Source organism: Diospyros lotus, chromosome 15, assembly GCF_014633365.1.
Source record: "Diospyros lotus cultivar Yz01 chromosome 15, ASM1463336v1, whole genome shotgun sequence".
In the NCBI taxonomy this organism is placed as follows: Eukaryota; Viridiplantae; Streptophyta; class Magnoliopsida; order Ericales; family Ebenaceae; genus Diospyros; species Diospyros lotus.
The window spans coordinates 62,782-134,870 of NC_068352.1; the positions used below are offsets into that span (position 1 = coordinate 62,782).

Sequence of the window (72,089 nt, forward strand, 5' to 3'; positions counted from 1 at the left end):
TAGGTAAATCGATAGAAATCAATGTGTTCTCTTGCTCATAACTTTCTCTATGACCTTCAAAGGTTCTATATTGGGTCATCCGTAGTGCCCTAGGTGTAGATGATCATGAATGAAGGACTTAAGCTGGACTTTCACTTCTCCTGAAGGTCGTGTTTTTAACAAACTCTTCGCGACTGACTATTTTTCAGGCCCATTAACGTCTTCTAATTGTCTTATCATCGGCGACATGCTCACAAGGAAGCACTTGAATGATTTTAACTCATGTTTCTTAGAGTCATGTTTCCTGGGGGCTTTTCTTAAACCAATTTGGATGACGAGGATTCTGAGGAGTTGGACGTGATCTTTTTATTGGAAATGCGAGTTGAAGTCCTTTGACGATCACATTATGTTATGAATGTGTCTTGGTCTTTCCTTAATCCGTCATATTTGGTGGGCAAAACAACTAGTGCCACTTTAACAAGGACTTAGGGGTGCTCGTGGCCACTTAAGGATTTCATCTTAGGGCTATTGAGGGCTCATGAAAACCTGTATGCAATCCTCTAATAGCTTCATATTGGAGGACCCCATCGATGAGTACATACGGGGCGCATTGGTTGGTGTCCCTTCTTATACCCAACTAATTTCTGGCACTAGCAGATTTGGTTGTTCTCATCATCAAAGTTAGCTTCTTCTCAGTTTTCCATAGACAGTGCCAAATTGTTGTTGCAAAAAATACAACAATTATAATTTGTAATGTGGGATGCTAGAGTCACAGCAGAGCGAGGCGAACAGCTAGCAGGTGTTTACTTGTGGAAGTGTACGTTAGGTAGCTCCGATCTCCTATTATCTATTCGGAGGTCTTGAATAAACCCTCGAGGGTATTTTTGGTAATAGATTAATCCATCCGGGAGTAACCTCTTGCATATTTGGAGTATAACTACGCTCACAAGAACAAGTTAGAAGACACGCGGGGATTCTTCACTTGCGTATGCCCTCTGATGCTTAAGTCAGTACAGGAAAGAAAATAATGTAATAAATAAAAGAGATGATTAATAAATATTAATGTGCACCCTTCCTGACAAGAGAGGGTCTAATCATGTCATGAGCACTAGGGTGGGCTTAAGAGGAATCCCTCAGGAAGGCTGAATTACCTAGGGAGTTCTCCGGGAGAAAGAGGGCCTCACGGCAGGCTACAATAGCGGATTCTTGGCCTTTAAGGGGCCTAGCCAAATGAAGTTCCGGGTTGACAAGATACTTCTAGATGTTGTCTATTACTCTAAATTTGACATACCTTCGAGATGAGATCCCAATTGTACAAGGTGGTGATTAATTCCTTTAAAAGGAGTCGTAATATGATTAATTAACTCTTCCCTACTTAACTTAATTAATTTCTTGCATCATATATAATTAATCAATTATATTTATGCTTTTACATATATTTAAGATGAAGGACTATTGAAGAGTGCATGGACCAAGCCCAAAGCGTAGGCCCATTGGACACCTAAAATGACTTGATAGACACACGCATGGTCCATGCACATTGTGTATTATACTAACCACTTCACCTTGCACGTTATGGATAATTTTATATTTGTATGATATATGGGTGTGCATAATGGGTGAATTGCAATTGAAGGTTACAGGGGATAAGCCACATAGCCATAGTCATGGAGCCCTGTGGGCACTTGCTTAAAGAATTGGATTGCATGTGATCGAATTAAATATACTTAAATATATGATTGTATGCTAAACATATTCAAATGTAATTTAATATATATATATATATATGATTGTATGTTGAACATATTCAAATGTGATTTAATATTTATATTTTGTTGAGATATTGCAATTAGATAGTGGCAGCATGTGATATGCCTGTAGCCCAATTACATATTATATTTCCAATATACATGCTCATGGGTTGCTATTTGAATATTGGCATATTAATATACACCTTCATGGGTTGCAAGGCATAATATGTTTTTTTAATATAAGTGCATCCCAATTGCTATTTGTATATTGGCACATCAATATTATATTTGAATATTGCCGAGAGATGCAACAATTGCCAAGACTGTATCTCACAACTGTACAAGTTCATTTACACTTAATTCCCTTTTGTGAATTATTAATCTCATTTATCTCCTCATAAATACAAAAATGAGATTTAATTCACTTACATACTTAATTCCACCTAGGAATTATTTTTAATTTATCAAAATACCCTTTTTATTGGACTTTACTATCCAAATTATCAAAATGCCCCTCTCATAGGGCACAATTATTCTCAAGGATCCTTCACCTTTTTAAGGGCATTTTTGAAAGTTTCTCACTTCCTTTCTCATTCTCTTAACACCGGGTGTTACATTCCACCCCCTTTAAAAGAATTTCGCCCTCGAAATTCACTTTACCATACTCTCATGTCCAAGACAATCACATTCTCGGGGTATTCTCCAAATCCCCCGTTCGTAAATCTCATAGCCTAACCATTGCTCAGTTTTACCTCGGGCTATTCCCATCCCAAGGCTTCGCTTAGGCTTTTGGGTCCTTTGTTTCTCAAGGACATTCGTCAACCAAATACCGCTTTGGCCTCTCACCAAATCGCACCACTAGTCCCTGGTCATGCTTACTGCAACGATGTCCATCTCCAGATAAATTTTCTCTGCCTCGTGGCATCGCTTTACAATCCATTTCTCATTTTCCCATCAATCGAAACAAATACTCTCTAATATTGCATCACTGATCAGTCTACCACGATTTTACGCTGGTCCAACTAGTAACATCTTAACACTGATCATCAGCCGCAATGTCACTTCTAGTGCCCACAAGACATTCTGACACCCATTCCACCATGGCATACAATCATTAATCACATGCATGCATAGCTTCAATCGATCCTCATGGCAACTTCTCATTATCGATCAACTAACCATGCTAGCATTTCATGGGAAGCAACCATTTGGCCCATCTAACCAAATTTGACCATTCAATATATGGCCTACTACCTTGACCAGCCGACCTTCATTTATCGATATGATTATGCATACTCAACGTACCCAACACCATGTCAGGCTATTTCACATTTCAACCATACGTGCACTACCCAAGTCCACCTCGAGCTTGGCAATGCACGCACCATTACATTCTCACCTCGAGCTTAACCATGCTCAGGCCACAACCTTCTCCCAACTAAGAGTTCTTCGCATTAGTGCACAGAGATACTTTGGCCTTCCTTACTGGTAGATATTACTCGCTAGTAGGGGTCTCATACCCATACCAGGGAACTCTTCACTAAGCAACCCCCTTCAATTCTTCACCCCATTTCAGCTTTTACAATCATGTCCCATGCTAGGCCTTACCTTAGCTGTTAAACCCTACCACGAGTTAGAGATCCTACCATTGCGCTTAAAGACTTAGAACCATTAACCAACCCTCATCATCACCCATGGTGCGTGGCACAAGTGATCGGCTCATTACTATCTGCACAATCACTTATTGCATCGTACCTATAGGATGACTCGTGCCTTTGGTCCCTTACTATAATAAGCTAACATGGTTACACCCCCTACCCTTGTAGCGGTCTTCTAGCCAATTTCACTCGTCCAACTTCAATTTCATTGAAACCTTTCTATTTCCACTATTTCTCGGCAAGGCCTCTTACGCTAGAGGTATGAAACCTTTCGGCCAACTTAAATCAGGTTCATTCTTAATTCTCATTATACACCTGACTTAAACCATGCATAATAGTTCCCTTTGTCCTCCTCGACCATGACATACTAGGACAGCAACGAATTTCCTTCCACGGTCGTTGCATCTCACTCTTACAAGTCAACTTGACCCATACAACCCTAATCTTGGATTAGCCTTTCTCTACCACTTTGCCATTTCTCGGATGGCTTACTAATCCCTTGAAAAACTCCAGCTTCTCCTGAATTCTTCTTATACCTTTTTCTTTAACCACCTCACATCACTCGGTGAGCGACCACATTGGCTCTAATGCCACCATCATTAGCTAAGATTACTTTTTTCCATCGCTTAGCGCCACATCCAACTGCAACCGCGACTCCAAAACCATCTACGCCACCGGCTGACTACTCTCACGATGCCGCATGACCATGACCAGCCGCTGCTCGCCGTTGCTGCTATCAACGGTCGGCACCTTTGGTCACCATTAGCTACCCCTAGTAGGGCACCAATCGTCTCTACTAGCTTCTTTCTTTCACACCCATTAACCCCTAACCACGAGGTTAAATCTCATCAATTGCCCACACACCAAGGTATCCCCCTAGTTGTATCACTCACAGCTATCAAGTGATTTCATCACCTAAACACCTTTCCTAGGAATTAATCTCGTCCCACAAGCTCTTCTTTCGAGCTCTCGTCACCCATTGACGACATCTTAAATTCACCCTCAACTTCCATCTAACCAACTCGATTAGTTCTAGCTGGATCGCCTAGCTTAACCAACACAACCTTTTTCTAGGAACTACACTTGCAATCATCGACTATAACTTCTATTTAAACTCCACCCACTGGAAATCACCCCTACCACTTATGTGGAACTCACACTTCCACTCGATGTCGTAGGAGTCACATTCCTACTTAGGCACTTGCCATCACAATGGCTTTCCCCGGATGATCCATCATGTTAGAGTTGTAGCGCCTTAGGAAGTTTATCCCATGGTGCTGCCCCATGCTCAACTTTTTTTGGGAGAACATCTCAAGCTACATAGTCTACATTTCAACTTTACCATCTATAACCCTCATTATGGAGTAACACTTCTTCAAGCGGCACAATTCTGCCTTGACCAACCATCTTTTATCACCTCGGATCTCTTTATCAAAATTCGTCTGGTTTAGCCATCACAGTACTCGAGCCTCACGCTCCCATCATTACCATCAGGTGCTACCACCTGGCGACTGATACTGTGTCATCAACTAGAAACCCCTCCACTGCCACATGAGGATACTTCTTCATTTTCACATCTACATATTTAGAACTAACATTAGAATGTGCAATTGCGAGCCTTCACGAATTCTGAACCATGCCTTAGCCACGCGTTCAGCCTACCACGACTCACATCACAAGATTTGAGATCCCTTTACTTGAAACCTTCGCACGCTTCAATATTCTCATCTCATGGTTGGCTTCCCACTCGTAAGTCTCGCCCTCCATGGCACTCACTTATCATTCTAGAACCATTTATCGACTCCACCAATCAACCCATCTTTCCACATTACCGTAAGGTTACACTGGGTCCATCATCCCAAATTACCATATCTATTTTGATCAAATTTAACCACAATTGCCTTAGCATCCTTTGGCAAGGAGCATCACCACACATCTTGTTTTCACACCACAAGATATCACCCAATCGATTCATAAACCTTTTGGCTGCCATGATAACCAAAGACGCTACCACGATACCTCAGCCCTCATGAAAATTTAGGTCTAACCCAGACATAACCTACAGCAGACCCCAAGTCTTCGGTGTCTAATTGTCTCCACCATAGACGGATTACTCTATATAGAGGGCTGCAGTCCCTCCTATGAACTAATCGTCTGTATCCAGTGGTCCCTAGCATTAGACTTGTCACCGGTAGGCATCAACCGTAACGTTATTCCCACGCTAGACCCGTTTCTTTTCCACGGGTTCTTTCTCGAACATCTCGAGACGCTACAACACCTAAATCTTCGCCAAACCACTTCGACACCACTCTTTTGAAATAAATGGCTTAACCCCCACTTGGGTGTAATGCCCTAACATCTCTTATTACTCACAACTGAGTAGTGGGACTGACCACAACTTTCGTCACCCCTACCGTGCATCTCACAGATCTTTAGCCCCTGACCATCTGCATAATCATTGTGTTGCCCTGTGCTTTAGGCGAGCCAACACCTGGTCATAATTACCATGTCACTCCCATACACTGGCCCAACACTGGTTCCCCATCGTGTTGCCTTGTGTTTTGGAGAGCCAACACCTAATCATCATTACCGTGTCACTCCCATACACTGGCCCAACACTGGTTCCCCATCGTGTTGCCCTATGCTTTGGAGAGCCAACACCTAATCATCATTACTGTGTTGCTCCCTTACACTGTCCCAACAACAGTTCCCAACAGCATGGCTCAGGTCCATCACTGATTTACTTTGCACCTGTAGCGTGACTCCAAGCCTTCCGGTCCCACCTTTGATATCGAACCCGGCATGGCTACCCCACCACGCTCGCAGCCATCACCCCGTCAAACTTCCTACTCGACTACTAATCTATCGGAACATTACTACATTCCGCGATTCCTTCTTAGGACTACTCTAGTGTCTTATCCCTTGCAGGAGGCTATCGGTCTCACCTGACCAAATTTCCTAAGGTGCTGCTTCAGATCTTTGGCATCTAATCGTCACTTATAGTTCACTAAGTTGCTCAGACCCATGGGCCATCTGCCCTCATTGCGAGCCAACTCATTAGTCCTCTGCCACATGGTCCATAGCATCAGATCCATCACGATGAGCCTCGTACCTGTAGCATTTTGCTACTATAAAACCTCCGCGAGCTACGATGGTTCCACCACCCTCGACCAAAAGTAACCTCAAGCTCCCACCATAAGCCTTGCTCCTCAAGACTTTACGTCTCTTCTTACCTAAGAGAATCTCAAACCACTACAACCCTTGAGGCCTCCTGATCTTACCCCACAAGATCACACCTCACAGCTTCCAACCAACATTTGAAAGCTCCAACTTTCCATAACAATGGATCCAAGTCCATCATGATTCATTTCGCCACCCAGCTCATCCCAGAGCTTGACTGACAATGATCTCTCCATCCACGATAGACAAGCTGAGCCTACCTCAAGCTCCAGCACCCATAACCCAAGGCACCTACCAGTACCCTCCAGGTAAATCGAGACCTCTCGTCTCTTCTTGCACACCCATGAATGTATTCAGTCACTACACCCGGCCTGGCCTTCTAGCACGCCTCGCTCGAGCTTCCATGACTTGGAATTTAAAATCCGAGGCCTCCACATCACTTACAATGCCCCTGCCCACTCGACATCCAAAGTTGGCATTTCCTGTGCACGCATAGCCCATGGATGTCCTGTTGCCACACACTTATTGCCCTCGGCCCACACACCCGTTCATACCCTTCATTGGGTGACCTCCTTGTCTCCCATCAAGGGTCTCTGACCTTAGACGTCATCCCTGACCCCAAGCATCACAATGAGGGTCTATTCACCTCTCATCCCTCGACCTTAGGTGTCCCACCCGACCCTAAGCGTCATAACGAGAGTTTAATTGGCCCTTCATCCATCATTCACATGAACGGTTACTTGGCCTTTCACAACTAGGACTTCTAGTCCTATGGCTCCCACACCCATATCAACACATGCCCAACTCCTTTATCCCTAATCTAGATTTCCCTGGATTCCAACTCGACCCACTAAGGATTTTCCATCTCATTATCACGCCTACTAGGGTCCATTTGCCACCCGTCTATCCTTTCCTAGGATAGATCTTGATTCATTATGAACCCAACTAAGGTCCACTCATACCTTAGGCACATCCCCTCTGGGATCGCTATAGCGATACAATCACACGGCACCATATGCATCCCTCATGCATCACTCATGCCCGACTCCCCTCGGAGTCTTTCTGCAAGTTACCTACGTCACGCCTACCCTGGCCATGACAGGCATATGCTTCACATGCTCGCTCCATCTAGAGCCTCTCTACAAGCAACTTTAGCTTACTCCCCTCCCAGAGCTCGTCACACAACCCGTTGACGACTCCCTTCCTTGGGTTTCGAGCTAATTTCAGCCTTAGCTCACCCTAGTTCAAGCACACAACCCTTAACACACCACCTTTATGGGAACAACTCCATTCCCTTATACATATTTGACCATATCCCCAACATAGGGATGCTCCGTTAATCCCTTCCTGGATTAGATATACCTCAGGCTCTCCTTGCCTCATCATGATTCTTATCATGACTCAGCTTCGTGTCCCCACACGAGTCTCAACACTTCAATTACAAGGAACTCTCATCCTTAGAACGCTTCATATACCCCAAATTTCAACATTAGGGTTCTTGACACCAACACCCATACTTGGGCTTTTGATTCTTCTTTGCTCGACCCGTATACCTCTCATGAAATATCATCTCAACCTATGATATTTTCCTATTCCTACAACAGGAATACCCGAGCACTCCATTCAAATTGCCACGGACCTCAATGCCCCAACCCAACTCCTAGGGTCCTCCGACATGTGGTCTTACTTTCGAGGCCTTTCGATCAAACTTATTCCACATTTTCTGCCAAGCATCCTCCACTCAACACTCCAACCACCACTCTAATACCAAACTGTGACGCCCCGTTCCCACATACGGGTGCCACTCGTGAACAATTACCCGAATTGCTCACATGCCCAGCCTGTCGTGAAAGGTAGACTAAGTTTCAACATGAAACACCCTAGATGGGAACTAGGCTTCGTCCGTCCCTTCCTTAACCCCAGGATCCACTAACAGAATTGGGCTTTAACCAAATCACACTTGCCTAATTAATTTCCATAAAGTTTGCCCAATCACCATTTTTTTTATTTATTTTAATTCTTCTTCTTTTCAAGAATTCCACTGGGCTCCATAAAATTCACCATTTCAATCAACCTATTGATTTTCTCAAAAATTCGAGAAAAAACTCAAAAAATCTATTTTTCAAAAATTCGACATTTATCTCAAAAAAATGTCCGAAAAATCCTTTTATTTTGAAAATTTCTCCAGGGTCCAAAATCAATTAGAAAATGCCCCAAAATTCCCAAAATTGGCTAGCGGGGCCTATTGGCACTCCTAGGTCCCGCGTGCCTGCTGTGCTGCTTGCTACCCACTGTGGCCCCTTATGGGCCACGTGCGAGCCCCGACTGCTACCACCTGCCAATCTTACTCTTTTTTTTTTTTTTTTTCTCTTGGGCCTTTCTAACCCAAAATTTTCAAAATTTAAATACCCACTTTTAACATCCCAAAGCCTCATTTCATAAACAATTACTCATTTTTCTTCTTCCACAACACTCACACAACAAAGAGAAAGATAATACATCTTACACCCACTCATAGTGCTTATTACAACATAAATAAATACAACCACAAAAATAGGCTTTCATAAGCCATACTATGATCTTGAATCTTCCATCTCATGCATCTACAAGCCATCCCACCATTGCCTTGACTTTCTCATGCCTTGACAACTTATATGTGAGGGTAAAAACCTCATGAGCTATTAAGCTCAATAAGGGTGCAATGCAAAGTAAATATGAACATAACAAGATTATATGATGTCAAATGCATGCAAATGTGGGTAGGTCTCTTTGCCCTCACAACCCACCAAGGTTAGAGGTATCAACCCACCATTCCCACCATGTTCCCAAACTACCCTATGGCCATAGGTCTCATGAACACAATAGAACATGCAAAATGCAACATACACATTTCTGAACCATACTTACAACACATTGCAAGGTCACCCTCCCATGGGGCCATCCCTTATCTTATTCTTGAAATTCTTCAATCTTTATCTCAAGAGAGCTCCTATCATCATCTTGATTCCTTCATCTTCTTCTTTCTTTCTTCCTTTCTTTCTTTCTTTCCTTCTCTAATCACTTGGCTTAAAGCTTAGCCCTCTTCTCTACCTCTATTTTTATAGCCAATATAATCTCCTTTATTCACTTCTTTTATTTCAATGGCAAGAATAAATCTTAGCCCTAGGATTTTACTTAAATTGGAAGAATACATCATAGCCTTCCATAACAAGCACAATCTATGTGCTTTGGAGGTTTTAATCTCATCCATTCAATTTGGAAGATTTGATCTCCACCCTTAAGAGAAAACACACTCTTAATAAGTTGGCAATTCATGCCAACCACAAGCTTCCATCCACCACCATTGGATCACAATCTCACTCAAAGATTAATCTCATCCATTGGATTTATTAATTTCTCAACATTTAATAAATGGAGACAATTTTCACACATCAAGAATGAATGACATAATTCATTTCTTTTCCTTTTAAATAAATCTCATATTTTCAAAACATTAATGGGAGACCATTTTTATTTCTATTTTGGATTTTCCTTTACTCCACACAATGATGGCTCCTCATTAATGCAAGAATGACCATTTTTTATTTTTTTTATATTAATTAACTCTCTCATTTCTCTTGGCCAAGAGCCTCCCAAGTGTCACTCCTTGACACCAAACTTGGCTTCTAAGCCTCCATCTTGGCCATTCATGTGGCTCCACCACATTTAATCTCCAATTTAGGGAAAAATAAACTACTTCTTACATATTAACACACTATAATTAATTTTCCCTCTTTAATAAATAAATTCTCTCATGGAATTATACTCCCAAAATTACCAAAATACCCCCTTGTGAATTATTAATCCCATTTATCTCCTCATAAATACAAAAATAGGATTTAATTCACTTACATACTTAGTTCCACCTAGGAATTATTTTCAATTTATCAAAATACTTTTTTTATTAGACTTCACTATCCAAATTACCAAAATGCCCATCTCATAGGGCACAATTATTCTCAAGGATCATTCACCTTTTTAAGGGCAATTTTGGAAGTTTCTCACTTCCTTTCTCATTCTCTTAACATCGGTAACACTGGGTGTTACAAACTCCTTAGGAAGGTCTCCTAAAAGGTCTCAGATGTTGGATTATTTTGTCCATTTTTTATGTAATTTTACAAAGTTAACGGAAGAGATACATGAGGCATGACATTTTGTAGAAAAACTGCAATCTCTTAAAGGGCCTTAGTACTTTCCTTGTGTTGCTTCCAAAGTGAACTGACAATGGAGCAATCCTAGACCTCTTAAAGGTCATTCTGAGAAAGTCTCCTAGTTCCTCGAGAAATTCTAAGGACTACTGACAGAAGAATTCAAGGACTCTTATTTTGGATTGAAAATAGCTGAAGTCAAATTTCAATAGCCTCACCAAACTCTATTAGAAGTACCCCAACCTACTCTGTATCAATACCCACCTGAGAATAATAGAAGTCAAAAAAGACAAGGAATATATTAACCTTCACAAGGACGGTTATGTCCAAATTGAGTATCCATAAAAGTGATTTGTTATAGTGGAAAAGAAATTGCCCGAGTGATATATTTGTACTATCATATGTATAATGGAGTCCGTATATTGTCTAGTATAAAGAGAATTACCTTTTTACTGTACATATCCCAAGTCGAAACAAAGAACCCGCTTCACCATTCTCCTTCCCCTTATCACAAAAGTCAAAGACAAGACTTACCATGGCAAAGGCCTTTCTTTCACTCTTGGAAAGAAGTCCTATGTAAGTCATTTCTTCACTTCATTTATTTCAACCACTTGAGATCTTGTGCAAACCATCTTAAATATTTGTGTATACTCGTCTTTTTGATCGATTTCCAACAAACGCCACCAATTATTGTCGTTCAAATACAACAACAAGATTTATTTGTCAAAAAAAAACCATCTTAAAATTTTGAATACTTTGCAAAGAAGAAAATCATCAGAAAGTGTAGGGTATTCCTTATGCAAGTATTTCAATGCTTAAGTCAGATTCTTAAAAATCACATAAGGAATTGCCTAAACTAGTAAAAAGTGATTTACTTGGGAAAAAATATCCTTATCTACTTATAGATGAAATTGTTGGGAAGCGATAATAATCTTGATATATTGAGGTTAGGATTTGTTGCAGATAATGTTCATGATCTCTTGCAAATTTTTAGGAAAAGATTTTAGAGGAAATTGGTTGCTCATTTGTCATGAGAATACTCCACAATGGACTACCCGAGGGACTTTTCCAAGGTTTCTTGGTTCTTTTTAACAGAAGGCTATCAAGGAAAGTCTCTTAGGGACCTCTCAGTTAACAGGGTCTTTTGGAACCTCTTTTGTCATTATTTTATTTTTCTGACCCTTACACTTTTGAACTTTGAGTTTTATGGGCTTGTTGCTAGGCTTTGGTCAAAAATAATAAAATGGTGTCTAAACAAAAAAAATTAATAAACTATAAACATTTTCACAATTAATTTTAAATTACAAAAAAATATCTATACAAATACTTCGAATCACAAAAAATTGAGGGTTTGACCGTAATTTTCTACTTCATAATTCTTTCATCAAACAGAAAACAACGGCACGCTCACATAATGCAATTAATTAAAGGTGGGGGTACTCCTGGAAATACAAAATACTCGTGCCAAAAGTCGACCGTTACAGAGTTCAAAATCAGCACAGGCGTTTGAATATACGCTCCTTCCTTCCTTCTCTCTCTCTCTCTCTCTCTCTCTCTCTCTCAGATCATTCATAGCCTCTATTTGCACCTCTCTCGTGTAATACAATAACACATGCGATGTCCGATCAGCAGAATACATACTCAGGTGCGATGATGATGGAGTCGAAGCCTCCACACCCGCTTCACCAAATAGCAGAGACCCCAACGCACAAGCTTCTGCTGAAGCAATGGCTGAAAGAAGAGGAGCTAATCCTGAACCGGATCTGCCTCAAAGAGATCCAAATCGACACCATCCGCAAAGAGATCACCCAACTCTACTGTTTCTTCTTCCTCTTCCACTCAACGGCTCTGGTCCTGCTCTTCAGCAGCAGCGCCTCTCATTCGGTGTCTTCTTGCCACAGATCCTGGATCCCCTCGCTCTGCTCCCTTCTCTCTTCTCTGGGGATCATTTGGGCCATCCGCTACAAGACGGACGTGGAGGGCCACTTGGAGAAGCTGCTGGAGAGGGAGAGAGAGGACTCCAAGCTCTTGGGCAAATGCGTGGAGGAGTTGAAGAAGAAAGGGGCCGAGTTCGATTTGCTCAAGGAAGTCGATGCGCTCCGAAGGGCGAAGAGCTTGGGGGTGGAGGCCAAGGCCGCCGCCGCCACCGTTCGCAAGTGGTCGGCCAGGGACTTTGTCACCCTCTTCTTCTTCACCGCCTCTTGCCTCGTCCTTGCTCTTGTAAGGGTAATTCTCTGCAAGTAACAAACTGACTCGTTGGGGCTGGTTAGGGGTTTCTTCAACATTCTCGTCCTTTTTTTGGTGTGGTGGTATTTCTTTTCCTTTTTTTTGTCAATGCCTGATGAAAATGAAAGATTGTTTAGCGGATAGTAAGTAATTTCTTATTAACTGGGGGGAAGAAAGCCAAGATTCGCAGAACACTCTGTTCTGCTATAGCTCTTTGTAATTCGGGGAAAGCAGCAAGTTTTACTACAGAGAGAAAGATGGATTAATAACAAATTTGTCATTTTGCCTTTTGCATTATTATTATTATTATTGTTGTTGTTAGATCTGGATTCATTCTAGGGGGGAAGCCTCCTCATTTGTGCGTCTTCTGATTGTTGGATCTGCCATGGATAGGGGGTAGGTTTAGTGGCAGTTACAGGAGAATAGCCTGGGGATCAGCCACCACCACACAACCACCATGCTTCACCTCAATATCTCCGGCAAGCATTCTCACTGCCAGGGCGGGTAGCTCTGATATCCCTTTGTTAAGATCGAGTTGTGCATGAGACTAATTAATTACAATAAATTGAGAACAAATAGGACACAAAAGGAGTGCCAACATCCATAATCCCATCCCAGCACAAGGAATGCGATGAATGGCAAACCTATAACTGAGTGAAAAAAACACAAGTGACAAAATGATGCCTTCATGTACATTAATTTTTTTTTTATCTAAATACTCGTGTAGCATAAGTTACAGGATGGATCTGTTGGCAATACTGGTCTAGAAGGCCAGCAGTCTTCTACTTCTAGCCGAGTGCTCTATGATGGGCTTCCCTGTTTCTTGGGCGCTGGCCTCTGCTCACTTGTCTACGCTTCGACCCAAATAATTGAAAAAGTTGGAACATTTCTTATTCTATCAAGTAAGAAAGAAATTTCTGGCCAACATTAAGATTTAAAACTTGTCGTAAAAAGAAAAAAAGGCAATCAATCAGAGAAAAAAAATGGAAATAGCGAATCAAGATCCAGATGGATCCCTATCTTTATCTCCATCCACGGGGATACCTATTACTTCTTTTATTGATGGTTTGTATTCAGAAACTTATTGTGGAGCATAAATCTTCTTGTTTTGAAGCTGGCTTGCTACCTCTTCAAACAGATCTAGGACGGGAGCCGTTCGAAGCCGACGATCAACTATACGAATTTGCCAACGTTGAGCTCTAGAGGAGGAAAGGAAGTAGAGATGAGCTCTCTTCTGACCCTAAGGGCTAACTGAACTCACTTGAAAGAGGGAGACAAAGATGTGAACATAAATTGAAGAAGACCGCTTTGCCATGAAGTGCGGTTGAAAGATCGGATTAGTTGAAGCTTTTTATTGTTTATGCCAAAGAAAGAGAAGAACCTACGACGTAGTGCTTTTTTTCCAGTTTAGTTACCAGTCCCTAGCCACTCCCTAACCTGGGATCTAAAGTGTTGCTCCTAGGCATTGGGGAATAAGGGAAGGAGTGAATCCAAACTTCTCAAAGTAGGAACGAAGTAGCTTGACCGATAGGTATAGGGGAGAGAGAGAGTGATATTTCCTTAAGAAAGTAGAACACAAAAGTAATCGGTATGAGAAATGAATGTCATACTAAAGTGCGCAAGCAAAGAAGTCGGAAGCAAGCAAAACTAGTCCCTCCATACCAGCCGACTAGCAGTCTCATGAAGGGGAAGTCCCCTTCTTTACTGAGTAGGTCCCCCGGTGCCTATATGATTATTAAGGTAGGGTGCGTGTGTACTAGTAGTAGAGTGGCTTGAATCAAATCGTAGGTTAAAGTTCTCTCAAGCTCCCTACTATGTTCAAAACGTCCTCCATTTTTTTGTGCTAGGTCCATGACGTATTGGCTAGAGGTTGATTAAGAGTTGAAAGCTAAATAGTATGGAAAATTTCAAAAGGATTGACCTACCTAAACATTCTTCGGATGAAATTTCTATTTGGAGTTCGGTTCGAGTTCGGAGTAATAAATTTGAAACACATATTAAAGAATTAGCGAGCGAGTTTATGAAAAACCTAATGGATCGAACTCATCCTTGGCTGCTATTAAACATCTTGTTAGAAATAATGAAACAAACGAATCATTAAACCAGATTTACCTGGTTGCACAGTGAAAATAGGATCAACAGGTTGAATAACTAGTATGAAACGAAATCACGGTAGAAATCGTTTGTTTCCACAATCTAAATACCTCACACACACGGAGAGTTTTCACACTTTCGAAGAGAAAAAAAAATGAGAGTTGTCCTAGTCTATAAGACTGTCCACTTTCTCCATGAAAGAAAGGGAATTCAACTGCCATTGGTAGAACCTGTTTTGAATCTGGTATTAGATCCAAACCCATTATGGGCGGATCTATCCAAGTACATAACCCGAATTTATTTCAGATCTATTATGGATGCCTCTCCTGCTATCACTTACCATGGATTCAGCAGTAGTTCGAAGGGTTAACCCAGGGTAGCAGATGTGCCATTGAGAATTCTGTATATAAGGAAGAGTTTTGTTTTTCTTCCTGTTGGTTCACATTTTTTCTGAAAATTCATAATCTAGGTAACGAGAAACCTGCACCCAATAGTGCTTTATTAAAGTCGTGGTCCCCGAACAAAGATCCTTTTGTTGTCCTTTGAAATGAATTCTAATTTTAGGATGACTTGACTCTTTTAATCCAGTTTATATAATGTCTTTTTAGGGAGCTAGAGGAAATGCATCTCAGGTACATCAATTAATAAGTATGAGAGGATTAATTTCAGATCCCTAAAGACAAATGATTAATTTACCCATTCAAAGCAATTTACACTAAGGACTTTCTTTAACCGAATGTATCATTTCTTGCTACAGTACAGAGCCCGCAAAGGGGTTGTGGAGAATCCAACCAGGTTCAGCAAGCATCACCTGGTTCTATTAGTTCAATTCGATCCCCCCTGCTTTCCCACTTCAATCGTGCAACGTTATTAAAGACTGGACTAATTGCCCAAAGGCAAAGAACTGATGGCACTTGCCCTAAACAGCTTTCATTTCTCTACCCAAGCACCCTTTATTGATTTAGGAGTTCGACACCTAGTTAAAGATGTATATCGCAGCAAATCTTTATCACAGTCTATAGCCTTCGGCCCAACCTTCAGTAGCCAGGGGAGCGAAGTTAAGGTGGTTGAGGGAAAGGCTACGCACCTCATCTTACCCTTTGTTCCACTTTCAGTTCCTGTGTTAATAGGAGGGGACTTCTTTTTCCAAGGGCAACTAAAAATCTTCGAAGCATGTGGGTTTTTCAACAAATAAATAGCAATTTGATATATCAATATGTATGGTCTTGGATCATCAATATTATTACCAATAATCCCTGCAAGAGCAACAGCCATCTTTAAAACAGTGGAACCTGTTTCGGTCACGCACTACAATATCTCGGTTAACAATCCCCGATATCAATTTGAAAGCATTATGACAATCTTCACAAACACGTAGGTTCTTCATGATTCTGATCGGTGTCCCAGTTGGCGTCTTCATTAGTCCAAAAACCAAAGCCAACTTCTCGCTATGGCGATACAGAGCTTTTTCCTTCTCATGCTCCCCCATATCCAGCAGAACTACTGAAGTGTTCGGTACATAACCTTTTGGCTTCATTTCTTCCAGCAATTGCTCCCACCCTTCAGATATCTCCCTGGCTTGAGGATGGGTCTCATCCCCAGCCACAAACTCATGAACCACTTCATCTATAGTGATTGAACTCCACCCAGGTGTCTTCTTCAACCCTCGGTCTTTCATCAGCTTCCTCACTCTAGCTACATCTTCCCACCGCTTTGCCTCTGCAAAAATGTTGGATAGCACGACGTAGTATCCGTCGTTGCCTGGATCCAATACAAGGAGATGTTGCATTGCTTCCTCAGCCATCTCGATGTTCTTGTGGACTCTGCATCCACCAAGAAGTGCTCCCCACACCACTCCATTCGGTTTGATAGGCATATTCACGATGAAATCATGGGCCTCTTGAAGAAGTCCGGCTCGGCTTAAAAGATCAACCATGCAACCGTAGTGTTCAACTTGAGGAGTTATCCCGTAATCATTAGTCATGCTGGCAAAAAATCTTCTTCCCTCATTTACCATCCCCATGTGGCTACAAGCATGCAACAAACCGATGAAGGTGACTCCATTTGGCATGATGCCCAATTGAGTCATCCTAGAGAAGAGATGCAGTGCTTCCTCTGCTCGACCATGCATTGCGAGGCCTTGGATCATTGCTGAACATGACACGATTGTCCATTCCTGCATGCCATCAAAAACTCTGCGTGCAGCTTCTAAGCATCCACATTTGATGTACATGTCAATCAGAGTGTTCGAAACACGGGCATTTCTTCCAAAACCATTTTGGTCCGAGTAGTCCTGAATCCTCCTGCCCAGATCCAGTTCACCCAAATCAGCACAGGCCGCAAGAACAGCCACCACAGTTACTTCATTTGGTCCGAAACCCGCCTCCTCCATTTGAAAGAAAAGGCGAACGGCATCCTTGGGCTTCCCACATTGGACAAAACCAGCAATCATGGCCGTCCACGACCTCACACTTCTCTGAGGCATTCGCAAAAACAAACCAAATGCCCCACCAGAGTCTCCTCGCCTAACCAACTGGGTTATCATCGTATTCCAGGTCACAACATCTCTTTGCGGCATTTTCTCAAACAGAAGCCAAGCACTCTCCATGTCGCCACAAGAAGCGTACATATTCACAGTTGCGTTCTGCAAAAACAAATTCGACCGGAACCCGAGTTTCACAACAATCCCATGCAAAATCCTACCATGAACAAGGTCCGACAACCGCGTGCAAGCCTTGAGAACAAAAGAGCAAGTAAAAGAATCAGGACGGACGTCATACTGTCTCAATCTGCGGAAGAGTGCAATGGCATCAATAGGGGTATCGCCTTCCGCAAAGGCTTTCAAACAAGAATTCCAGACATTGATTTGAGGCGCATCTGCGCGATCAAAGATTTCTTGGGCGTAATAAGGAAAGGCAGGAGAGAAAGCGCAAACAGAGGCGACTCGGGGAAGGGAGAGAAGTGAGTAGGAAGCGTTGGTTTTGATGATGTGAGAGTGAAGTTGTTTGAGCTGCGATAGGGAGTTGAAGGTGTATAGAAGGTTCGTTTCTGAAGTGCGTGGTGATTGCCGTTGGGGGTGGTTTCTGGGACAGGGATGGAGTGAAGAAGACGCAAGAGAGGGTACGCCATGAAGAGCCATTTCAGGCTTTTGGTTGTTCGTTGTGTTCGGTGTGGAGAGGGCGAGACAGAGAGGATGTGCAGAGGAGAAAAGGGGCTTGTGGATTGTATACGACGAGTAAGGCACTCACAGAGTCACAGTCACAGTCACAATCCACTCCGAGAGAGAGGTCGGTCGGAGAAGGCCACGAATGGGCAAACGTTGTTAAAATAGAGGAGGGGGGGGAGGGTGGTTGAGCAGGGCCGGCCTTGGCCGAGGGCTACCAGGGCTACAGCCCGGCCCACAATTGAGGGACCCAATGATGAGAAAAAATTTAATAAAATATATATTATATTTATTTTTGTTCCCTATTCTTTCTTCCCCCTCCACTCACCCTTAGGCCCCCCTCCACTCACCCTTAGGCCAATTTAGAAAAGTTGTCCCTAAGAGAGAGTATTCGATTATAACCGATTGAACCATCAATTTTTTTACCAATCAAATCGAACCGATCATATCCCACTAACTGAGCCGAACCGAACCGATAGGATACGCTAACCGAAAAATCGAAACTGAAATAACTGGTATAACCAAACTTCACTAAAACTCATCGAATGGGAGAGGATGATCGGAAAGAGAAAGATGCAGCTAGGGCGATGTTGACCTCTGCATAGGAAGGAAACGAAACGCCGGAGACAAAAACAAATGGCCAGCTCTTATTCGGTTCATCCCTTTGCTTGGCCAGAGGCCCAAATAGCCCTTCATCTTCAACTGTAATGTGGCCATGAGATAGAGAGACTGTCGTGAGGCGGCGAGAAGGGATCAATAGTCATGAGGCGACGAGAAAGAGACGACGTTCGTGAGCTGGCGAGAGAGGGGTGACAAAGGTGAGGCAATGAGATCAAGATCAAAGAAAAGAAAGGGGGTCTTGAGAACTAGAATTGAGAGGCCACACGCGTAGGAAGGAAGCGATGGACCACTAGTGAGGCCGGAGAGATGAGGCGACGGACCTAGCACGCGCACGAGAGAAAGAGGGAGAGGGTCTGACATCGTGAGGTTTGAGAGGTTTGGGGTAAGGGAGAAAGAAGTTTGGGAGAGGGCAACCAGAGATGCAAAGAGTGTCAAGGGGTCACATGGGGGGGAGGCGTGAGGGAGAAAGAAGAAGTTTGTGTGTGTGTGGCCTGTGGGGATGGGCGGTGAAACCGTGGGCAGTAAAAACAGTAGGCGATAGAGGAAATTTCGGTTAACCAAAATATTCGAAATTTTTTATTGTTAGAACTGAACCGATTTTTATCTATTTAATTAACCAAACCAAACCAATTAATTCGATCGGTTCGGTTCAGTCAGTTCGATTAAACCGAAAAAATGCACACCCCTAGTTATTTCATGTACTTTACATTTTATCTCCAACTAGCTCCTCCATTTCACAAAATTAATCACTTTATTCCCCTATTATTCTCTCTCTTTCCCCACCCCCATCTCCTTCAGCTTCGGGTAAAAATCTAAAACCTAACATAATTTTCTCTATTTCTCTTCCTTCAATTTTCTCTCAACAATATATCAATAAACTATTGATTTTATAAAATCTAACCTTTTGATCTTCGATTTGATCATATTTTCACTGTAAAAAATGGTCTCAATCTATAAAAAAGTAAATCTTTTAAAATTTTCAACAATTATTTTTAATTTTCAATACAGATCCATGATATATATTTCAAATTTTAGTTATGTATTGTTATATTGGACTGTTAGGGACGTCAATTACATAAAAAATAATACTTATTGCTAAACCAGTGAGGTATAATTCTGGTCAAATTGCACTGTTATGCCAAATTAGGAAATTTGTCCCTTTTTTTTTTCTATTTTAGGACTTTTCTGTTCTGAAAATTTATAAATTGTAATACATATCTTTATTAACTTTTTTTTTTTATTATTCGATTCAACAGAAAACTTGATTGAAATTCTTGTTCTTTATAATTGAAAGTTTCAAGTAAAAGAAAATATGTTCAAAATCCAGGTTTTATTGTTCTTTGTTAATTAGTTTATTTTTTTTTATTATGTTGTGTTTATTATAAAAATTAAAAAATATTTCCTAAAAAACAACTTTCCGGAAATCTCAAGAGACAAAAAAAAAAGAAGAAAAAAAATTGCTCAAAGGTTAAGAGAAAGCATATAGACTCAAATATGTAGTTTTCCTTTAATAATGTAATATTTACAATGTAGGGTATTCTTTTTCCTTTGTTTGGAGTTTTGTCCCATTGAATTTTTCCCAAAGAAGGTTTTAATGAGGCTCCAAAGTATTATTTTCTTATCTTTTGTAATTTTTTATAATTTTAATAAAATTAATTAATTAATATTTTTTATTTTTATTTAATTTATATAAAGGGACACTTGAGAAAATTTGCCCTCAGCCTTGAAAAATTCAGGACTGCCTCTGGGGTTGAGAATCTCTACTTACTTTTTTTCCTCCCTCGCCGATTATTGCTCTTTTTCAATGGCTTTCGTTGAATTAAATCTCTCTGTTTTTGCATTTTTTATGGCTTTCATTTTTCACTGTAATTATTATTCCTCCCTTCCCCACAAAATAATAATTATTAACTTATTAATTATCTACAGATGATTTAAATTTTAATAAATTTCATTGGAGATTTATATGATTTCATAAGACGATATGTTCAAGTTCCAATACATTAATCCTTGCATGAGTTTGTTTTTTAAAATATATAATTGTTCTTTTTTTATAAGTTTAAGTGGTAAATTAAAATTTAACGTATGCTTTAGTCTAAGTAAGAAAATTAAATACTATAATGAACTCATTCTCCAGTTCGATTGATTGGAAATGAAATTTGTAGAATTTGATGGATGATCCAGAGCAGAAACCATAACTCTTGTCTACCGAGCTTTGATGTCATGTGAAAATTGTGATAAGAAATGAAAATGAAAATGAAAAGGAAATAAAGAACAGACAGCTTGAAGCTCTCAGAATGGCAAATGTAGAAGTGATGGAAACAGACGAGGAAAAGAGAACGTATTCTTCAATATATTCATTAATTTTAGTTGAAAGTAATATATATATATATATATTATGATACACTAGCAAAATTAGTCTTAACTCACTGACTGACTAACCGCCCAATTAAATAACATATAAATATGAATAAACAAAGACAATTAAGTAGTAACTCCAACTAGATTTTGCATACTAGTTATTAAATCTAACATGACAAATTATTTTTTCTACAAGTGTAAAAGGTAATTTTCTCATGTCCATCAATTGCTATATATTTTCTTTGAATAAAATGGAGCAAACGCTCAAAACAACTAGAAAATTATGGAGTAAAACTAAATCCATTCACAAAGTTCAACCACCCCCCACCACCCCCCCCCCCCCAAAAAAAAAAAAAAAAAAAGAAAAGAAAAATCCATTCCCAAGAATAAGATTATTAATTTGATAGGATGCCCAAAAATAAAATAGACTAAGATTCCAGCATCAGAAGCCCAATGGCAACCGTAAGTAGGATAATGCAAACTAAGATTTGGCCTTTTGTTCCAAAGGCTTTATTCCAGCTCTAGTCTAGTGTTCTCTTCTATACACACTTTTTTTTAAGTGGCATAAAGATGGCAAACTTATTAATTCTCAAAGAAAACAGAAACAGAAGTGAAACAACAATAATAAATTTACTACAGAAAAGGTATCTCGCCGCGTCATGCATATATATATATATATATATATATGTATTCCAGTTGGATTGATCTCTGCTTCTTACAGAAATGGCACCCTCACCTGCCTTCTCCAATGATATCTTGAAGCATAGGTTTAGTGACATCTATCGGAGAATGGAGGCCTGGATCAGCCACCTTGCTTGTACCACTTGATGAGCTGTAGTGGCTATTATATTCACTTTTAGCCATTAATGAAGCATCATTACTCATAAAAGTGGTTGCATCGTTAAACTTCCAGTCAGTCAGATAACCCGGTCGCGAAGTCACAACACCGACCTCAATGTCTCCAGCAAGCATTGCCACTGCGCGTGACATGGACGGGCGTAGTGATGGGGATGTCTGGGTGCACAACAGCGCTACTCCTATCACTCTTTTCACTTCTTCCTCACCAAATTCAGATAAATTAGCATCCGCAAGCTCAACTTCACGGTTGTTTTCATGTAGATGCCAAGCCTAAAAGGAAAAGTTAAAATATGCCATGAGATATTAAGACAGGAGTATTTGTACAAGAAGTATCAAGTATGGGAACTGGGGCAGGTAGACATGCATGGATCACGCGTCAATTGTTATTGATGAAAATACTAAATAAGAAAAATATGTGTGTAAAGATTTGCACTGGGAGAAGCAAAAGGTAATCAGAAGACAGACTATTTCCTACCTTATGAACAAGTAGAGCTTTGTGTACCATAGCATTAAACCAACTAGTCTTTGTTGTACTTACTATAATTATTTGCTCAGCAATAATTGAAGTCAGGAATATTGTACTAGAATAGTTTCTTTTTTCTTTATACATTTCAACTCATTCAACTTATTAAATCCTATATCAGGTCACCTTATATAGGCATTTTGAAGTCTTTTGAGCACCCGAAAACAAACAAAGCTACCAGTTTCACATATTGGTGGGGTGGATTTGCCACTAATGTCGCCTGCATGAGCAAATCCTGCTCAAATTTGAGTTTCAGACTATATAAGCGTATATTAATGTAACAGATGAAATACTTCCTTCTTTTCCCAGAAGTGAACCATATAAAAGCTGTGACTAAACCACAGCCAAAGAAGCACAGATATCACAATGCCACAGGACACGAACATGCCATGAAGTTTCCAGAAAATGCAAGGTGGAAGTTAGACAGCAAAACTTTATGAAAAACAGGTGTCCCCAATACACAAGTGTCCACTTTGCAAGGGTAGGGAGGGGGTCGTTTTTGTATGCATCAACCCCCCTCAAATTAATAATAAAATTCAACAAATCATTGGCAAAGGATTGCTCCCATAATATATAAACTGAAATATCATTGTTGTGCATCTAAAACCAAAATCCACACGGATATTCGTGGAACCACACTTTAGAATTGCAGAAATATAGGTAAACATTTTCATACCACATAAATACAGAGATAGATTACTAAAAGAATCAGACCAGTAAACAAGGTATCACCTTTCTTTAGAAAATTACCTTATCTTTTAGTTAATTAAAAGGGAATAGCTGAAGAACACAGATGTCAGAAAACTAAGAGAAAACCAAGGTCTTGAATCTGAAAACTCTCCTTGTATCACTCTGAAGAATTGAACTCTCTACACTGAAAAAATCAATCAAGCCTTAAAACATACAATAATAATACAAATGATATCTTCCACACATCTAAACCTAATCACCCATACATCTTATATACACACACAATCACAACTCTCCCATTATTTAAAGCCAAAAGAAATGAAAGACAAACAACCCATAAATTATGAGCCATTCGCCCCCCATTAGACTCCAAAATTTGGGGGATAATTTGTCCCTCATTTCCTACATTCCCCCTCAAGCTGGAGAATAGATATCAATCATTCTCAGCTTGCTAATACAAATATTGAAATTTGATGTTTGAAGAACTTTGGTTAGAACATCAATATCCTGAGATTTGGTAGGAATGTGAGACAAGGCAATAATTCCACTCTCAATTTTGTTTTTGATGAAATTTCTGTTAATCCTCACATGCTTCATCCGATCATGTTGAACTGGATTATGACTATACTAATAGTTGATTTACTATCACTAAACAACTTCATAGGCCCTGTTACTGGCAAGTTTAAGTCTACCATCAACCTTTGTATCCAAATGAGTTCACATGTTTCTTGAGCTATGGCTTTATACTCTTGCTTCTGCACTGCTTCGAGCAATCACAGACTGTTTTTTGCTTCTCCATGTCACTAGATTACCTCAAACTTTTATGCAATACCCTGGTTGTTGACTTGCTATCAACTGCTTTTGCCCAGTCTACATCTGAAAAACCAACAACATCCCTGACTTCAGTCTTTGTAAACAATAACCCTTTGTCAGAACTTCCCTTTAGATACCTCATGATCTAGTTTGCCGCCTCCATGTGTCCTTTTGTGGGAGCATGCATGAATTGGCTTACTATGCTCACACTAAAGGCAATATCAGGTCTCATGAGAGATAGGTATATAAGTTTTCCTACCAAATGTTGATAGCTCTCTTTATTCACTGGAGGATCACTATCCGACACTTTGTGTTTCTAGTTACGTTCCAAAGGCGTACTAGATGGTTTAGACCCGAGTTTATCGGTTTCCTTAAGTAAGTTAAGTGTGTACTTTCTTTGTGAAATGAAGATCCCTTTGTAACTCCTTGCAACCTCCATTCCAAGAAAGTATCTAAGTTCCCCAAGATCTTTTACCAAGAATTATGCTTGAAGTCTTTCTTTGAGATTTTCAATCTCCATTTCATCATCACCTGTGATCACCATATCATCTACATATATAATGAGTATTGCTTGTTTTCCTGACTTATTATTCTTCACAAACAAGATGTAATCAGCTTACCCCTGGTTGTATCCAAGATTCTTTATAACATTGTTGAACCGTGTAAACCAAGCCCGAGATGATTGTTTCAAACCATAAAGGGCAGCTTTTAGCTTACATACTTTGTTTGGATCATCTCCCTTTGCTTTAAATCCAGGAGGAACTTTCATATATACTTCTTCTTCTAATGTGTCATTGAGAAAATCATTCTTAATATCTAGCTAGTATAGTTTTCAATCTAAATTAGCAGCAATAGTCAATAGAATTCGGATTGAGTTAAGTTTGGCAACTAGTGCAAAAGTTTTTCATAATCAATTCCATAAGTTTGAGAAAATCCTTATGCTACTAGTCTTACCTTATACCGTTCTATGATTCCATTTGATTTATACTTTACCGAAAAGATCCATTTACTGCCAACAGTTTTCTTCCCTTCTGGTAGATTCACCATTTCCCAAGTTTCATTATCATTCAATGCCTTCATCTCTTCTAACACAGCCTCCTTCCAATTTGGATCCTGAAGCGCCTCATGAGCATTTCTAGGAATATGAATCTCATCAATCTTTGCAACAAAGGCTTTGAAATTTCCTGATAATTTAGTATATGCAACATAATCTAATATATGATACTTGAAATTTCTCATACAAGACCTTACCCCATTCCTTATGGCAATCGGAAGATCAATGTTATTGGTAGGTTCTTCTTCTTCTCGACATGGTTCATTTTCCTCATCCTCTTCTTGACTATCCATAGTAATGGGATCTCTTGTCGGTTCATACTCTTGAGTTTGCATTAGAGCTTGTGGTCTTCTAGAGTAAACCAAAATTAGTTTTGGGTCTATAGTGTTAGATTCTCCCCCTTGACGCACATCATCACCGTTTTTAGACACAAAATCGGGTTTGGAAGGAAAACTTGAGGGAATCGAATTAGATTGAGAAGGAAACGTTAAGGAGATCAAATGAAGGGGACTCAAAGAAATTAGATTCCCCATGTTTGTCTCCTTGAGAATTAATCTCCCCCTGGAGAGAAACTTGGGGGTAAAAGGTATGACCTTCAACAAAGGAAACATCACATGAGATTAGAAGGATAATAGCACTTATAACCCTTTTGTATGGAGGAATAATCAAGAAAGACACATTTGAGAACTTTAGGATCAAACTTGCTTTGGTTGGGTTGAACATTATGAACAAATACCACACACCCAAACACACAAGATTCAAGAGAATTATGAACCCAAGAGGAGGGAAAGGTAGATAACAATGCACTGAAGGGTGTTCGATATTAAAGAACTTTGGAGGGAACACGATTAATAAGGAAGGCCGATGTAAGAATGACTTCATCCCAAAAAGAGTGTGGAACATGACTAGCAAACATGATGGATCTTGCAACTTCCAATAGGTGGTGATTTTTTCTCTCAGCAACCCCATTTTGTTGACGAATATATGCACATGAACTTTGGTGAAGTATTCCATATTCTTGAAGATATTCATTGAGTTCATGGGAGAAATAATCTCTACCATTATTCGTTCAAAGAATATGAATAGATGACTAAAAAAAATTTGTGACAACCTTGTGGAATTTTTTAAAATTTCACTAACTTCAGATTTTTTTTCTCATCAGGTAAACCCAACATACCCTGGTGTGGTTATCAATAAAGGTAACAAACCATCGGTCCTCAGTTAAGTTTAACACTCGTGATGGTCCCCACACATCACTATGAATTAAGTGGAATGGAGTAGAAGTTTGTATGTGAGGTGGATAAAATGCACGAGTTTGCTTAGCAAGAGTACAAGAATCACACTGAAATGATGAAAGATCTTTGTTAACGAATAACTGAGGATACAAACGCTTTAGATAAGGAAAACAGGGAAGACCTAATCTATGATGCCACAACATAACACTGGAATTAGAAAATGAGGCAAAAAATAGTAGGTAACTTTAGTCTTGAAGGAGAACCAACAACTGATAAGTAATAGAGGCCATTTTGCTCATCAGCATTCCCAATCGTTCTCTGCGAAGACAAATCCTGAAATTTACAACAGGAAGGAAAAAACGTTACTGAACAATTCAAATATTTGGTTAGTTTACTCGTTGAAAGTAAATTGCATTGCAGATTTGGGATATGAAGAACTGAATTCAACTTCAACCCATTGAGTTCTATATCTCATCTCCCTGTTGTTGTACACATGGACTCATCTGCTACAGTGATACCAACACTTTCCTTGCATGCTTGATAGTTACTGAATCTTGTATTGGAGCTTGTCATATGGTCAAATGCACCTGCGTCCACTATCCAAGTATCATGTGAGTCTTTGCATGACAATAAGGAAAATATACCTTTACATGATGCAAGTCCTGCAGAGCTAGTAGGGACAGTTTTGGAGACATCAGTAATTGAGGGATTCATCAATTTTCAAAGGATTTCCATTTGTTCTGTTGTAAATGGTTGGGAGGCCACACCAGTTGTTGTCTCAGCCACATAGGCATTTTTTTTCCTTTGGCTTCGTGGTTTCCAATCTGGAGGCTTGTCATGAATATCCCAGCACATGTCTTTGGTATGGTTGGGCTTCTTACAGTGCTCACACCACAGTCGTTTGTCTTTTCCAAAAGTTTCTTTTGGATTATATCCTTCATTTCGATTTGCAACTAAAGCAGATCCCTGGACTACTATCTCGATGGATGAGTTTTGTACTGGAGAAGACATTACTTTCCTCCTTGTTTCCTCACGCTTGACTTCAACAAATACCTCATTCATGTTAGGTAGAGGCTTTGTACCAAGAATACGTCCTCGAACGTCATCAAGGTCTTGATTCAGGCTTTATAAGAAATCAAATATTCGATCTCTTTCCACCATCTTATTGTATAGAACTCCATCATCCGAACACTTCCATTCAATATTGTGAAACAAATTGATTTGATACCAAAGTTCTAAGAGTGTATTAAAGTACTCAGTGACAAATAATGTACCTTATCGAGTGTTTCGAATCCTAGAACGAATTTCAAAACTTTGAGATATATCCTTCAGGTCTGAGTACATTTCTTGTACTACATCCCATACTTCTTTTGTTGATTCGTATAATAGATACAGGCGTCCAATTCTTTACTCCATTGAGTTTATCAACTATGCCATCATAATTGAGTTTTCTGCTTCCCAGACATTATATGTGTCAAAATCTGATGAAGGTGTTACCGTTGCTCCTATCAAATATCCCATCTTTCCTCTTCCCTTAATCACAAGTAATACTTGATGAAATAACTTGATCGAAAGTTCCTTAACTGAAGACTACTTCCGTTGATATTATTTGAAACATAAAGGACTAATTTATACACATGATCTCCTAAGAAATCTCCTAAAATATAGGGCTAGATAATCTCCTACTTTTTAGGTATAGATTATAACAATAATAATCTATAATTTACATATTTAAAATTGCTCTTATGATAGAGCATATCTCTATCTCTTCAAGCTGGTTACGGAATCCCTTATCTTCTCGGCTACTTATCTTTATTTCCTCAAACACTCCCCCTCAAGCTGGTGAATAGATATTTATCATTCTCAGCTTGCTTCTAATGGATTCAAACCCTTGCTTATTCATGGCTTTAGTAAGGATATCTACCTCTTGATTCCTGGTAGGTATATAGGTCAAGCTTACCTCTCCTCTATCTATTTCTTCCTTGACAAAATGCCGATCGATCCTTACATGTTTCATCCAGTCATGTTGGACCAGATTGTTGACAATGCTAAGGGCAGATTTGCTGTCACAATACAACATCTTTGGTGAGGATATTGGTAGTTGTAAATCTTTCATTATTTTTTCTACCCAAATCAGTTCGCATATTCCTTGTGCAATGGCTCGAAACTCGGCTTCGGCACTGCTTCTTGCTACTACCGATTGCTTTTTGCTCCTCTAGGTTACTAAATTTTCCCATAATCTTGTGCAAAACCCAGATGTAGAACTGTTGTCCTCTATAGCACCAGCCCAATCAGCATCCACAAATTTCTCTGTTTTGGCTTTTTCTAAACAAGAGTCCGGTTCCTGGTGTCCCTTTGAGGTATCTCAGTATATGATAAGCTGCCTCTTGATGTCTTTTCTTGGGAGCATGCATAAATTGGCTTACTATGCTCACAGCATATGTAATGTCGGGTCTTGTAAGGGATAAGTAGATCAGTTTTCCCACCAAACGTTGATATCTTCCCCTGTCTACTAGATAATCTTGCTTGCTGTCTCCTTTATTCTTCCAATTAGGCTCTAATGGTGTATTGGTTGGTTTGCACCCTAGCTTGCCCTTTTCTTTTAACAAGTCAAGTGTATATTTTCTTTGAGATATGCAGATACCAGCCTTGCTTCTGGCTACTTCCATGCCCAAAAAATACTTTAATTCCCCCAAATATTTTATCTCAAAAGCAGCTCTCATCTTGTTCTTTAACCATTCAATTTCGGGATCATTGTTTCCTGTAATGATTATGTCGTCAACATATACAATAAGAACATTCCTCTTGCCATCTTCTTCCACCTTTGTGAACATGGTATGATCGGCCTTTCCTTGTGTATATCCCAACTGAATGATAGTATCACTAAATCTTTTGAACCAGGCCCTAGGTGATTGCTTTAGGCCATATAGAGATTTATTCAATTTGCATACCTTCCCTCTTGTGTCTTCTTTCTCGAAGTCGGGGGGAATCCTCATATAGATCTCCTCTTCCAACTCTCCATGTAAAAATGCATTCTTGATGTCTAGTTGGTGCAACTTCCAATCTAGGTTAACAACTACTGAAATCAACACTCGAATAGAGTTTAGTTTGGCAACTGGAGCAAACGTCTCCTCATAATCAAGTCCTTGGGTTTGGGTAAACCCTTGAGCTACTAATTTTGCCTTATACCTATCAATACACTCATTTGAGTGATATTTGACTGTGAACATCCATTTGCTTCCCACAATTTTCTTTCTAGTCGATAAATCCACTAGATCCCATGTGTTATTAGTCTCCAAAGCTTGCATCTCATTCATCACTGCTTCCTTCCACCTTTGATCTTGCAATGCATGATTTATGTCTTTGGGAATAACCACTTCTTCTACACTCATGCTGAATGCTTTGAATTATGGAGAGAGTTTAGAATATCCCACATAGTTAGCAATCGGATATTGTGTACAGGCCCTTACTCCCTTCTGTATAGCTATAGGAACATCAAGAAGAAGATCCTCCTCTTTAGAAATAGCCTCAGTCTCCTGTAAACTGTCACCACTTTCTGTATTTTCTGTTTTTGAACCAACTTCTGGATCAGATGTTGGATTTGGCTAAGGGTCACGAAGCCCTCTAGAATATACAAAGAGTGGTTTATTCAAGGCTGGATGCTCTTGAATCCGGTCTACTTGATCTCCCCCTGAATTAGACACTGAATTGGGATTTGGAGAATACGATTTAGGGGCTGATTCAATGATAGAAGAGGGTTCAAGACTTTGGGACTGAGGAGGAAAGAAACGAGAGTCCCATAGTTCTGCTTGAGTTGTGCTGGAATCAAAATGAGACATAGAGAAGAAAGGTTGGTTTTCAAGGAAGGAGACATCACATGACACTATAAACCGTTTTGTATAGGGAGTATAGCATTTATAACCTTGTTGAGTAGGAGAATACCCAACAAACACACATTTAAGTGCCTTAGGATCAAGCTTGGATTGAGAAACTGAGTGGCTGTGAACAAATACAGTACACCCAAAAATTTTTGGTGGGACAGTGTTTAAGGTACATTTGTAGTGAGGAAAGGAATCAAGGAGAACACTTAAAGGTGTTCTAAAGGAAAGGACTTTGGACGGAAGCCTATTAATGAGGTAAGAAGATGTGAGAACAGCCTCTCCCCAACAAGTATTAGGGACTGAATTAGTGAATAGCAGTGCTCTAGCAGTTTCAAGAAAATGGCGATTCTTTCGTTCTGCCACACCATTCTATTGAGGATTATAGAGGCATGAACTTTGATGGATAATTCCATGGTTAGTTAGATAATTGGTAAATTCATTGGAAAAATATTCTCTACCATTATCGGAACGTAACACATGGATAGAGGATTGAAACACATTTCGAACCATTTGATGAAATTGTTTGAATGTAGCGTAAGCTTCAGATTTATCTTTCATCAAGAATACGCAACTAACCCTTGTGTGGTCATCAATGAAAGTGATAAACCACCTGGTGTTTGTTAAATTAGATATTCTTGCGGGTCCCCAAATATCACTATGAATCAAGTAGAATGGTTTTGTAGGCTTATGTGCATGAGAAGGATAAGCAATTTTAGTTTGTTTAGCAAGGATACAGTGCTCACAATGAAAGGAATGATTGCTTTTATTGATGAAAAGAGAGGGATACAAAGTCTTGAGATAATGAAAACTAGGATGCCCTAAACGCTTATGCCATAGCATAAGTGCAGAATCTGAAACAGTGGTTAAAGAGGTTGGTGGTTGAGAGCTAGATCTAGTAGACTGACCATTCTTTGTAACATAATAAAGACCTCATACTTTCTCAGCATTGCCAATCATCCTCCTGGAAAGTTGATCCTGAAATTCACAACCAAAATAAGAAAAAATTACTACACACTGATGTTGTTTTGTCAGTTTACTTACAGACAGCAAGTTGTACTTTAGATTGGGCACAAATCACACAAATCTTAGGGTTAAGCCTGTTACTTTGGCTAAGCCTTTTCCTTCGGCCACAGTTGTAGTACCATCAGCCATAGACACTGGTATTCTTCGATCAAAGGATTCATAAATTGACGGCAATTGCATAAAACCGGTCATGTGGTCTGAGGCTCCTTGTCAAGTATCCAGCAATCTAGATGGGACTTAAATGAGATTAGTGAGTGTGCAGTTATACCTTGCTTAGCAAGAGATGTTATCAGATTGGATCCTTCACTTGTCTCTGATTTTGTCTCCTTATTTTGACATAAGAGTTGCTGTAGCATCTCCAATTGTTTTGTAGATATAGTAAAATTTGTTGTTTTTCCAACTTCTGACTCTCCTCCCTATTCTGCTTGTGATCCCTTCCGTAGGTGTTTGGGCTTCCAATTTGATGGTTTCCCGTGAATCTTCCAACAAGTTTCCTTAGTATGATATGGCTTATGGCAATGATCGCACCAAGGTTTATCTTTCACTGGCTCACCTTTAGGTGGACCAAAAGTTCTTAGCTTCAATGTTACTAATGCTGATGACTGATCAGAATTAATAACTCCTAAGGAATTAAGCATTACCTTTTTTCTGCTTTCCTCTCTCCTTACTTATGCAAACACTTCCTTTATTGTTGGGAAAGGTTTTGTTCCAAGCAATCTCCCCCTCACCTCATCAAGATCAGAGTTTAAACCATGCAAAAAATCAAAAACTCTCTTTTTCTATCATCTTTTCATACTTCTTTCCATCGTCGGAACACTTCCATTCAATCTCATGAAACAAATCTATTTCTTACCATAATTTGGTTAATGTATTGTAATACTCAGTCACCGAATTATTACCTTGTCGTGTTGTTCGGAGAGTGGAACGTAGCTGGAAGCTTTTTGAATATTCTCCATGCCTGAGTAGATCTCCTGCACAGCTTCCCATTTTTCTTGGGCTATTTTGTAGAATAAATAAGTTGTTCCAATCTTAGGTTCCATGGAGTTGACTAGCCAAACAATCAAGTTTTCAGCTTCCCATATACCATACGTTTTTGAATTAGCACTTGGCTTAGAGATCGTTCCATTGAGATATCCGATCTTGCCCTTGCCGCGGATTACCAGCAACACAGAGTGGAACCACTCCCTAAAGTTGGTTCCGTTTAATTTATGTTGGGTGATTTGGAGAGCATGATTTTCAAGAGTGGTTGGAGGTTGAGGAATCAGAGAGACTCGAGTAACAGTTGGTTGGGGAGTAGAAGTTCTACTAACTGATGAATCTTCAGCCATATCGAGAACTTACAGGATTTCGACCAACTGAAAAAGGAAAAAATGAGAGAACCAGCTTGCTATGGAACCTATGGCTCTGATACCATGATGAAATAACTTGATCGGAAGTTTCTTAACTGAAGATTACTTCCGTTGATATTATTTGAAACATAAAGAACTAATTTGTACACATGATCTCCCAAAAAATCTCCTAAAATATAAGGCTAGATAATCTCCTACTTTTTAGGTATAGATTATAACAATAATAATCTATAATTTACAGATTTAAAATTGCTCTTATGATAGAGTATATCTCTATCTCTTCAAGCTGGTTACGGAATCCCTTATCTTCTCAGCTATTTATCTTTATTTCCTCTAACAATACTAATTGATACCATTTTCTAAAATTACTCCCATTCAATTTATGAAATGTGATTTGTATTAAAGGATTTTCAAACTGACCGTGTACTAAAGACAATCGTGGTGTAGAGACGGTCCAAATACTTGACGATTATAATGTAGATGAAGTGGAGTTGGTCATTTGATCAATAATAGTGGTAAGGATGAGAATCACAGCTGCACGGAAAGAGGTGGTAGCTAAAAACAGAAAAACAGAGGCAGTGGACGGCGGCCGGCAGCAGTAGGCAGTGGCGGTGGATGGTGGCCAGTGGTGGATGGCGACGAAACTTTAGGGATCTAGAAGATCTTAGGTAGATGAGTTCAACGGTATTGACGGGTTCAACGATAGTGACGGCATCGTAATTGGAGCACCAAAGAGAGAGATTGAAGCAAAAGAAGTTTCAAGGAACTATTTTGAACGGCGGTGCGTGGAGGCTTCAGTGGTGACTGGACTTGGCGGGATGACTGATTTGAGGTCGGAGACGGCGACTACAGTGGTTACGCGAACAAATAATGACCGGTGGTGCTACTAAAGGTGCGGCACGGTGGCGCGGCTGCTGGAGGCGACAACGCTTGGTGATGTTGCTGAAGGCGGCGGCAACCGGTGATGCTACTGAAGGCGTGGCACAACGGCGCAGCTGCTGAAGGCGGTGATGCTGCTGAAGGCGGCGACGTTGGTGGTGCTGCAGAAGACGAGGCACGGCGGCGCGGCTGCTGAAAGCGGCGGCGCTTGGTGGTGCTGGTGCCGGTGGATGCCAGAGGTCGTTTCCTGGCGGCGCTGCTAGCATTTGAAGGCAGCGGCGGACTCGACTGCTAACTCCAGCGGCAGATCGGAGGCAGCTGCTGCAACTCTTGTCGGGAAATTTGCAAAAATAGGACTGCTGGCGAAGAATATTTTAAAAATAGTACTCTTAATTTTTTTTACAAAATTAGGACTTTTGAGAGTTGAATAGACTAAAATGTCCCCGATTTAAATCAGCTTATGATCCCCTTCGTCTTCTTCCTCTCGCACGCACATCCTCAATCGCCCCACCGACCAGAACATCTCTCTCGCTCGTCCTCTGTTCTAAGCATCTAAGGTTGCTGTTTCTTTGTCGATCTTCGCCTTCAAAGCCATTGCAGGTAATTTAAGAATATCTAATATTTGTTAAAGATATTTGTTAAGGATATCGGTTACCGATATCTGTTAAGGACCGATATCTATTAAGGAGTGATATCTGTTAACCAATATCTTTAACAGAATCGATATCTGTTAATCGATATCCTTAACAGAACCGATATCTGTTAACCGATATCCTTAACAGATATCTTTAACAAATATCAGATATCCTTAACAGATATCTTTAACACTTATCTGTTAAAGATATCTGTTATGACCATGACAAGAAATTAAAACAGTTGCAGTGAATATATCAGTCACGACCGCAATCAACGATACCATGGCCCTACTGCAATCGTTTTTTTCATTTTCTTGTACATGGCTGCCATTTATCTCTTTTCCTCTCCCATCAACGCAAATACACACAGTACATGTATAATATATGATACATAATGGAGAGAGAATGAGAGAAACTCATATCTCTTGAATCATAAACAATATATACACATATATTTAGACTACAGAGAATGGTAAAAAAACAAAAAAATGATAGATGGATATATATATATATGTACCTTATATATATAGAGTAATAGAGAGAGAAGGAAAAAGATCTATTGAAAAAGAAGAAGACGAAGGGGATCGTAGGCTGATTTAAATCGGGGGCATTTTAGTCTATTTAACTCTCAAAAGTCCTAGTTTTGCAAAAAAAAATTAAGAATCTTATTTTTGCAAAGTTCTTTGCCGGCCATCCTATTTTTGCAAATTTCTCACTCTTGTCTGGTATGACTGGAAGCACTGGTCACATGGTTGTGGATGGCTCTAATACCATAAAACATACAATAATAATACAAATGATATCTTCCCCACACCTAACCCTAATCACCCATGCATCTTATATACACTCACAATCACAACTCTCCCATTATTTAAAATCAAAAGAAATGAAAGACAAACAACCCATAAATTATGAGCCATTTGCCCCCCATTAGACTCCAGAATTTGGGGGATAATTTATCCCCCATTTCCTACAAGCCTACACATATTTGTAGGCTCCACAAGCCCTATAAGATACACACAAAATGGATATTGTACTTCAGCACAGATACAACAGATACATGTATGGACATATACAAGGATAGGAAGGGATACATATACAAGGATAGGAAGGGATACAGGATATTGCATTTTGAAGAAAATGAGATATGGATGTAAAGATGTCAAATTCTCCTATCCAAAAATATCCTTTATAATATTTTTTAATTTCAAAATTTTACATTTAAAACTAAATTTTTTGGATAAATATAATAATTTTTAGTTGAAATTTTTAAATTTAAAATTGGATTTTATGGATAACCATAAGAATTTCAAATGATATTTCAAACTAAAAAACTATTATAAAGGATATATTTTAATAGGAGAATTTCAAATGATATCATTTGAATTTCTCCTATCCAAATATATCCTTTAAAAACTTGTAATTGGGAATAGTCACATTTTAAATTGTTTCATTTGAAATTTTTTTATTTAAAATTAAATTATTTGGATAATTCTCCCATCCAAAAATAGCATGCAAGAATGATACAAGTAAATTTGAACTATAGACATCAATGGATGCCGAATTCATCAAATAAAGTATTCTTGAAAAAAAAAAAAAAAAAACCTTAAGGTAACATGCTTTGCTCTTTAAACAACTCATAAACTACTTCAACCTTTACAAGTGACTAACCATTACTGCTTTGTTATATTGCATTCACTTAATTGAATTCCATATTATCTCCATTTAGATACTTTACAATTTCGTGTTGACAACTGATAATAAAAAACTAATATACTCTACAATAAGATGACAGACAATAGAGCATATTAGTGACAAGACCCTGAAGAGTAATATAGCAAAATGAGTTGTGCATGCATTGTTTGTGCCCGATGATTATGTGTATGCATATATATAGATATATAATAGATTTGAGTTTAATTTTCAGTGAATTTTTAAAATACATGATATATTTCTTGTAACTAGAAAATATATTTTTATATACATATTTTTATTTTAGAGAGGAGGAGATAGAGAGTTTAAAAAAACAAGGGTAAAATAGTCATTTTCTCTTTTTTTTTAAATGGTGGTCACTATCATTTTCAAAATGTCAAAAGTACCACCTGAACAACAAAAAAGATTAAACCTCAAGGGTGCTCGCTGTAATTTACCCTGAGATAAAAAAAAAAAAAAAACTACATAATCAGTGTTCCTAGCTTACACTTTCAATCATATCCAACTCCAGGCAAATCCTTGCTATTAGATGTGACACATGCTTTCACGTGTCTCATAAATCACCACTAGTAGACATGTTACATGGTGTGTATGATACATGCTTTGATGCAATAAGTATGACTCCCATACACATTGGATAAAAATGTTGTTTACTTTTGTATACTTAGTTTTGATGATGAAAAATAATATTTTATTTAATCCCTAAGTCATGAATCAAGGTTGTGGTTTTCAACATAAATCAATTTCAATATCAAGTATTAGTTTGTGAGAATAAAAACTAAATGAATTTCAAGTATCAAGATTCCAAAGTCATATTTTTCTAAGCTTGGAAAGTTAGTACCTTATAAGGAGACATATATGAAAATGTTTTCTTTTTAGAAAACTAACTCCCGGTAATTCAATAGCTAACATTCATTAGTGATAAAATGATTTTTAACGAATTTTTCAAGAAATAGAAAGTGTATATCTTGGAGGTGGTAAAATTGCAAAATCCTAAATTTGTACTGAAACCCAAATTCTACTTTCTTATTCTTATAGATTTTAATTTTTTAGATATTTTTATTGAATCCAAGTGGGAGGTACTTTCTTATTTACATTTATGTATTAAAGTAAATGGAATGTAAAATATAAATTAAACAAAATGAGGACATATTTACAACAAATGTAAATATGTTGTAATGTTTTCAAGCTTCATTCTGTTGACTATCTTCTTCATCTGTCAACCGTGTGCTTCAATCTGTTGACTATGCCCATAAATAGTCGACTATGTGCTTAAAGATAGTCGACTATGCCTATTGTTTTGTTGACTATGTGTGGCTTCTGTTGACTATATTTCATTCTGTCGACTATTGTGCAAAGATAGTCGACTATGCTATTTATTCTGTCGACTATGTATACACATGATATTCAAATTTTTCTTCATATTTTTGAATCTGTCGACTATGTGAATGTGATAGTCGACTATCAGTAGATTTTGTTGAACAATAGTCGATTATGCTTTCTTGTCTGTTGATTATGTCTTTGTTTTACTTGAAAATATAGTCAACTATGCATTGTCTTCTGTCGACTATCTCTTTTCACAGAAAGCTATAACGGCTAGTTTTTCAAACTCCAACGGCCACAAACGGCTACATTTCTCTTCAATCTTTTGGGAAACTTATAAATACAAGTCATGGATGATCAAGAGGAGGCTAATGGATGGAAACGAGATGATCTAAATATTACAAATCATTTTATTCGAAGCTTACAGTGTTCTGTGCTTTCATTGTTATACTTTTCTTTCTAAGGCTTTGTTCTATTATTGTTGATACATTCATTTAAGCCTTGTTTAATCTTGAAAGACATTGTAACTAAGAGATTCATCTCTTAGATTCTCTCATATTCTATATTTCTTATTCTTCCTAGCTTGTGTAGCTAGAAGACCCATTTGAGTGGGAGGTTTTTGTATTTTCCTAGTCTTGGACTAGAGGACCTACTTGGTTTAAGTAAGGGGTTTTAATGGATGGTTTGAAAAATCCTTAGTGAGGAGCTAAGGTAGTGGATTAGGTTTGGGTTAAGCCGAACCACTATAAATCCTTGTGTTTTCTTGTACTTCTGTTCTTTGATATATTTATCTTTCCAAGCATTTCATTATTCCTCACTCAATTCACATATTTATCTTTATTCATGTGTCATTTTTATGCTTTACGCTTTAAAACTCTAAAACCTCAATCTGTATCAAAAAGTTTTTCAAGTTCTATCAATCAAGTTTTTAAAATAACCAATTCACCCCCCCTCTTGGTGTGTGCCATAGCACCTCCCATTCTAACAAAAAATACAAGACATACTTGGCAGTTTTCATTCTTCATAGATGCCCAAACTAAGTGACTATGGATGCAGTTGAAATATTTCAAAAGAAGATGTTTATAATGTGAAAAAAAGAAAGTTATGATACCCATTCAAGAAGATATATCTTTTCTGCGTCCAAGCTTGAGTCAGAATTTGGTCTTCCACTGACAATCTCAAGAGCTACAACTCCAAAGCCAAATACATCTGCCTTTTCTGTAAGATGCCCACGCATGGCATACTCAGGTGCAAGGTACCCACTACATCAGAACCAGAAAACAATGCCTTGAAGATATTACAATCGCAAAAGATTTTTAAATCAACCAATGTATTGAGCTAGACTGATGAGAATCTTACATTGTCCCAGCAACACGAGTGCTTATGTGAGTTTTCTTGTCATCATAAAGTTTGGCCAAACCAAAATCAGAAATTTTGGGGTTGAGATCAGAGTCAAGAAGAATGTTGCTGGCTTTCACATCTCTATGTACAATGCGAAGCCGTGATTCTTCATGAAGATAAGCCAGACCTCTTGCTACTCCCAAGCATACATCAAAACGAGTAGGCCAGTCAAGAGATAAACTTCTCTGTCCTGCTTCAGAAATGCCAAATATGGTTATATCTCATGCATTCTCAATCTTTGCTGATTCTTATACTTATAGATCTGTAGAGGTGATATGCTCATACCAAATAATGCTTGATCAAGACTCTTGTTTTCGAGATACTCATAAACAAGAAGTCTTTTATCTCCCTCAATACAGCATCCATACAATTTTACAAGATTTCGGTGCTGCACAGCAGATATGGTGGCAATCTCCGCAACAAATTGACTCTTTCCTTGGTGAGATGCAACAGAAAGTTGCTTAACAGCAACCACCCTCCCGTCATTTAGTGTTCCCTATGAGCAGAGGACTTGAAATAAATTGTCTAGTTACAACTATAGTGCTGTTGTAATATGGACAACTATTTTTTTTTTCCTTTATAATATCTCTTTATATTAAAATCTAGTATCAGTAATCAGCATGACCTAATCAAATTTCTATTTTGCAATGATTTAAAAAGCAAGAAAGGGCTGACTAAGGAAAATCCTGAAGGAACAGTACAAACAGCTCATATTCTCATTCTGGACACCATTTAACAAAGCAATATGAATAGCTCAATGACTTCTTCTTGATAAGAAGAATAGCTAACCTTATAAACAGGTCCAAAGCCTCCCTCCCCAAGTTTATTTTCAGTATGGAAATCTTCTGTTGCAGCCCTTAGTTCAGCATAACTGAAAGTATAAGGTCTAGCATCCATCCCTAGGAACTCTGCAAGTTCATTACAACATTTCCATTGTGAATATTTAGGAAGCTATATAGGTCATGAATTTAGTATGCTCACATTGATGGTAAAAATCATCCTGTGCACATAATTAGTGAAGGATAGCAGATTATACAAGAAATATATTTGATGCATACACAAATAATGGTCCCAGACCAGACTAGAATGGCCTTTTATTGAAGATGACAGAGACAAATTGCAATATTTTTCTGTTGAAAGAGTGCAGTAAATAAACTTGGCTCAATCTCCATTCTTATTCGTCTATTATTACCTTCATCGTCATTCATATGTGGCCTTTTCCTTCTTCGTATGAAACAGAATAATACAAACACAGACAGAAAGATTATAACTCCAACAGGAACAGCAACACCTACAATCAAACCAGTATTGGTCTTATTACTGGTTGGAGGTTTGTTACTAACAGTGGGGTTGAATTCTGCACAAAAACTCAATTGTCAAAACCTTGACATTAATATGACAATACATCAAATTTCTTGACTTGCATCAAATAATGTCAAATAATATTACCTGGGGTGGCACTAATTGCTGAAATAGAAGGTCCATATGTGCCTTGAGCAGGTACACAGCAAGTCCCTTTACCAGCCCAAAAGAGATGGATTTCAAGGTAGTTTTCTGAGACATTAATGTTCAAAAAATTCTTTTGAACAGCTCGGTAAGAGGATCCATTTGCTTCCTTTTGTATATCAAAAGCTTTTGACACTAGATTCCCCTATAATGAACAACTTGACAACTTGAGAGAGAGAGAAAGAGAGAGAGAAAAGAAAAGAAAAAAGAAAAAAGAAGAAAGAAGAAAGAAACAAAAGGAAGAACATAAACATGAAGAAAAACAGAAAGAACTATATCGATCCATGGGTTTTGTTGACAAGTTGGAAAATAAAAATTCTGAAAAAGAAATCACAAGGACATTTATCATATCTCATGCTTGGAAAAAATTTTAAGCAACAGAACCACAACAACATATCAAGCCTTGACCCCACCATGTCAAGTGACAGATTCTGCAACTATCTGTCGGTGGTAAAAATAAAGCTAATAGGCTGACAATTCAGTGGCAGTCAAGTGAGACAAGGTACTAGTCTAAATGCAGCTATCTGTAGTGAATATGAACCATTCTAAGACCTAGGGCTGATGATTAATAATTTACTACAGAAGGAATGAATAGAAAGGTGGTAACTCAGCCAAAAAGAGAGCAGAAAAAAACACAGTTTTTTATCTGATTCCAGAACTTAGCACAGACCTGGATGTAGATATCAAAAACACGCCTTCCAAGACCTTTCCAAGTATTAGTAGGATTCGCAATAGTTATCTCTGCAAACTTGAGAATCACAGTATAATTACCATTCTCCAACCCTAACCCATAGTATCTTAATGATCCTGGAGATATTCTTGCTGTCTGAAACAGCTCTGAATCCAAAGTATCCGTGAACTGAGATGAAGCGAAACTGGTATATTGAGGGTTATTGCTCTCACCAAAGCGTCCAACATTACTTACTGCCCACCTGTTTGTGCTAGTGAGATAGTAAGTGGCTGGACCCAAAGTCTCATTCTCCCTCTCATATGTAATCTTGTCACTGGATGTAATCTGAGGACCACCACACTTAATTGCAAAGCTAGAATCTGAAAACCAACAGGAAAGAGGAATTTGTTAGATTAAGTTCATATAGGTAATTTCAATTAACAGCATCCATAACTTGTTCAGATGCAAATTATGGATTCACTGCACCATTGGAATGGGAATCTACAATTTTAGAAAGACAAATTGAGTTTGCTCCAGTGTAGTGCCACAACCACTAGGGGCAGCAGTGCCTAAATGGTGCCATGCCATGGTCGACACCCTCTAGAGGTGTATATTGTTACATATATAAATTTTAAATGTTTATGACCATCTTGAAATTTAAGTTTTTAAATTTGAAATCTCAAAATTTTTTAGATTTAAATTCCAAGTTTCCACCAAAGGGTAGAAATTCTCAATTAAAATACATCTTTTAAAATTAAAATACATGACACATCTTTTAAAATTAGAGTACACAGCACTTGTTCACTAGAACTAATTTCATACTACGAATATTTTAAACTCACAACAATCCTTTCTAATTTTCAAAACTAATTTTATAAATATTTAAAAAATTTAAAACCTTTTATTTTCATATGGGTTGGCCAAGGCTCAGCCATTTTGGCGGTCAGGGCCAGGTTGTGGGCTATCATCCCTAGGCTTGGCACGACACTGGTATGTGGGTCAAGCTTGGCTCAGTTTGCTTTCTATAGTAGGCGGGCCAAGCTATCTAACATCTTTAACACTCTCTCAGCTGCAACCAATCATATATTCAAGCCTAACTTGCTTACTTATCCTTGAATTATATTCCTTTTGGGTTGATCTCGTGGTTCACTCAATCCATATGATGTGAAGGTCAGGTTATGGCTCAAGCCTATTGGGAGTATTGGAGAAATAATTCAAATGTGGCTTTTTTTAATTGGTCTTGCAAACTCAGTCTTAGTTCTCCACTTATTTAGGTACTATTAGTTAATAGGTCTTAGTTCTCCACTTATTTAAGTTTAATAGAAATATGACTGTGGATGATGATGTTATGGTAAAATTGGAAGATCGAATCATACCAAGAAAAGAATAATTTAGATATTTTGGATCAATCATCCAAAAAGGTGGGGATATTAACGAGGATGTTACCCATAAAATTAGGGTAAGATGGTTAAATGCAAAAGTGCATCTAGTGATTTATGTGATAGTAAGATTCTGTTAGAGCTAAAAGGAAAATTTTATAAAATAGCTATAAAACCAATCTTGTTGTATGGCACAGAATGTTGGATATTAAATTACCAACATGAGCAAAATATGAACGTAACCAATATGAGGATGCTAAGGTAAATTTGTGGTCATACAAGAAAAGTAAAATTAGAAATGAGGTTATTCATGATAAGGTTGGTGACTCATACTAAAGATAAGGTGAGGGAGACATGAAGATGGTTTTGTCATGTGAAAAGAAGATGTATAGAGGGCCCTTTGAGAAGAGTTGATGAAATGAAACAAGTAGTTAGCAGAAGGGGTAGAGGAAAACCAAAAATAAAAACTTTGGTGGGAGACACTTGGGTTTGACATTAAGTATATGTGCGTTATAGAAGATAAGGCTGGATAAAAATGAATGGAAATCAAGAATTCATATAGTCGACCCCACGTGGTTGGACAAAGGCGTGCATATTGTTGTTGTTGTTTGTTGCTGTAGTTCCTAGAACAAATCTAGATACATAGACATACTCCTTAACATTTTGTCCTTTAGGACCTTAGTTAAGCCCTGGAAACCTCAAGAATTGCTACCATTATTGTTGAACTTGCAACTTAGTATTTAAGTTTTTAGGAACTGAAACCTCAGAATTTAACCCCATTTTGATAATTAATATAATCTATCAAATGGTGTCCAAAATTCTCACTAATTGGCATATCTTATCCACCTTTATGAGGTTAACCTTCGGTTTAAACATTCCTTCATTATCCCACTAAATTTTGGCTTCAAATAGAGATCTTTGACCAACTAGTCAAGCCTTCTTTGGGGCATTTTATCAAACATTTTATTTGTTACTTCCAACCATTTTCATCAATTCTGATTCTAAGGTCATTTCTAGAATTTCGGGTTCATGCCCTTCTGGAGGGAAAAATGACCACTTTTCCTCAGAGGTCATTTTTCCTTTAATCCTTCTATATCCATTTCTAAGGTCAACAACTTTCACATCCCTCGTATTATTATTTTTGGTTATTTTCCATGACCCTTCTTTATTACTTTCCTTCATTTTTGGAGTGTCACAAAAAGTGTTGAATTGTTAACCACCATTTGATCTAAAAGCTTAAGTTGGTAGACAGGTGGTTAACATCTTTTACTATTTTTACTCTCAATGAGTGATGAGAATCACGGAGAGCCAACTAACAATGATGCAATTGGACGAGTCAACCTAGTCAACCATGTCGAAATTGAATGATTGACAAGATTTGCGCATAAAAAGGAATGGTGGTTGATTGTAAGCTTTGGACACATGATTGATTGGTTAATTGATTGACAAGATTTGAGAGCATAAAAAGGAATGGATGGTTGATTGATTGCCTGATTGATTGAAAAGATCTGGGAGCATAAAAGGAATGATTAATTGATTGATTGGTTGATTGACAAGATCCAGTTATTTATTTATTTCCTATGTGATTTAGGATTTTTATTAGTTTCCAAGTAGAATTAGGATTTAATTATTCACCTATTTAGAGGCTTTTCCATTGTAAACATTAGACAAAGATTATTATGAATTTTTGAATTTGAGAGATCCCTCTCTTCAATTTTGTTCTTCAATGAGCAAAACTTCGAACTTATCAAAGGAATGATTCCTTTGTGGCGTTCAAAACCCAAACTTATAAAAAATCTGGGCAGTCTTTGTGGCGTTAAACAATTCTTGGTTCCTGTTTCCGCATAATCAACGGGTCGAGAATTCTTTGCCTTCTATCCGATTTTGGCTTTTTTGGGGTTCGTTTCAATCTTTTGTGGGTTCCTTTGGCCTTGTCCCATCTCGGGTTCACATCAATGCGCCCCTTCATGTGTGGCCAAGCTTCACTACATAACTAGTCCAAACACGTGCAACAATTTAAATGCTAAGTTAGCAATGAGATTTGAATTCGAGACTTTTGCCTACTTTGATACCATGTTGAATTGTTAACCACCATATGATCTAAAAGCTTAAGCTAGTAGATAGAGGGTTAATTTCATCTTTTCTATTACTATTTTTACTCTCAATAGAAATTATACAAAATTAAATTCCATTTACATAGAAAAATAAAGTGTATTTTGCAAGACAAGCTAAACTTTATAGGTGTCTCATTGCTCCATTATAGGTATGCTAAAGGGCAACCATGCTTCTTTGAGGTTCAGCTTCATATTTTTTATGGACCTATAAGGTATATCATATGATTTATAATAGACAAACAAACTTGAAATTTGGTCAAGAAAAATTTCAAACACATGTTCTTCTCAATCTCATATTATTCATATTCATGCTCAGCACTCAGAATCACAGTTAGGGATGTTTTAAATTGCACTTACAGATAGGTGAATCGCGATTACAAGGAAAGTTCCTCTGGAGACAGCTCAGTCCTAGAGGCAAAGCACTGAAAGTAGACAAAGAATGTGAATCATTCCAAAAGATGTCGAATCTGATGATTTTGAGAAAACAACAGCACTATATGTGATAATGTTGTTCAAAAATGTCATGATATTCATGTGTGAATGTCTAATACTGAAGTGACGAGTGAGGTAAATGTAATCAAGAAGAAGTAGGAACAGAAGATCAGAAGTTTAAGTGATTGTCTCATTAGGTTGAGTCTTTGACTTGATCTCTGGGTGATTTTTATTAGTATTTACATTGTACAATTTGGAGATGCTAGGTCACTGTGGTAGTCAATATGATTATGAGCCTTATCAAGCCTATAATCAAGGCCTTGATGCATAATGATGTTTGCAAAGATGAACAAGATTTGGGTATCCAGCACATTGAAGACTTTAATCTATTAACTGCTTTCCTTTTCCTTTTCTTTATTTTCCACACTACTTCCCCCTCTCCCCTTTCTTTTCTTCTCCATTGCAGGTTATTTCCCTCTCTTCTTTTTCTATGAGCTGCTTTGACTGTGGTCTTTTTTCTTTATTTTTACAGGTTTTCTTAATTATATACATACTAAAGCTTTATATTGACCTTCTTCAGTTATCATACAATCTATCACATCCAAAACATAAGATTACGTCAAAAGAAAGCCGATGAGAAATAATCTATAGTAAGATTAACAACACAACTGTGTTAAGCTGTAAATGTTGCTCAACTACACATGAAAAGTTTTTTTTCAATTGTGAGTAGGTCAATAAAAATTCCTCTTTCTTCAAAAAAAAAATGGTGCTATCACTAGTTAGGATATCAGAATCTTAAAAAGCTTTTTAGTTATTGCATTAAGCAGTACTACAACCATACTTAAACAGGTGGTACTGAGCTCTTGCTGCAAGGAAATTATTTTTTTCTATTGCCATCAAATGTTCAGATAGCTGACCCCATATAGTAGGATAAAAGGATTGGCATGTTGTTGTTGCCATTGAATGTTCAGAAGCTAAGAACAATAGTAAAAACATATAGTGGAAGAGAATTACCTGTTATTAGAACTTTCTATTGTGAAATTATTCGCTACTAAATTACTGCATATAAAACATGGAAAAACTCAATGTCAGTTTCAAGAGATTAATCAGAAGGTAACAAGTGATACAAAATGCAGTCTCAAGAAGACTTAGAGTAACTCAAACTTTGAAGGTTGCCAATCAAATATTACAAGATAACAAGAACCAAAACCACAAATGTTGAAAACAAAAGCATTGAGAAAGAAAGAAAAGTAATCTTTACGTACAGTTGTAAGCCTGTTTCATTGACCCAAGAAGGAAAGCTCCCAGATAATTCATTGTATGACAAATCTCTGCACGTAATAGTATTACAGGAACATTCAGCTGATATCCATATTACTGATAACCCTAACTTGTCAAGTGTCAAGTTTAGGCATAAAGTTAGTACTTTTGAATTGCTAGGCATAATTTATTGATGATACCATTTACAGGCATTATACTTAAGCTGCAATTCCTTGCTAGAGGATTGTGCCAAAAAAGGTACAACAACAACAACATATCCAGCCTTTATCCCACTATGTGGGGTCGGCTACATGAATTGTAGACTTCTATGTGGGTTACATCCCAACAAATAGTTTGTATAGAATTTATAATTGGATCCGACTAGATTTTATGTTGGCTGTCGGCTACCTAACGCAACCCTCCTCCTTTATCCGGACTTGGAACCGGCAGTGGATAACATCCCCTGGTGGAGTAATGATGAAATGAAGTTTTAACACCATCTTCATATGAAGAAGTTTCATGAGAAGGGTATACGGCATAAAATGTGCCACATTGTTATTTTTTTTTCATGGATTTGTATTGTCAATGTGACTTTTAGAAATCAATTTAAAAAAAAAAATGACTTTTAGAAGTCAATTGACATAAGAAAAGTTGTGCTACTGACCCTAACTTGGTTAGGATAAGGTGCAGTTGTATGATGATAATACTTACGCTGCACACATTCACATAAGGAATACTTACATATTAAGAAGAGACGCATTCTTTTGAGCTGGAAGGGAGCCAGTTAGTTTATTATTCCCTAGAAACCTGCATGCAAAGAAATTAGCTGAAGCTAATTGTACATATGGCTGTCTTTTAAAACAACAGAGCATGAGAAGTTTATTACAAGTAAGAGAGAAAACTCAAACTGAACAGTGACTTGGGAATCTGTCCAGTTAATTTGTTGAAGCTCAAATCCCTGGAAATTAAATAAATTATTGCCAAAAAAATTCAAATGTTAACAAAGATTTTCATAGAGTTGGCTGGCTGGTTTTGATCCCCTCTTGCCCTATACCCTGGGAATCAACTGGCCAGTTTTGCGGTTGAGGAATAAGGGAGCCAACAAAAAATCTACAGCAATAACTTACAGCTGTGACAAACTCTTGTAATCTCCAATATTAGAGGGAATTGAACCAGAAATATTATTATTCCTGAGAATTCTGTGGGACATGAAACCACGTGTGGTCATTTTAATAAAAGAACAATGGACAAGAATGAAATGAGAACTGAATATTGAACAGGTTATGTTCTATAACCATGTTTGCCTTACAAGATTTTCAAAGATTTCATATCCTTGAGAAACTCCAGTGAAGAGCTTCCATTGGGTAGATCACTTATTCTCCTATATGAGCACAAGCCATACAATTATTAGAAAAAATATTAGATTTATTGCCACTCTCAGTATTAACAAAAGATCTTGAAAAAGAGTTGACACTCACAAGTCTGTCAACAAGGTTAAGTTGGAAAATGTCGATGGTATTGGACCTCCAAAGGAGTTTCCCTGAAACCTCCTACAGGAAAAATAAAAAAAGGAATAATAAATTTTACATATTATGCAAAAGAGATTACTGCATATTGTAACAATATCAAAGTCTTAGTCTTACATCACTGTTTCTATAAATGAAAACTTTAGTTCAAATTAAAGCTATACTTCGACTGTGATTACGGGGATATAGAGAAGATAGAATGAGTATTGCTTACAAGGTGGTAAGCTTAGACCAATTCCCTATGAAGTCAGGTATGCTGCCTGTGAGTTCATTATCTGAAGCCCACCTGAGATTCATAGAAATTCTTGCCCATTAATTTTAATCTCAATGAAATAATTAATTTGAACCAAATACTGATGTCATAAAGTTAGATAAGAAAAAGATAACCATAAAGCTCTTACACTGTTTGCAAGCTTTGTAGAGCAGCAAATCTTGAAGGTATAGGTCCGCTAACTCCAGAACTATCAAAGTAGCTGTCAAGGTGGATAAAGTTCAGGAAAACAATTCTAAATTTCATTTTCCTCAACACTAGCTGTACATTTAATAAATTTTGTCCACTAAAAATAAATAAGTGCTCATGACCAAGCTCACAAGCAATCAGTCAATCAAAAAAGGTAACAACACATGTAACAGAAATTTGTCTGCAGCAACTATGACATCCTTAGAAAAATTGTGGTGCTTATTGGTTAGTATACACCCAAATAACTATGCTGAATCAGAACCTCTGATTCTTTGGTGCTCTGATATTGCTTAATGCAGAATAAATCAAACAGAAATAAATTTTGTCACGCCCACATAAGATCAAAATTAAAGACATGCAGATTTAACGTGGTTTGGCAATGTCCCTGCATCCATGGTGAAGGAGCAGAAACTCACTATTTGAATAATGGGATACAAAAGAGATAAATATCTTACTCTCAACCCCAAAATCCAATACACACAATCTCACATTCTCTCTGAGATCACTGTAATTCACAACCCTCAAATCTACGCCCTGAATAATCAGTTATGCTTTCATAATCTTCTACTTCTTGTTCTTCTTTTTGGTGATAGATTGAAGACTGCTTCTCTGGAAAAGAGTAAGAATATTCGATAATAGGTCCACTCCTAAGCATCTAGCTAAGGCTAAACCAGCTACGAGTTTTTTTTTTTTGGTTTGTGACAATTTATTGGATATACATACTAATGAACTACCTAACTGAAGTACGTAAGAAGAGGAAAATGACACTTTAGGTTTTCATGACCTTCTACTTCTAAGCAACATGCAAACTGGGGACCCATATTCAGCTAATAAAATCAGCATGACAGAAATACATGTCATAACTCTATTTCAGTTTGGTAATAACTATTTGCTACTAGAATCTAGTGCATGATAGTATGTCAAGGACCTCTGAAAAGCTATCATACTCCAACTAAGAAAGGAGCTAGAAATATGGGTGAGAGGGGGCAAACTTTGTCCACGTAGTTGTGCCAAAACAAAAATTATAAAAATTAATAAGTTACCATGTGAATTTAGATTAAAAATGTTATCTAAGAAATTGATATAACGTAATAATTATAAATAAAAATATTTATATTCCTCCCTTAATTCTTCAAAAGTCTTACCCTTTGGTTCATCATTGCATACACTAAGCGAATAAGTCTTTTTGGATACATCTAATACTATGAAAATTATTCATTTAGAAAATCATATAATAATATTATTGTGTGAATAACTTAGTGTGATCTACTAAAGAATTATAGTGTTTACGTCACGCAAAATCTTTTCTACAATTTAACTATGGGATTAACACTTATGATTATTGTTGTTGTTGTTGTTGTTGTTCTTTTGTCCCTTGTAACTTAAGCTGATATTTAACTTAAATATGGTCATATATATACTATTCTGTATAGAGAACAAAGGCAACATGAAAATAACATTTCATAAGATTTTTTTTTTTTCATTTCTAAATTCTTCTTAAAGATTAATTATCTAGTTTAGGGTTTCTTTGGGTGGGAAGGAGGGGACTACATTTTCTTTCTTTCCTTTTTTCTTTGTTTTGGAGAGGGGGGAAGAGGAGCAGTAGGGAGCTAGGTAGGAGCATGCCCCTCTCACCCTCTGGCTCCCTCTATGATCCCAACTCAATTAATATATAAATAAAAATGCAGCATATCAACGGAAGCAGAAATTTGAAACAAGACATAATTGTGAGCCACGTCTCAGCAAAGTATCACTTACATTTGCTCTAATTTTGTTAAGTTCCCAAGCTCTGATGGCAGAGGACCTGAAAAGTTGTTTGTGCTAAAGGATCTGCAAAATTTGTGAGTTAACATCTTCAATAGTTAATAAAGGAAACATATATGCCATTCAATTGTTTCTGCAATGATTCAAATGTTCATTTGAAATGCCCTAACTACAGTGATAATAATAATAGTAGTAAGTAACAACAATTACAAGTAGCATAATATATGTTGACAGAAACACGTGTCTACGTGCCTACAACATGGCGTCAAACTGCCTTATAATCAATAGAACTTGATATTTAGGGATGATTCCATGTACTAGTTACTATTTCTAATTAATGAATTGTTATTTCAAAAGGGGATCATTTATTTAATTTATCATGCATTGATTACAACTTGTTCGTGCAAGATAGAGTCCATAGAAATAAATATCAAAAAATTAGTTCTCAAGAGTTAAGAATTGGAGACTAATAAAAGGACTTACTGTAATTATAGAAATTATAATCATTATTCCATAACGATTAAATCTTTAATACTTAGTGAAATTATAAAAAAATAATAATCATTATCAGATAATAGTTAATTTTTTTATAAATCAAAATCCTTATGCGATAAGGATTAAGTCCTCTATTTAGAATTAAATATTTTTTTTTATATTCCGTTACACATACGATACTGTTTTATATTTGAATTCCTTTCAATTGAAATACCAAGTTCCCTCTTAAGAAAGTGCCAAGTTTAGATAGCATACAGTGATCTCAAATCCGTAAGTTTTCCAAGTTCCTTCGGAAGTTCCCCTGACAATGCATTAATACCCAAGCTCCTAAAACATTAAACAAGGAGTCAGTATATTAAAGAACAGAAGCTACGCATGGATATACTTTGGGAACTAGCTTATTTAAGTTTTTGTCAAAACTTGGCCGGTACAAAAATATTGTAATCAGTGGATTTGGAAGAAATTTGTCAAACCCATTGACCACCATGCTTTTATATTGAAAGCATGGTTTCGACCATGCTTTCAGTTTTCTTGGAAGGGATTTCTACTTAATTTACTTCATTGATTAGTTAATAGTGAAGGTGTCTATGAACACCAATTTCACTAAAAGCATCGTCAGAGAACTCCATTGCAACAACAGGTTCGATCTACAAATACGGAAGAAATGCTTTAGAGGAAGATGGTCACTGTGGGAACTCTTATAGTGAGATTGGAAGACAATTGTCTTGGGCATGACATCTAAGCTCCGATGGGCCTCTTTATCAGTGGCGGACCATTGCGACCACCCTGACCCCCCCCCCCCCCCCCCCCCCCATCCCCATAGTATTTAAATTTATATTATAGATTTCTCTTATTTCTTCATATATAATATGAATTTCTGTATAGTATTATTTAAAATTTATTTCTAGTTTTCGTAATAATGGCCCCAAATATGTAATACTAAGGAAAAAAGAAAAGAGTGTAATATGTGTTCATAAAAATAAGACTTAAATTTGATGGTAAGAGAAAATGAATGGAAAGATAAATATTATAATAATGGATAGTCGTATTAAAAACTTAACAAAATCAAGTATGACGTAGTTGTATTTATAAATTAACTCTTTGGGCCCATGCTCTTTAGGTAAAAAGAGGAAGAGATGATGGCTGATCTTTGATGCAAGATAGGCTGGAATATAATTGTGATGTAGACCATGGTTGTGTACAGGTCATAAGCATCAACTGCTCAGTGGTGATTGCCTCAAGAATTATGCAATTAGAGTAAGAAGAGATGCTGATGATGGACGATCTTTTGGGGATTGTAGGGTAGAAAATGACTGATGAAGACTGATGGCCCTGAGACAAACACCTCCGCCGATCAGCCGCGGTTAAAGTGGGAAGAACAAGAGCTCATGGATAATCTTTTACACATCATTTTGATGACAGTATCAACCCGAGCTTATCAGTGGCGGTACTTGAGGAGCACCCATGTGTAGTGAAAGGGTAACCGATGACTGCAGGCTTTTGATCGGGTGATTGAGGATGGAAATCCATTTTCAAAAAAGAGCCTGCAATGGAGGCGTTGTTTGACACAACATTATAATGAAGGCATTGTTGAAGATGATGTCCCAAACAGCACTTTCATTAATTAACTACTTGCTGTTCAAATGACTTAACAAACTATTCCAGGTGCACTGAAAGCATGGTTTGGAATACGTTTTTAGTGGTGGTTGTGAGTCGGGCTTTTGGTAGGATCACTGGGTTTGGCAATTATCTGTCATACCCACTGATTGCAGTATTCTTGTACACCAATTCTTGGGTCTTTGAAAATAAACTCCGGCTCATTAGTAACTTCTTTAGTTTATATTTTAACCTTTTCACCAAAAATAAGGGCCTGAATTGTAATCAAAAGTAAGGTGGGCTTACAGGTACTGCATGCGATTTAGGTTGCCGATAGAGGCAGAAAGAGAACCTGTCAGGTAATTTTGGGCCAAGTTCCTGCAATACATGCGAACAAAATTAACATGAAAAAATCTTAAGGGCCTACTGAGCAAATTAAACTACCTAATCTTTTGTCGCACCCATTTCAATATATTGAAATAGCTCACACAGGTTCTTTGATGTCAAAGAATGCAGTTTGACAATAGTTTTATGCAGAAAAGAAAATGGTGGAAGCAAAAGGAAAACTAAGCTAAATAGGAACATGAATGAAGAAGCATACAAATTGACAAGGTAAGTCAAATTCCAAAGTTCATCTGGGATTAAACCGATAACATCTATCGCATACACCTTCCTGCAACAAACAATGGAAAACAGCAACGAGTAGTGAAGAATGTTAATAAACAATACCAGTGCTCAAGCTGATAAATCAAGGTTCTGAACTTCAACTGCAGAAATAATGGAAGCTGGTATGGAATTTTGTAGAAGACTTAAAAGTTCAATCCAAAGTGAAGTTACTCTACAATTTGAAAGAATATATACTTCAAAAAAGTTTAGTATAATGATTTATTAATTTAAAACATCAACTTTAGAATTTACCTTTGCGGCTAATTGTTGTATGTGAAGTGTGTTAACAATCAAAATAGTAGAACTATTTTAGCACTTGTATGATAACTGGTGAAGGTGAAGCACCAAACGGTGCCATTCTACTTAAGCGGATTGGAAAGCCACGTGTGGGAACCGCAGGCTGCCATTTGGCGCCTGTTGGATGGTATCACGTGGCCCCATCCTCCCTGCCTTGAAAGCTTCCGATTATCCTTACCTTTCTACCCGATCGCTTTTCCTACTCCTGATTGATTCTATTGGAATAATCAATCGTGATGCACGATTGAATCTTAGCCATCCATGCATGCTTTATAAGGAGAAATCTTAGCCATCAATCGTTGCTTTTAATTGTCCTTCGGGATATGAATCGAGTGAGTCAAAATAAGTGAGCAAAAAGGGGGATTAGGGTTTTCATTTGTCTTTATCTTTTGGCCGAGGGTTCGAGAGGGTTTCCCCTTCAAGGGGGTTCGGGTGATATCTTTCTTTCTCTATTTTTATCCTTTGTAAATACTTTGTATATTCTCTTTGTTCACTAGCTTGATAGGTTGACCTTTGATCTTGATTTTGTGGTCATTGGGTCTGTTTTGTTCGCAAGCTTAGTGATGTACAGAAAGTCTTGTCTGTTGTTGTAAATCGGTGTAATCCTTTCCTTCATAGTGCAGTGAGTTCTTCTCATCAGAACTCAACGTGGACATAGCCCATTTTTGTGGGTGAACCACGGTAAATCTTCTGGCCTCCTTGCGTTATTTATTTTTATGTTACTTATGCTTATTGTTCTGTATGTCTCATGTATGTTTGCCATAGTTGTTTTGGGAGTTTAAGTCTTCAGTTCTATTGAAAGCATTATTTGTGTTTTTCGTGGTTTGTTTTTTGTGAGCGGTTTATTTTGTTTGTGCTCAACAATAACCTATTAAATAAGTCTTCTAAAAAGAATTAAGAACAGACTTTATGCAAATGTTTCATTTCTTTTGGTGGGAAACTTTTTTATTTCTCAAGCATTAACAGATATAATTCATATTCAATCGAAATTTCTGCAGTGCATGAGCAAAGCTTGTTCTTCAATTTCTATCGGACGTATCTATAACTACGTACTTTATCATAGCTCGCCCCCCAAATTAAATTCACGGCTCGTCCATATCCAAAGAAAAAATGGTACGTGTATCGTCTGAATCGTGTTATCATCATCAAAGAAGTAGCGAACTAATTAAAACATGTTTTCAATGCCAACTGCAGCCTCGTTGAGATAATTACCATTTAGCTAGACAATATGTCAAACGCGTGGGGTGCATGCATGGTAAAGGAAAAGTACCGATCGTTTCCGGAAATGGGTGCAGGGAGCTTACAGCTTGGTAATGTGGCAAGTAGAGGCGCCGCATTCGCATTTGATACCAGGATTGTAATTCCCATTGGTGACCTCGATGCTGGTTTCGTCGATAGCAGCTCCAGTGCAGGGTTCTCCGCTTAGATTCCACTGGTTTGATGCTGATATCCCCCATTTTCTGAAGACGGAATTCAGAGCATTCACTGCCCACCAAATAAATAAAATACGCGTTGGTCAAAATACAACTATTGTACTGAAATACATGCGGATGCGATGCGGTTAGTTAATTTTAGGCCAAATTCTATTACATTAATTAATTTGTCGTATTGTGTGGCAGCTCCACTTCCCCACGCCGGCCGGCCGGCCCACAGCCATGCCAATGCCCATGCTCATGCCAATGCCGCACAGAGGAGGAGGAGAGGAAGAAGAAGAAGAAGATACAAATTAATTAGTTAAGCTAAAATATTGATTTAACATATGATTATATATAATATTTACTTCTTGGATTAGATTAAATGTAGTTTTAGTTTAAATTCAAATTCAGCTTTTTATTAAGTTGATTAGAATATCTTAGTTAATTCTATCTTTTATCACATCACATCGTATTCAAAGTTATATATAGAACATATAATACTCCAATCAATTCAAAACAATCTTTATGCATTTTTTTTTTAAATCAGAGGTATTTATAAATTCAATCCGTAAATGTATATATATATATATATATTCTTACATGGACATGGTGGCCAACAATTAGTTATATATAATTTTGTTGTTATAAAATTATTTTGTTAGTTTTGTAGCCTTATCATCTTAATTATTACCCGTTAATATATAAAAATATATATATATAATAAAAAAATGTTTAAAAATAATGAAGGTTGACATTAATGGATAAGAGTTGAGCACTAGAATGAATATTATCACCATCCAACCTCTTCAATCTTTTAAAGAACTTAAAATTATTACTATATTGGTAGTAAAGTTTTTAACTTATTGTGATCATATTATCATCATGCATATGTATGAATTAGCAGGTTCGCAGAAGTTTAGTTCAGAACCCATCTGGATCGAACAACATACGCGCGCGTGTATGTATTATATGGGAGCAGAGAGCGATTTGATTTCTAAGTACGTACGGACGTAGGTAGAACTAGGTTTCTGATTATAGTAATTGAATGAAATGATATCTTGAAATCATCAAATCTAGAGAGAGAGAGAGAGAGGGGTGGGGGGGTGGGGGGGTGGGGGGCTGTTTACCTTCGGAAAGAGGTGTCGTGGCGTTAGCTGCTGCAGTCTGGTTTTGAGCTCGAGCAATCTGGTGATGATTCTGGAGGAGTAGGAGTAGGCAAACAAAGTAGCAGTAAAGTTTGTTCAGAGCAGCCAACAAGGCAAAGGAGCCCCAGCCGCTCTGCGCCGCCATATAAAGTTTGATTCCCATATTACTTCCTTAATTTCCTCGATCGACTGGCGCCCACAGATGCAAATAATTAGAGGGAGGCAGCAGCAGCAGGAGGGCTGCTTAATTTCTGCTTGTCTTGTGCATTATTACTTAATTTGAGAGAGCGACCGATGGGAATGGGATGGAGGGCAGTTGGAGGGGACCTCACCTTCTCGATCCAAAGAACAAGATTGGGCTATCGCCGGTCAAACAAATGCATCTCTCTCTCTCTCTCTCTCCCACCTACCCTACTTGTTTCATTAACTTTCTAGCCTTCTGACCTCGTCCTCAGAAAGCTAACCAGTTAAAAAAAGGATGCTTTCATTCATTATGCACAATTGAGCTTGATTGTCCTGTGGTTCATTATTTCCATAAAAAATGTCCACCGGAGGTGGAGGTGGGGGCGGCGGCGGCGGCCGTTGTCGTGGTGGGGCTGATGGTGGACGGACGACCCGTTCAACTAAAAAAAAAAATAAACAGCCGGGTGGGTGCTCCTGTCACATCACGTTAATCCTCCCTCTATTGCACAAACTTTCCCAACTTATCGTCTTACTATAGCTTTATTATTATTCTAATAATCACATCACACGCATGGTTGAATTTAATTAGTATTAGTAACAGTGACGATAATAATTGTCAGCCTTATGACAACTAGAACATGCCCAATTGTCTTAGTAAAATTTAATATTCTTCCTTCACCAACTGATTGATATTTGTCTTTCTATAATATTAGGTTTGTCCCAAAGGTACACCGTACGTACACCACTTTTCCCACCGTCAAGTCAATTACCTAATTGCAATATATTAGGATAAGAACTCCAGCGCTAATTTGCTGTCTAATAATATTTTATATCAAATTTTTTAATATTAAATTAGTATTTTTGGTGTCCAATAATATTTTACATCAATTTTTTTAATATTAAATTAGTGTTATCTTTAAAGAATCTTTAAAGAATATTTTACAAATAAATATTTAATAAATATTAATTTATTTATTTAACTTAGCATAATATAATTAAAAATAATTAGTCATATTTTATAAAAAAATTAAAAATTATGAGTAATTTTTAATTTTTTTTACAAAATATGTTATTCTAATTATTTTTCTTACTAATTTTTTAAAAATAAAATTGCATGAACTACGTAAAGAGAATACAATTTTACAGAAAAATGTGAATTCCATAAAAAATTTAATGGTACGTTATGCTATTCAAAGTGAATAAATGAGAATTTGTGAAAAAATGATTCGTGAGCAACAATTTCAAGAAGGAAGCGGATCATAAAATTCATTTGGACAGTATTTTGATGGTTATGGAGGAAATGTGAATAACCTTCCGAATTTTTAAATGATAGTTTAGAATTAAGAATAGAAAGTATTTTATTTTTAAGCCATATTATTTTTTTTATTTTAAACTTTTTTTCTATTTTTATCATATATTTTTAATTTAAGTTAATGGAAATGTTATTGCTTTTATTATATTATTATTGAGTTTTTCATTAAGAATATTTTCTTTCTATCAATTAATGATTGAAATAAAAAACTTTCGTATACATAAACAAAAATAGTTCATTTTATATTAACATGGTATTTATAAAATATATTCAATATTTTAAAATATATTCAATATTATACTCATTTTATAGATCTTAATAAAATATTTCCATCTACATATATATTTTATAAAAAAAATTTGATATTAAATTAGTATTTTTGGTGTCCAAAAATATTTTACATCAATTTTTTTAATATTAAATTAGTGTTATCTTTAAAGAATCTTTCAAGAATATTTTACAAATAAATATTTAATAAATATTAATTTATTTATTTAACTTAGCATAATATAATTAAAAATAATTAGTCATATTTTATAAAAAAATTAAAAATTATGAGTAATTTTTAATTTTTTTTACAAAATATGTTATTCTAATTATTTTTCTTACTAATTTTTTAAAAATAAAATTGCATGAACTACGTAAAGAGAATACAATTTTACAGAAAAATGTGAATTCCATAAAAAATTTAATGGTACGTTATGCTATTCAAAGTGAATAAATGAGAATTTGTGAAAAAATGATTCGTGAGCAACAATTTCAAGAAGGAAGCGGATCATAAAATTCATTTGGACAGTATTTTGATGGTTATGGAGGAAATGTGAATAACCTTCCGAATTTTTAAATGATAGTTTAGAATTAAGAATAGAAAGCATTTTATTTTTAAGCCATATTATTTTTTTTATTTTAAACTTTTTTTCTATTTTTATCATATATTTTTAATTTAAGTTAATGGAAATGTTATTGCTTTTATTATATTATTATTGAGTTTTTGCATTAAGAATATTTTCTTTCTATCAATTAATGATTGAAATAAAAAACTTTCGTATACATAAACAAAAATAGTTCATTTTATATTAACATGGTATTTATAAAATATATTCAATATTTTAAAATATATTCAATATTATACTCATTTTATAGATCTTAATAAAATATTTCCATCTACATATATATTTTATAAAAAAAATTTGATATTAAATTAGTATTTTTGGTGTCCAAAAATATTTTACATCAATTTTTTTAATATTAAATTAGTGTTATCTTTAAAGAATCTTTAAAGAATATTTTACAAATAAATATTTAATAAATATTAATTAATTTATTTAACTTAGCATAATATAATTAAAAATAATTAGTCATATTTTATAAAAAAATTAAAAATTATGAGTAATTTTTAATTTTTTTTACAAAATATGTTATTCTAATTAATTTTCTTACTAATTTTTTAAAAATAAAGTTGCATGAACTGCGTAAAGAGAATACAATTTTACAGAAAAATGTGAATTCCATAAAAAATTCAATGGTACGTTATGCTATTCAAAGTGAATAAATGAGAATTTGTGAAAAAATGATTCATGAGCAACAATTTCAAAGAGGAAGCGGATCATAAAATTCATTTGGACAGTATTTTGATAGTTATGGAGGAAATGTGATTGACCTTCCAAATTTTTAAATGATAGTTTAGAATTAAGAATAGAAAGCATTTTATTTTTAAGTCATGTTATTTTTTTATTTTAAACTTTTTTTCTATTTTTATCATATATTTTTAATTTAAGTTAATGGAAATGTTATTGCTTTTATTATATTATCATTGAGTTTTTGCATTAAGAATATTTTCTTTCTATCAATTAATGATTGAAATAAAAAACTTTCATATACATAAACAAAAATAGTTCATTTTATATTAACATGGTATTTATAAAATATATTCAATATTTTAAAATATATTCAATATTATACTCATTTTATAGATCTTAATAAAATATTTCCATCTATATATATATTTTATAAAAATTTAATTTATATTTCTAATTATTAATTAAAATATACAAATATAATAAAAGTGATAAAGGATATAAAAACAATAATATTTTAAAGTTATACAAAGAGAGGAAAAATTAGAAATAAAAAAAAAAAAAAAGTTGGTGTTGGTGAATAGTATAACATCACTCAACACCAAATTTGGACATTAGAAATTGTGCTCAACACCAAAATAGTGTATTTATTGGAGAGTTGTTTTACACCAAATTGAAGTTCCGCTCGATCTGCTACTCCATTAGAGTTGTTCTAAGTGTAACCAAACTTATCCTAGCGGGTGGACTTAAAAATATTTATAGTTTTAGATAAGAGTTATTTTGATGGTATTTTAATAATATAAATAAATATTTAAAATTTATTTTTCTGAATTTTTAGGATATAAAATAATCAATTAAATTTTTGTATTCAATTTTAGAAAATAAATATTTTTCCATTGATAAAAGAAAAAATTTAAAAATGTAAGAGTTGGATAAGTATAATATGTGGAAAGTCTATGGCCAAATTTTGTAAATTAAAATTTGTCAATTTACTTTTTTTTTTCTTTAATATCCAAATTAGTGCAGATTCTCCAAATGAAGTTTTTGTCGTCCAAAAAATCATTTTATCAAATTGTTTCCCTAAAATTACGTTACTTTGCTTTTTCTTTTTTGTTACGTTACTGGTTTACACATTGCTACTCATTATTTAAAATTGAAAATTGATATGTAAATTTGAGGAGTTGAGGAACCTGTTCACCTAAATAATATCTCACTATTTACTACCTAATGTTGAAAAGTGATTTGAAAACTTGAAATGTTGGGAGCTTTCTCGTTTAGACAATATCTCACTATTCATTATTTAATATTGAAAAATGATCTGTGGAGTTAAGGATATGGGGGCTTTTCTTGTCCAAATAGAACAACAAAATAAACGACACATAAATTCAAACAAAAACCATCTTGAAATAGAATTAGAGATTTAGTATCTTAAGAAATAAAAAAAATAAAATTTAAATAATTAATTATAAAAATGAGTGATTTTTGGACCCCTATTTTTTTGGAGTCAGCCTATGAGCCGAGCCTACCTAATGATCCAATAATTTGTTAATTTGTAATGTAATAAATAATTAATTGCACACACCTTTTAAAATCTTGATAAATGACATCAAATATATTTATTATAATTTTTAAAGCTAGTTGAGATGATGATTTATTTATCATAATAAATACGAGGTTATTTGTTCAAACTTTCTCATATTCTTTAGTGTTAACATTCTTCTTTAATTTTTTGTGTGCCAAGGAAAACCATACACTTTATATTTAGTTAAGTGTATTTATTGAGTATCTTCAACACATGTTATATAAAGTGACTATCAATAGTATAGGAGAAATATCTCGTGAATAACCAATATAGAAATATTGAGATGATGAGGCATCTACTACTTTATTTATACAATATAATAAAAAGAAAAAGGAAAAGTAACTCCTATCTCACCCATTGTAAAGCCATTTTCACAAATTATCTTGAACTATAGGCAAAGTAACTACATGTATAAAAGTCTAACGAAACTATAGCCAAAGATCCTGAATGTACAATGAATCACTTCTCTTGTACCCTTATTAGTGTTTTCCTTCTTTATTTTTATCAAAATAGTCTCACTTGTCATGTAATACTTAATAGATATAAAAGTACATTGAGTAACATAGTCTTATAATTAAGAAAAAAAATTAAAAAAGAATTCTTGCTTTTCTTATTATTATTATATGAATTTTATGATAGAAGTATCTTGCTTCTACTATTATTAAATTGGACATTGGACCTCTAAATTCAAAACGAGCCTATATACTTAAAAAAATCCTATAAGCCCATTTTTTAACGCGCTTGGGGCTTCATTTGGACCTACTTTACAACCCATTAGATAGAACTAATAATTTAAGGGTTCACCATGCATGGGCTTTGATTTAAAGATTGGGCTCAAACGAGCGAGCGAGCCTTATTTCTTGGGCCTACCTCTAAACTCGCTTTCAAGCTAATGTCAGTCTAACCAATCCAATGTATAGAAAACTTGACGATGGGAATATTGGATCCAAAAAGAAAGAGATTCATAGTTCAAAGATCAGGTTGGTTGGTTGGGGTCCAACCACGGTGGAATGGAGATTTTGTTTTTCCTCAAAAACTGAATAACTCACTGTTTTGAACCTTTAAAATGTCCATTTGAGTCCAAACTCATCTTGTCCAAAACCAAACCCCAGACTGTGCTTTGCTTATATATCCATTTAATCCATAAGAAAGAAAAATGGTAATCAGCATTGATGATGGTATATGAGATCCATCATCACAACATTTTTTTTTTATGCGACCAGTTATGAAAAAAGGGCAGTAGTGACTCTATTGGTATAATATCTTACCCTCAAATTAGTAGAATAAATGAGTTAATGAGTAGTGAAAGTATGGTGTTTTACTTGTAAAGTTCTCACTCTTACATAGGCAAAGTAAATCGGAATATTTAAAATTATCTTTGAGATTCTTACCTTAATTACCTTGACTTATAGCAAATCTATCATAACCAAATAGAGATGGCATTGGGTTTAGATGATAGGAGTTGAGTTTTTCAAAAATAAAGTGAGTTAAGATGTTCAAAATTAAATTTTTTAAATTCTTAAGTTCAAATATCTTGAGTTAGTGGCAAATTTATCGAGCCAAAAGTATCTCTTAAGCTTTTAGGTCTAGTTATCTTAGATTATGCCAATTGGGGTTGAATTTTTCGAGATTAAAATCTGAAAATTAGATCCTATTGATTTATTTATTAAATTCAAATTAAATAAGAGGATACATATCTCTCTAGTACTTATCAATGAGAATACATGAGAATGTAAAATTTATTATTTCATAAGAACATATTAATAATTTTACCCTTTTTGGTATTGTAAATTATTTGGTATTTTAAATGGTGTATAGAGACTTTGTTCCACATTGATAGGATAGAAAACTTTCCTCATCTTTTTATATACATTGAACCTATTTAGATTTATGACTGTTGTGAAAAAGTCGAGTCTTGCGCACATGAAATTGGGCCAACCCAAAGCAAAATTGACAATTTTCCCTTCCCCCTTGGACTGAGTTAGAGAGCACATTGTAATCTTTTGTTTAATTTTTTTTTTCTAACCTTACTCGAGAATGTTCTAAATTCGTCTTCAATAATTGAGAGAGAACAGTCTCTACTAACCAATTCTTTCCTTCTTATCTTTTTCTTTTCCATTTAAACTAGCCTCCAGTTGCCAATTTCCTCTCTCAACATTCACATTTATCTCTTATAAAAGCAGCCCCTTATTGCACTTGTGAGTCACGAAATTTATTGCCCTTCCTTTTTCTATTCATTCCCCCTCCTTCTTCTACAGTCGTTTTGTTGGGTTCATACACTGTCTCTTGCTATTCTTTTGTCGCCAAAGCCTGTGACGGAACCATTATGTTTTGGTTCTTCTCCACATTCTTATTGGGTGATCCAAGAATTTGTCTATAATTTTTTCAATTGATATTTCGATATAGAAGGATTTCCTTATTTATTCATTGCGGGTTCTCACATTATTTTCTCGAAAAGCACACAAAATTTGAAAGTGTTTGTTGTATTCTGAACGTTAGCCACCTAAATTTTTGTACTGTTTATTGAGGGGTGAAAATTATTCGTATATTTACCATCCACTGCTGCCCATTTTCTTATAACATTGGGTACCTTACGTCAAGCAAGCATGATATATTCAATTATATTACAAATCCATCATATATACATTGCATGTCATACGGTACGAATCATATGATCATCAATAACCTAAAATAAATTATCCCTTGGATCAAAACATCACATAAGTTGTTAATTGATACGTAGCGCCGCCCCCCGTCCCCCAGCTAGGATAGTATGCTTTATGCCTCTTCTAGTGCATGCCAAATGCATATTTTCATATATATATATATATATATATATATCCTCCATCTGGATGCAGTTAAGACAAAATGACAAATTTTGTCCCTTTCCACAATACTATTGGGTTTTCTTAATTTCCACCATTTAATAAGTCTGTCTGAGTGGGCTCTCAAAAACTTCAGTTTGAAGGCTCAGTTGGCTTTCTTAAATCAATGTTGGAAACTTTTGCAAACCTCAAATTGTTAAATCCAGGACATTACATAACCTGCACGAAAGGCTATACATATATTATATATTAATTTAAGCATTTGATGATGACCTAAAATTCATAATTCATTCCCTTGTTGACCAACCATCCAAAAGAATAGGCACTCCTCCTCCTAAATAATAATAACAAACAATTATAGAAGAAAATGTAAAAAATTTAAAAATAAAACACAAAAAGATGAAAAGGGATGCCTCCCAAGTGTGAACAGTGCCGTACCTGAGTTTTTGGGGCCCTGAGGTGAAATGTAAAAAATGAGCCCCTAAATATAAGCACTGAAAGTTGAAGCAAATCTGAAAGAGTGAATCTAATGAACCAATCGACAATCGAGAGGCAGCGAGCCACCAGTGACAGCGGGCAATGGAGTAAGAGGCAACGACTAGCAAGCCACAACCCATAAGGGCGAGCGACTGAGCAGAGCAGCAAAAGGCGATGCTTGCTAGGCGAGCGACTAAGCAGCGAGCCATCCGCCATGAGGGCAAGGTAAGCCGGTGAGGACGAGCAACTCCCAACTAAGCAGCGAGATGCGAGAGAGCGAGACCGAGAAGGTGAGGCCCTGAGGGTGAGGTCGAGGGCGAATGGCGACGACTCAGCAAGAGGAGAGAGAGGCAGCAAGTGACCCACGACGGAGCAACAACTAGAAGCGAGAGGCGAGAGCAAGGGTGAGAGATAGGGCTAGGGCAGCGAGCGAAAGAGAATGATGGAGAAAATTTGTAGACGGGAAGAGAGTGGCGGCTGGGCTGGGCTGAAAAATAGGCCCTTACAAATGGGAATGCTTTTTATTTATGGGCTTCTAATTAGTGAAGTTTCCCTAAAATTTTCATAGGCCCTGAGACTGTTGCCTCATGGGCCTCATAGAAGATCTGGCCCTGAATGTGAAGGAACCTAACCAGACTAATATAGAGTATCCGAAGCATTTGTGATAGGGTGTTATTTAAAAATAAATAAATAATAAAAAATACTATTTTGAGAATGGAGGGATAAGGCGCCTAATTATAATTTTAATGAATTATAAGGCAAATGAACATAAAAAAATAACAGAGGGCTTCTGACTATGACTATGGCTTAAGGTCCTTAACAATCAGATTCCGGGCAACCAACAACAACATATATTGTAGATCATCAGTCAATGCTGTAAACTTTGAGACTGGTCAAACCCAAATTTACGTGTGTGCATGCGCGCGCGCGCGGGCGTGTAAGCAATCAATCACCCTCCAATATCTGTCATCTGATCTGATGATGATAACTGACTAATCCTTAAATCAATTGCTATATATATATATATATTCTGAACCGTTGTTGTTACAGAACTGAGAAAAAGGAAAATATAATTCAGATGTAATAATATAATAATAAACAAAAAGAAAGAAATTCTTTCAAAGAATTGGGTTACAAGTAATCTGATTTGCCTGCCTGCCTGCAGCCATCCCCACTGCCCTCTCTGTATTTATTTTTTATTATTATTATATCCAGCTAGCCAGCCATCCCACGTGTTCCGAAAAATCTCTACAAAATAGTGACTTAGTGTAATAACATCAAATGTAAAAGAATAATTCATAAAGTACTGATAACAATAATAAGAAGATGAATATGAAGCAAAAACTCTTTGTTTAAATAACGTTTAAGACTCAGATTTGTGAGTTCATTTACCACTTTAGTAACGTTAACGAATAGGAATCACAAGTCACAACGAAACCCTCAAATTGAAAGCCCAAAAAAACCGCAACACTTCTCGGCCAAAATCAACTGAAGCTCTCTTTCACCCAAACGATCAAAGCCACACAAAGTAGGTCACCACAAAGGTAGATCGATCACAAAGACGAATGGTCAAAAGCACAAAACCAATAGAGAAAAAAACTTACCGATAACGGATGATCGAAAACCCCTTAAATAGGGCTCACACATCACACTACAAGAAATTTGGACATTAGTGGCGACACAAAATCGTCACATATAATTAGAATTTCGTCACAAAACTGTATTGGTGACGATTTTATGGCGTCACAACCATCGTCACATTAGGTCCATAGGGAAAAGTAATTAGTGACGTTTTTTTATATTTTGTCACAAATGCATAATGGAATGGTGACGAAATTTTTGTCGTCACCGAAGGAATCTCATTTAGTGATGCATAATTTTACCACGAAAACTAATAAAATTGCGTCATCTTAGAGTTCAAATCGTCACAAAATTGTTGTGATGAGATTTCTTATAGTGACAAAATTTTGTTCGTCACTAAATACTATGACAATAGTGACGTTAATATCGTCATTATAATTTTATTATATTTCGTCACTATTAGATCAAATCGTCACTGAATAGTTTGATCAAAATTTGATTTGGTGATGCAAATTAAAACATCACAAAATATCATATAATTGGTGACACAAAAGATCGTTACGAAAGGCAAGTATCTTTCGTCACAAATATTGATTTCATCATTAATAAATTGGTTCGATATGTTAATTGGTGATGCATAAATATCGTCACCTATCAAATATAATTTTTAACAAACTTTTTCGCCACAAAAAATAATTTTTTTTGTCACATATAGACCTTTTCATCACTATAATCATGACTATTGTAACGTTAATAAAATTATCAAAGAATAGAATAATCAATTAGTGACAATTTAAAAGCGTCTTAAATTTATATAATTATATATTATTTTTAGTGACAACAAAACAAAATGTCACTCAAAATTGTATATATAGATAGGTGGCTAAAATTTTATTGTCATAAATTCATAAATTAAACTTGTTAATTTGGTGACAAAAACAAGTCGTCACCCAAAATTGAACAATCTAATAAATGATAATTTTTTTTATAGCAAATTATATAAACCTGTAATTTTTTTCTTTGACAAATATTATACTCACTATCAATTGATCCAAAAATTTGAAATTAAAAATACTAAAATCATATTATACACAAAATGAATTGATATATGATGAACAAATCTCTGTCATAAAAAATAAATCCTAATATGACACATCCAAAAATATAAAAGTAATTAACATCTACTTAATATCTTAGTAAAAGTTCTAAATTAAAAAAATAAATTTCACAAAACTTATTCAAATGTGACGATGCAAGTACCACCACAATATACTTCAAGCTCTTCACTCCAACCCTTCAATTGATTGTACGTGTGATTCATTTGAACCTGAAACAAATCACAATGATAATTGTATTGCAATCATAGTGGTAATTGTATTGGAATGATAAAACATGCAATGTAAGATATAAATTTTATCAAGTTGGACATATGTAAAAGTTATTTAACAATGAAGTAAATAAAAAAAATAGTTATTTATTCTTACCTTGATTTGGGGTTGAAGGAGATAGAATCGAATGAGGCAATTGGATCCCTGAACTCATGAAAAATTGTAGTAATTGACTATAATTGCTCATTATAGTATCTAATTTCCCTTCTAATTGAGTTGTTGTTATTAATTCCATAATAGCATCGCCCGTATGATTGTGCCCAATGGATTAGGTTGGATTAAAAAAAAAATAAAAAGAAAGCACACAAACAGACATAAGCTCAATTCCTATGAACTTGCATATCAAGGAAAGAAAGAAAACATATGATTAATGATTAAATCTTTTTTTTCCTCAATATCACAGCAATGGAATATCATTACATCAGTGTTTAAGCTGTTGATTATTTACCAATACACCATTTAATAACAGTTCTCAAACACTGATAGCAAGCTAAAAGCTTTACATATGAACATATATGTGAAGAAATCCAAGTAAAATATCTCTCCATGACAAACAGGCATTATAAGGACAGCTAAAGTAGCCAGAAATCAAAATACAGAAAAAGAAATACAAAATATAAGTAGCAGATAATTCAGATCTAGATTTATACCTGTATAAGATCGACCAAGCTTTTATGATGAGCAGCTAAACCTGTATCATATCTAGGCATAAATGCATTACTACTTTTTGAATAATTATCTGAAGTTTGAATTTTCATTTTTAATTACTTCATGGCATTGAATTTCATTTTTAATTTCCCGCTGCTTATACATTAAATCTCATATTTGGGAAACAAAAGATTTAACCTAATAATAATGTTGTATATAAAAGTAATTCATAGATTTAAAATCAGTACATCTTGCAGATTCGTTTTCTAATAATAATAATATGGCTCGTCACGGAATCATTTTTCACAATCGGGTGTTGGCGCTAAAAGTTGGTGCCAACTTATGCATGACGTTTTTTTGTGACGAAATCTCAAAATCATCATTAAAAAATAACAATTCACGATTTTTGGTGACGAAACGCTTATATCGTCACAAAAGTACTATTTTTGTGACGAAAATTCATAGCGCCACTAAAAAATTGTCACTAATAGCAAAATTTGTTGTAGTGTCACCAACAAATCGGCCAAGATCAACAAGGATAGATGCAGTCTCTCAACATGGAAAGAAGCATCGGACCGACATGGAAACGAAGCCATCGAAGAATAGCCGCAAAAGAAAACCACGAAGGAAGCAATTGGCCAAGTAAGGAAAAGAGAGAGAGAAAGAGAGAGAGAGAGAGACTAGGGTTCGGCCGAAGAAAAGAAACAACAAGAAATGGGCCGCACAAAAGGGTCTTTTATATGTGGGCTTAAGTCTTAGGAGATAATGAGTTTTTGGGCTCAGAACAATAGACTTCCCCCCACTTGAGCAAATGGGCTAAGGCCCATTTTTCCTCTAAAGTAGGAATAAGGTTTGTAGTCCGTCTTTTAAAATAGGTTGCTTAAAAATGGTGACGAATTTAGGTTCTTTAATCCCGAGCTGAAGTCTATAAAAATAAAACCCACCCAAAAAAATCGTCACAACTTTGGACCTCTTTAGAAAACACAAAACCAACACCACATCCACCAACATTTAATTTAATTGCCTACTCTTCTCTTCAGTCATCTTGTCTTTTTATGTGGTGTGAATTTTGCTTAGAATCTTATAAATGTAATTAATAACCAATCCCTGCATCATCATCATATATAAGCACCAAAATTATAATATATCGGACCCAATATTAATTTAGAATGGTGTTAATTGTTTTGTGAAATAAAATTTAATTAATTGAAGGTAGAATGCTATGCAGGCTAGTTGGTGGTGGTGGCATGTGGGATATTAAAATAAATAAATAAATAAATATAATAAGCTAGGCATAATAGGCATACGCCTAGCAGTCAAGTCATATACTTTTCCCAAAATATGGGATGTGACCTGATGATGATCTATCTATCTATGTATCTGATTTGGAGGAGGAGAAGGAGGAAGAAGAAGAACAAGGCGAAGAGAAAGATGTCCCTGTCCACACCTACCATTTTCATTTTCCAGATATTACAACAATTTTGCTCACGTGTATATATAATACATATTATTCCAGAGGCGTTTTCTTGCTTAATTTCAACAAACATATACATATATAAAAGATGAAAGCAGGGAGGCACAGGCAGTCCACATAATGGAAAATTCAAACCCAACAACATTCCAATTAATTACTTCACACTTCCACACCTACTACTACTACTACTACTACTACTTCCCTCGCGTAAGTACTCACCAACCCCATCACCAATTATATTATATTATATTATCTTACCTGATATATATATAGATATATGCCAGCAGCAGCAGCAGCCGCCGCCTTGGATATTCTGATTAATTTCTCCCTCTTTTTCCCCACCACTTTCCTTGGAAAAATCTCCACGATACCGTACGCATTTGCATCTTTTTGGCACATAAATTAACAAACAGGAAAATAGATACCACGACCGTTCAGGAATTCAAAGGTTAAAGTGTGGATTATATATGTGTGTGTGCGCGCGTGCGCGTTCGCCTAATTAAGTAACCAGACTTGAAGACTCTTCATTTATTTGGTTTAATAATCTTATTCATTCATGCAAAAATGAATAATTTTAATTAGGCGTAAATGGGAGGGAGATGGCGTTGGCATACGTAAGTGGTAGTGTGGGTGGGCCAGTGAGTGAGTGAGAGTGATTTTCATGGGTGGTCCATCCCAATCCCATAATTCCGGTTTCATCTTTGAATTTGGATGTTGGGCGGTGGCATGCAGCAGCGCAGCGTGAATGAATTGGCAATGTCGTCGACCCTACGCTGCTCCATCTCCTGCTCCGTGCAATTATAACATAACACCACCTTACAACATAATAATATTATTATTATGGTTATGGACTTCACTCTAAAATTACCTAAAAGTAATTCGACTGCTCTGCTCATCATATCAACCAAGTGGAGTCTCTTCCGCTCATATCTCTATCTAACCAATATTATATATATATAACCAATCAATTAAGCCACCATGCACCCCACACCCCTTCTCTTTTTATCTTCTTTTATCCTTGGGCTGATCAATTTGTGATTCTGAGTTAAAGAGTTTAGACAGTTTCATGTCTACTCGACCTATACTAGAAAGGTGGGAGGGGTTCTGCTAAGAGATGCGTCGTGTGCCAAATTAATTTTCGTTTTAATAGATCAATTATAATACTATTAATGAGATTCGTGTGTAATGTTCTAATGAATAATGTCTAAATAAGTAAATATAAATATAATTTTAATTTCAAAATCTAAATTAATATTGCAAAGAATACTTTATTTATTATTAATTTTAATTCTTATAATTAGTTAAAAAAAAAAACTTCTTAAAATGTGCCAAATGAGTCATGTTGGTCGTGAGTCGCATGCTCAAAGGCCAAAATGACTCCATATTTTTACCTAGAGTTGACACAATTGGTTTCCTATGTGATGTAGTGTACAACGCGTGTATAAAAAGAATACAATAAAATAAATTCTTGACATAACAAATTTTAATGGCCGAAGTTCAACTTTCAAAAAGACGCAAAAATAAGATTGTTTTGTTAAGAAAACTCAAATAAGTTGACAAAATTTGAATTGAGAAAAACTTGATTACAAACTCTAAGTTCTAAGTATATTTATACTGTTTGACTAATTCAAATTCATTTAATATTTATAAATAAAATCCAATTAGAATAAAATCATCTAATTAAAATCCTAATAAAAATAAAACTAAAGTAAAAGTCAAGTAGAATTCTAATAAAAATAAATTCTAAGTAAAATTCAACTAGAATCTTAATAGAAATAAATCGTAATCAAATATGAAGTAGAATTCTAAATTTAGTAGAATCCAACAACTTATGAAGTATTAAAATACTGTTCTAGTGATACTTTTTCAGCGTGGTCGGATCGGCCTTGGGGTGGGTCTTGATCAGTGACCACATTATTCACCTCCACTTGAAAAGAATTCGTCATCGAATTATAATTTGGGTATGACAACTCAACATTCGCCAAATGCAAAAAAAAAATCAGCAATATTGAATGTTTTGAAAATATCAATATGATTAGACAAATCCACAACATAAGTATTATCATTGATCTTCTTTGTAATATTGTAAGGACCATACTTTTTTGGCTTGAGTTTGTTCTGCTTTCCTGTTAGAATTCGTTCATTCTTCAAAAATATCATGATTAATTCATCTCCAACCTCAAATACCTTGTGCTTTCTATGCTTGTTAGTTGTTGCATTGTACTTATTATTTGTGCAACTTTTGCTTGACATCTTTTCTTGAACCGCTTGAACTTTTTAGCTAAGGGAACATGAGCAAAGACATTCTTCCCGCTCTTAGCTCTATCTTCGTTGACATGGGTCCAACCATCACCATGTTTGTTGTTATCTACCTCCACTGTATTATTACTATTAGATTGAGGACATTGAACATTCCATCTTAAGCACTTCTCTAATCTGGTAGATCTTATCATAGGTCATTCTCCTCTCATCAGCTTTCTTGATTTTAACTCTTCAACAGCTTTCGAATTCATCTGTAGATTTTTCTTGCCTGGAGAAACATTCTTTTGCAACTATTTCGAATAGAGACTTATTCCATGACTACAAACAATCTCTCCATAACTTAAAATATTGATGCTTGAATGGATTCCTTTACTTGATCAGTTATAACAGTAGCTGCTATAACATTCTTAGTTTTAGAATTTAATTTCAGATTAATACCAAAAGCAGTTGTCCTACTCGATTTAACTAACCTGGGAGATCCAACACCCTTATCCACAAAGAGACCCCTGTGATCATCTTGCTTTTGCAATCCCAAAGGTGAATATGTTCTTATTGCCTTTGATTCAACCATGCTAGAGCTTGAAGAAACTGTAGAAAAATCTGCTACCATGGCCTCCATCTCCTTTACAGTCGCAAGCCAATCAGAAGAAACACCACCATCCTTGGATTACGAAGCAATGTCTGAGCCCTTGGGATTGGAAAATACCCTAGTATGAGTCAATAACCTTTGAGTTTTTGTCATGTTAGCAGCATAAATCAAACTTGAGTTTTCAAACGTTGACATTGCTGGGACAACATAATGTTCGAGATCTCTAAACTCACTAAAAAGTCATTCTTTAGTTTATACCCATCGTTTCCCCAATGGTTGTGTTGCTACACATTCTTCCTAACCCCTATACCACTAAAGTTGGCTATCATACGACCAAGATTATCCTCATCGTTGCTATCATTCATCATTGATCTTCTAGGATTAATGAAGACATGATTAATGGTTGGTTTTCCCGATTTAACGTAGCCGGCTTGATTCATGCCATTAATTCGATTCTAGTTATTATTAACTCATTGTAAAATGCCCAATTGATTGTGGATTCGTTCCAATTGCTACTACATTGTACGAGTTATTTCTCGTTGTTCTTCAATTGCTCTCCAAATTACAAACAACCTCTGATCATCATCACGAGACTGGTTGCTATCATTACCTTCAAGATTGACCATTTGATTGGTTGATTAATCGTTCTAATACCACCTGAAGCAATGTGTAGCACGTGTGTAAAAAAAATACACAAAAAAAAACTCTTGAAAGAACAAACTTCAATGGACGAAGTTTGGCTTTCAAGAAAACACAAAAATAAGATTATTTTGCTAAGAAAACTCAAATAGATTGACGAAATTTGTATTGAAAAAAATTTGATTACAAACTCTAAGTTCTAAAGCTATTTATAGTATTTGGTTAATTTAAAT

General features: G+C 36.2%; 3 protein-coding genes across 5 annotated transcripts; 1 reads left to right on the plus strand and 2 right to left on the minus strand.

Annotated features, from left to right (window-relative positions):
• The first annotated feature begins 12,266 nt into the window (after nucleotides 1–12,266).
• On the plus strand, nucleotides 12,267–13,262 carry LOC127792353 (uncharacterized). The gene has a single exon (XM_052322822.1). The coding sequence runs from the start codon at nucleotides 12,373–12,375 to the stop codon at nucleotides 12,997–12,999; it is 627 nt and encodes a 208-aa protein (XP_052178782.1). The 5' UTR covers nucleotides 12,267–12,372; the 3' UTR covers nucleotides 13,000–13,262.
• Nucleotides 13,263–15,749: 2,487 nt separating this feature from the next.
• Nucleotides 15,750–18,376, minus strand: LOC127791438 (pentatricopeptide repeat-containing protein At5g66520-like). Its single transcript, XM_052321316.1, has one exon. The coding sequence runs from the start codon at nucleotides 18,212–18,214 to the stop codon at nucleotides 16,319–16,321; it is 1,896 nt and encodes a 631-aa protein (XP_052177276.1). The 5' UTR covers nucleotides 18,215–18,376; the 3' UTR covers nucleotides 15,750–16,318.
• Nucleotides 18,377–21,656: 3,280 nt separating this feature from the next.
• On the minus strand, nucleotides 21,657–55,769 carry LOC127791837 (probable LRR receptor-like serine/threonine-protein kinase At1g56140). 3 transcript variants are annotated; one of them, XM_052321967.1, is made up of 24 exons: nucleotides 55,302–55,769; nucleotides 54,064–54,244; nucleotides 52,398–52,469; nucleotides 52,103–52,174; nucleotides 50,456–50,527; nucleotides 49,700–49,771; nucleotides 47,883–47,954; nucleotides 47,696–47,767; nucleotides 47,434–47,505; nucleotides 47,265–47,336; nucleotides 47,083–47,154; nucleotides 46,842–46,913; nucleotides 46,697–46,762; nucleotides 45,961–46,026; nucleotides 45,710–45,754; nucleotides 44,621–44,685; nucleotides 40,771–41,150; nucleotides 40,044–40,245; nucleotides 39,787–39,885; nucleotides 39,384–39,502; nucleotides 38,880–39,090; nucleotides 38,553–38,787; nucleotides 38,305–38,455; nucleotides 21,657–22,345 (listed from the first exon to the last, which is right to left on the minus strand). In XM_052321967.1, exons 1-24 carry the CDS (start codon nucleotides 55,480–55,482, stop codon nucleotides 21,950–21,952), a joined length of 3,117 nt encoding a protein of 1,038 aa, XP_052177927.1. In that variant the 5' UTR covers nucleotides 55,483–55,769; the 3' UTR covers nucleotides 21,657–21,949. The 3 variants fall into 3 exon arrangements, with proteins under 3 accessions (XP_052177927.1, XP_052177925.1, XP_052177926.1); XM_052321965.1 differs by having other exon boundaries at nucleotides 39,787–39,951; nucleotides 55,302–55,768; XM_052321966.1 differs by having other exon boundaries at nucleotides 38,553–38,784; nucleotides 39,787–39,951; nucleotides 55,302–55,767.
• Between the last annotated feature and the right edge of the window lie 16,320 nt (nucleotides 55,770–72,089).

Excerpts from the sequence above, each read along its gene's own strand:
- LOC127792353 (XM_052322822.1), top strand. The coding sequence starts at position 12,373 with ATGTCCGATCAGCAGAATACATACTCAGGTGCGATGATGATGGAGTCG.
- LOC127791438 (XM_052321316.1), bottom strand. The coding sequence starts at position 18,214 with ATGGCTCTTCATGGCGTACCCTCTCTTGCGTCTTCTTCACTCCATCCC.
- LOC127791837 (XM_052321965.1), bottom strand. The coding sequence starts at position 55,482 with ATGGGAATCAAACTTTATATGGCGGCGCAGAGCGGCTGGGGCTCCTTT. Across the intron at positions 52,470-54,063 it reads ACTTGCCACATTACCAAGCT|GAAGGTGTATGCGATAGATG; the intron begins GTAAGCTCCCTG and ends TGTTTGTTGCAG. Across the intron at positions 46,027-46,696 it reads AATGCGTCTCTTCTTAATAT|AGATTTGTCATACAATGAAT; the intron begins GTAAGTATTCCT and ends TATTACGTGCAG.